We start from the raw sequence: 72,089 nt of genomic DNA on the forward strand, positions 1-72,089 counted from the left end.
CTTTTATGTGACATAAAGAGAACCAAAATCAACTCATCGGCTAGAAACCATATGCCAGTGGGTCAATTTCAGTTCACAGGGGTTCCTTAGGGGAGGTACTAACTGTAGAGTATGGATATCAAAATTACAATTCCATAAGAATCAATAATAAGAAAACAAACCATAATCCCATACTAATCATTTAGAAGCACATCCATACACACATCAAACTAAAACATAATCCACAAGTGGGCCTTGCAAAACATATGCTTTGCAAACCTTAAGGTCCTAAAACAACTTTATACACTAAAAACCCATAATGATGAAACCTTAACCATTGAGCTTGAACTCTTGATTGACCAATGGAGTGCTTTATATGGCCTAAATCCAAGGATCCAAGTTAATGGTCTACTTGAGCAGGTCCTAGGATCGACTTTGACATCCTTTAAAAAATGATCTTGGGCCCCAAAATTCATTTTGGGCCTTTAAAAAATCTATTTCCATGCTATAAATATAATATGGGCCTTTAATTTCTATGTTTGGGCTTAAACAGTGATTTTGGGCCGGATTACCTTGATTCCGGGCTTGGTCCCAAGTTTTTGGATCTAAAACAAGGTACTGAGCTTTCGGACCGGCCCGTGGGCCCAAATCTTAAAATTCACGCCCAAACAGTCACAATTGCCCACTTACTAAAGAAAAGTTATCACAATGGCAGAATTGTTTTATGTTAGTAGACAAGCCTTTTATATTGTTTTTGAAAACAAGATGTAGTACGAATAAAAGCAACCACCTATACTATTATTATATAACTAGTTGCAGTCCCGTGCGATGCACAGGGCGGCCAAAAAAAATTAAATTAATAATAAAATTTATTAAAAGCATATAGGAGTGCAAGAAGAAAATGAACAAATTACTTAATGAATACCATAATGAAATATGGAAACTTTGGAAAGCTAAGAGATGTTTCAGAAGAAAACTATTGGATTATCCCTACGTGGAGGGTTGCTTTATTGTATTGCTAAAAATAAGGCAGTTAATGGTGACCTTTCCTATTCTATTGAAATACTTACTATTAATTATGGGGCTTATGTGATTAACGCAAAGGAAAACGGGGAGGAGAAAGGAGAAACAAAAAAAAGTAACACATAGATGCGTGCAGATTTTTAGGAAGTCGCTTTTGGAATCTATCTATTACATAGACGGCCCTGATTGTGCGTTAATTGAGATTTTATAATATACGGGATGGAGAGAGGCTGATAGGTGGCACCACCGCGGCGTAGATTAATTTCCTTATTGATGTTATTTTTTATTATAGAGGAAAAATAGGCGTTAAAGGGTTAGAGAAAATAGGCGTAGAATAGAGATTAATTAGGCGAGGAAATGAAAAATTCGGTTTAGTTCTTTTTAGTCGGTATGTTTGGACCATATGAAATAACAAAAGGGAAATGAAAAAAATAAATAAATTACCTGGCAATAATTTGTTGTGGGGAGAGAGATTTAGGGCAACGAAGTAGAAACGCTAATGAGTGAAAGAGAGATTTTAGGAATATTTGTGATACGTTTTGGATTTCTTTCTATCTATATAAAGACTCCTCATTTACATTCTAACCGTTGGAATAAAACGTTTGTGACGTTTTGGAACGTTTGTGACGTGTTAGAATAAAACGTTTTGGATTTGTGATATGTTTGACGTTTGAAATCGGTAACCGAATAAAATGGTTATTAGAAACTTGGTTGAATGAGTAAAAAAAGAAGGGCTGAATGCGGTTTGCAGAGGGGGTGCCATGTGGCACATCCTCAGTGTACCCCATCCAGCTTTATATAGATAGTATAGATAACTACCATTAAATGCAAGAAGGGCAAATGACAAATAAACCATAGCAATATTAAAAATTACTCATATACCCCCTTCTTCTCCAAGCAGTAACGAATAGAGAAAAAAAGGTTTGATGTTGGCGAGAGTTTTGCAGAGAGGGCCCATAGCCACCACTCCGGCCGTGACCGACGATGTCACGGTGCAATACGCCATAATAGGTATCTGGTCAGCACTTGATCGGCCTGAAACATATGAGACTTGAAGGTAAAAGGGGTCATTGAAGTTAGGTTTTTTTTATAAACACGACGGCTCCCAAAACCCGCCGACTACCATGGCATGAAAACCTGCCATCTGTGTGTGTGGCCAGACGGCATGGGTAAGACCTATACTGGTCACCCTATGGCCACAATACGGCAACCTCATGGGGCCTTTCAAAACTGAAGATCTAATCCCCTTTTACCCTCTTTCTGTACTCATAGGGCTACCATAACGGCCCGCTACAAAACGCCCAAACAACACTTCGATCGGAGGGATCTATTGTACTCTCCCTTTTAACATAAATATATGATCGGTGATCAATAATAAAACAAGAGGGTACAATACATCCGAAAACCGAAAATACATAATTTTCTCGATCAAGCATCGAGCTTCGATCGATCATCACGGATCAGAGGTCAGCTCTGATACCAACAGTTAGATATTTAATTAACCTTATGCGGAAAGGTCGTTACCTCCGGCTATGATGATCAGATAGAAGCGATTGATGATGCACGAGATCTAATGGTTGAAGACGCTCCACGACGAACACGGTTTTGACTTAGTCTTCAGATCTATCCAAGCCTTATGCTCAGATTAATGGAATTATGGGGACCACATAGGAAATCCTAAACCCAAGTTTCTGAAGGAATAGAATGGTTGGTCCTATTAAGCAACACACGTATAAATATGCTTGAGGGAATGATTTGGCTTCCCAATTACACTAACACTCTTTCTAATTTAGGATTCTTAATGAGAGTTATCTTTAGTAGCCAAAAACCCACTTTACAAAACTCTATGATTTCCCAAATCTTAGGTATATCAATTATGGGCCACCTAAATGGAAACAAATTTCCAAAATAGGCTAGTTTTGTTTGGTGGTGTCTCCCTAATAAGCATATTTCCGGGCCAAAATAAAGAGAAGATATAGATATTAAATAAGGAGATTTTATATGATGAGTGAGCCCGGGCTGCTGTTGGATCAAATATCATGGGTGGATGCCCCGCCAACGTACCTGCATGACCACCCTATTCTGTGGTTATCCAATGAGGTCTTGGGGTGACACCATAATACGCTTGGCATTCCCCTGTGAAGTTTTTCAGATCGAAAGGTTGTGCTTGGAACATAGTATCATTACTGCCACGGCCAATGGGCATTACCATCTCACTACACATCTGAAGCACCAGCCTTATAATTTCACTGTTAGTAACTTAATTTTCAATATTTTACATGGAAATAGTATTGGCACTCCCTTGTGTTAGTAACAACTCCATTTTCCCTTTGTTTAATTAACTATTAGAGGCTGTAACAACTCCCAAAAAGCTATCAACAATCAATCAGAAACATGTTTACTAAAGGCCGGGCATACGGGTGAAAAAGAATATAGTGAGGCCCACATTATTGGGTATTCTGAACCGTTCACTTGTTCGGCCCCTGACATGGATAGGTCATGCCCCGTAAATATTCTCCTTAGGATGTTCCAAACCCTCCAATCTATAAAAACTAATGGGTTTCGTTAACGAGTGCCCCCGGATACTCGTCAAGCAGCATTGAAAATGTAAATTTACAATAAATTTACATTGCTTTTCAATCTTTTTTCTCAAACAATGTGTAGATTTACACTTTCAATGCACCTTTAACGAGTGCTCTGTCGTTAACCAAACCCAAAACTAATTATTGCCATCGAATCAGGACTAACAGTGTGTTAAGAAGTGATCCCCACTAGATCCGGTGATAGTGGAAGACTTTCTATAAGCCTAACTAGATGGATTGAAAGCATAGTTAGCAAAACTGGCTACGTGTTGAAAGCATAGTTAGCAAAACTTTCAAAGACTCGCAGAGTAGCTCACCCGGTCTAAAGAATTTCACGAGTCAGTCCACAATATCTGAAAATTTTAAACCACAGATGAGCTAACGCCCAGAAAGTAATAAAGCATTACTCTGGATGGGTCTAAGCATGCCAGGAAAACGGAAGGCTAAAACGGAAAGCCAAACAACAACCATTCAATTTCGAATAGGATGTATCAACGGAGTGAGCTAACGCTCAATACGTTTATATGGGGATCCTAGTGGATCCAGGCATGCCAAGAAAATCATAAGGCCGTCACATATCATATATGCACTGAGACAGGCCGGTAATACGGAAATCAACACGAAACAGGCCCCACCCATGTTTTTCAAAATGAACCGTACGGCCCGTACCATAGGATGATACAAACTGTCCATTTGATGGGCCACATCGGAATTAAATAGGTTGTGTCCAAAAAAAATATTTCCACGAGATGATCCTAGCCCTCCGATCTAAAGAGAAACTACATATTATGGAAACCACTACAGATCGGAGGGTTGCGATCATCTTGTGGAAATGATTTTTGGGGCACAATCTATTTACATTGCGGCCCATCAAATGGACTGCTTGGATCATCCTATGGTGTGGACCGTACACTTGATTTTGAAAATTATGTGTGGGGCCTACAATTGTGCCTTAATGTTATTGTACGGCTCACACCACAGGATGAATTAAACCATCCATTTCATGGGCCACAATGTCATAGGTTGTGCCCCAAAAATCATTTCCATGGGATGATCGCAACCCTCCAATCTATAGATGTTCCCATGATGTGCAGTTTCTCTCTAGATCGGAGGGTTAGGATCATCCTATCGAAATGAGATTTTGAGGTGCAACCTATTTGCATTGTGGCCCATCAAATGGACAGTTTGATCATCTGTGGGGTGGGCAGTATAGTTCATTTTGAAAATATGAGTGAGGCCTACCTTGTTCGAAGATTTCAACGAATTAGTCGTTGTACGGGCTGTAGAGTAGAAGAGTGGGGAGGGAGGTGAATAACACTGCGCAAGAGAAATAGGAAACAAATTGTATGCCACGTAAGATATAATGTCAGGTTGGCATAAAGGAAGGCTGTCCAGCTCGGCTGTCCACCTCAGCATCCAACTGTTACGTAGCCATCATCCTTATATAATAAGACAAGATACAAGCATTTTTGGTACAAAAGTGTGGGCTCCACCCTATTAAAACATAAGGTACAAAATGGTTGGCCCTACCTTATGCATAGGCTTTGTTGCTAGAGCTGATGGGACCCACCCATCAAAACATGAGCTGTAAAATGGTGGGCCCTACCTCATAAAGGTTAAATGTAAAAATAGTGGGCCCTACCCTTTGTAAACTTTAGGTAAAAAGGGTTGCCCACCACCATAAAACATGATCGAGGTGCACCTGAATTTCCATAAAATACAGAAACAAAAGAGAGAGAGAGGGGGGTATTTGATTTTTATTTTAAGAAAAAAAAAGTCAGAAAGTATGTGACATATCAACATTAAATGAGATTAAGGCCCGTTTGGATACCTGATATTTTGTATTTGGATTTGGAATGGAGTTTTGAATACAGAATGAATAGATCCGGCAGATCTTGTTGAGGGAGAGAGAGAGAGAGAGGGAAGGGGTACTTCCTACTGGAGGGGAGAGGTTGAGGACCAAAGACGGTGAAGGAAACTACCAGATCTGTGGATTTCCAATTACTTATTTCCACAATATATCTGGAAATCTAATTTTTTACACCGTTAGTCACTAATTTGAAAATCAAAGGATTTGATCCGGATCCAAATCACAACACAAAAAGGGCTGCAAAATGTTAGAAATCCAAATCACAATCTTCTTGGCATCCAAACGGGCCCTAATGATTGAGAAAAATGGGAGATCTGGGCTTGTTTTTCCCACTAGCAAATATTTGTAATGGCGTAAGGTTACGTGAGGTTATGGTAAAACTACCCACCCGCTGGTATATATTCAAGATGGATGAAGGCTGTCTTGAATTAGTCGGGGTACATCAATTTTAGCATAAAACTGAGGGGGGGAGAATAGATTTAATCATGACACAACAGATTTTATCGCCCGAGAGGGCGGGGGGAGAGAGATTTTTTCCATTAAAATTTTTTCTCGGAAAAAAATGAATGTATGTATTACTAGCATTCTTGGCCCATGCTAGGTTGTAAAATGATGGATCCTACGATATCAAAAGATGAAGTGTAAATTTAATTGTGGACCCACGTACACTATGATGGGCTTGGGTGGAGATAGTGGGACCCACCCTGTTAAAACGATAATTGGTCCTCACGCGATGCATGGGTTTAATTTGGGTTGATGGGGCCCACCATATCAAAACATGGTGTCAAATAGTAAGCCCCACCGTAGGCATAAGTTTAAGTAGAGATGGTGGGCCCACGTGCTTTGTTACCTTTTTCCATTGGACTTTGATATAAAGATAGTGCTTGATTTGACATTGTTCCAATGGATGCCTACCATATCTTACTTCGGCCACCATGGATTGGCAGCATGACTAGAGCATCATGCATGACGATAGGAAAAACAAGTGTACTTAGTTTCTACAATGACTGAGAGAATCTGGTATTGGTTCCTTCTCTGATGTGAAGTATTCAACGATGTGTTCTAGGCAAATCTCCCTCATTGATTACCTCCTATGAGACACACCCAACACCAAATTGAATTGATGCCTCCATGTCCTTATTGAAACTACTTATACATGTTTCTGTTTTTCGGCAAACAAATTATATAGATCCCACTACTTGATATTGTATCAAAATTTCATTGAAGGCAACTATTTAGGAGTCAAACAATGGTTCCATTATCTGCATGATATGTTCATAGTTTTCCTTCCAATATTCCCTTACAAGAAAAAAAAAACAGAAGAAAAAATCCATAATTTTGACTTGATTCCGCTTCTAGTTGATGCTAATAAAAATTCATCAAGTTTGATTACCACTGCTTGTAGTAAGATTGCTGTTATATTGCGCAATCCATCCTGCGATAATTTCGACTTCCGAGTTCCGTTGCGAGACTAACCAAGTAGGGTCATTCGGTGATGCAGACAGTATATCCAAGCAATGAGCTCCTGAAAATGATGATCATATAGGAAATTATGCAAATATTTCTTAAGACGATGTTTCTTTTGACGTAAAGTTGGTGTAAAACAAATTTCACACCCATTTTTTAAGTGGAAAATTGAGCGTAAATTTTGTTTTACGAAAGAAATGGAGCCTTAGAATTCAATAAAATGGGAGGTAACAAACATACCTTGAGCTGTATATATAGCGACAATACTATCTGATATATTTTGTAACACTCTGAAGGGAGGAAACAATATGTCAAAATTTCCCAAGTAAATCAAACATAATTAAAGTAATTCTTTTACGCCAAACAGTTAAGTCATGTTGGTTACCCTCCGCTACTGTAAGGGTCTCTGAGTCCATTGGAGAATATGATGTTGCTACCAAACCTTTGGAGTACTGACTTTATATTCTGTAGTTTCCATTAACAATGAGGCATTAGTTTATGGTGCAAATGCAGGAAGAAGAACAATCGCTTGCTCATAGTATAACAAATCAACTTGGGAAAAAAATAGGAACTTGATAACCACACTTTCTTTTATGATAATGGAACTCCTCACTTTATTAAACACTTTTCAAGTCCATTGTTGATAGTTCATTCCGAAATTATCATACCCTTCATTGGAATGTGCCCTTCAACCGCTACTTGGAAAAGTAAAACATAAAGATAATATTTTTTGACAGATGTCCAAAATTGATTATTGGTGTAAGATCCCACATCTAAAGGGAGAAAAGATTTCTAGGCTATATATGTGGATTCCCCCTCTCCCTGTGTAGATGTGTTTTCAGCATCTCCAAGGGGCAGGCCCTTGGGAGTGAGTCGGGCACGGTAATGTTGCTGGAAAATTAAAATGAGGAGAGTGGGAAAACCTAGAACTAGAAAATATTTACACAATGGGGTCATATCGTGACATAATGGTATCAGATTCGGACCTCTCGCAGTACAGTGTACCAGCGAAGATGCTAGACCCCAAGGGGGGTGGACTCTGAGGGGGACTGCCAGCGAGGACACTAGGCCCCAAGGAGTGGGGGGGTGGATTGTAAGATCACACATATGAAAGGGAGAAAAGATTACTCGGTTATATATGTAGATTTCCCCTCTCCCTGTGTAGATGTATTTTCAGCATCTCCAAGGGACGGGCCACGCGGAGTAGGTCGGGCACAGTAGTGTTGCTGGAAAACAAAACTGAGGAGGGTGGGAAAACCAGAACCAGACAACATTTACACAGTGGGGTCGGGGCATGACAATTGAACTCAAAAGATTGTTGGAGAATCTATGGTGGAGATGGTGAGAAAAAGAGAAGAGAAGAGAAGAGATGCTTCAAGATGCGACGTTGCATTCTTTAAGACAATATTTGACCCCACTAGTAAGTATGCAAGGGGTACCACAAATTTGCCTCCAAGATACAATGAAGCCTGGTGTTGTATACACAAAATGGCTGTTGACGCTTTGCACTAAAGTGGAAACAAACCCAAGAATCACCTTTGAACGGAACAAGTATGTGAGATCCATAGTTACTGTTTCTGCAGAAAACAATATATTAGAATTGGGTTTTCAAAAACGAAAGAAACAGAAAGTTGGAAAGGCTTTAAAGTGATTTTTTTGCTTTTCGAAATTGTCAAACAGGAGTCCCACAAGTGGATAGAAACAAATTACTTTTTCTTGGTAGGTGTGATCCGTTGGACATAGATCCAATTTTTTAATTTTTTTGGGTCGTTAGAATTTTTTTTTTGCTTTTCGAAATTGTCAAACAGGAGTCCCACAAGTGGATTTTCGATTGTAATTGAACTGGCAAGTTTCTGCTCTTTTTATAGAGCTACCGGTGCCTCTTTGTTTGATTTGCACCCTTCCAGAGCACCTATTTAGAGCGGGTTTGATTCTAGCCGTTAGATAGCGTCCATCAGCAACTCTACGGTCCAGATCGATCTTGGAATGACTGTTGGTTTGAGTAAAACCTCCCTCTGGTTGGATTTTCGTATTGTAATTGAAATGTTCGAATCGCACCCTCCGGGTTCTTGACCGTTGGGAGGATGGGACACAATCCAATGGTCCTCATCTCACTCGATCACCACTAGCCGTTACCACACAATCTGATGAACCAGAGCCACACTAGCCGTTGGAGTGCATTGGGCCCGTTAGGCCGGCCGTTCGGCCCGAACCCAAAGCCCAACCTCCACTTGACCGATCCAACTGGGTGTAGATCCAATGGTCCAGATCTAATCTGAAAAAATTTAAGTGCTCCAATTGCTCTTTTCGACAATGTGTCTAAAAAATCGCCAATAAAGCCTTGCAGCCCATGCTGCGCGTGTACAAACGGTGCGTTATACCGTCCCGCGGGTCCACCCAATGGCTAAAGCCCATTGTGCCCTAAAGTAATAGAAGGAAGTGGGAAAAGCTATATAAAGTTATAAACCCACTTCCATCTTTTTGTGAAACTGGTGTGGGACAATCTTTCCAAAGTACCTTTTCCCTCTTTTCCAAAAGCACCCATTTTTACAAAACAAAAACACTTTTCTTTGTAAAATCTTTTCAAACCTCACTTTATTTTGAAAATACACTAACAAAGTAAACTTAATTTTAGTCCAATAATCAGTTTTAGACTCACAATGGGTTCTCGAAATCCAAAACAACTAGATCCTAAACTAAATTTTGAGTTTCATAATCAGTTTTGGACACTCAATCTGTACTCAAAATCCAAAACAAACAGGGCCCAAGTAATGTGAGTGTCTAATCAATTTTTTATGACACTTATAATGTTTTAATCTCCACATACAATTACGCAGGTTACAAGCTCCAGACTCCAGTCCCCTTCTGGTTTTGGAATTTCCAACAAAACACCCAAGAAAGGGTGAGGCTAGTTTCTCCCCTAAGCATTTTCCAGGCCAAAATAAAGAGAAGATATGGATATTAAATAAGAAACGAATATGGGGAGTGGAAGAAGCTTACATGACCACCGTATTCTGTGGTTATCCAATGAGGTCTTGGGATGACACCATAATACGCTTGGCATGCCTCTGTTAAGCTTTTCAGATCAAAAGGTTGTGCTTGGAACATAGTATCATTACTGCCACGGCCAATGGGGATTACCATCTCACTACACACCTAAAACATAAGCCAATCACAGTTCGTTAGTAAATTAATTTTCAATATTTGGTTAGGAAATAATATTGGGAACTCCTTGTATTAATAACAACACCATTTTCTTTATTTGTGTTTGTTTAATTACCTATTAAAGGTTGTTATAACTCCGAAAAAGCTATCAACAAGCAATCAGAAACATATTTACTAGTTGTGCTGATAACATTTCCCAAGTAAAATATACCTGCCAATGCCACCCGTCTAATTCCTCTGGTGTATAGAAAGACTCTTGAGATTGGTATTGGGACTTTTCCCCAAAATAGCAATCTAGTTCCCCGTAAAACGCAACAATCCCTGCAAAAATCCTGCTGAGAATACTCTTACCAGGAGGAGCTCCATCAATACCATTACAAATTGTATCCACTGGATATTGTGGGGGAAAATCGTATTGGGCTGCCCCAGAGTATAAACTTTCTAAGTAGCCCTTTAGCTCTTGAGAACTTTCAAGGGGGCTAAGAAAGAAACAAACCAACAAAAAAGAGACATAAAAACTCATTAGAGAGACCTATTATCCCAAAATTTCCAAGAAAAATATAGAGGTGCCTTCTGCTACCTGCAGGTCTTGAATATTTGACTAAGCACGGTTAGACCATTGCTTAGGATTGCCATTTTGTCTATTTCAAACCATGATTGCCTTATGGTATTATAGCAGCTCTCGTTAGATTCCTACACCCAAATGAAAGATAGAAGTCTTTAGATTTTTTGACCGAATTGTTGTATTATGGAGAAAAATGGATTACATTTATACTGTATATCTGTACATAGTCAATAAAAAACTCGTTTTACATACCCTAATTAATAAAAAAATTAGAGTTAAAACTCGGGTTTGGCAGATCATGTTTTCGTGAACCTGGCCTACCCTATCAAAGAAATTGTTAGAGTCAAGCAAGGATTGATTGAAGCACTACACCCTAGGTATCTAGTTTGGAATACCTAGTTTGCTGTCTCCAACCCCTATATATAGAGATACATTAGGGTTATTGACTGGTTAATGGACTCTAGCCCATGTAGGCTCATTACACCTGTCCATTATCTTATTGGGCTTATATTAGAACATAGTTAGGGTTATACTATATACCCAACATAAATTATCTCTAGATCGGGTTGATTTTATTTTATTTGATTGGGGCGGATATATCACTTCAATTTTTTTATGATGAAAAACCCAATATTCATAAACCAGACCCTACCAGAGATAGCTCCTGAGGTTGGGTCTAGTCAAGTTTTAATGGTTAGTTGAGGATACTAATTTCAAAGATTGTAGAAAACATAAATCTCCAAACCAAAAATCCCTAAATTTATGTCACCAAGTGCATAAATTAAACATGGAAATATACTTTTTTCACATTACAAACCTAACCACCTCAATAAAAGAAATTATATCAATATATTGAAAAATAATTTCTCATGTTATTCAATCGATAATTAAGAAAATTAAAGTGCACCTATAAGAGTCAGTTCGGGTTTCTAGATTAGTTTTATTTTCTTTGAAGTTTAAACCCTACCAAGATTAGGTCGGGTCTTTCAACCTGAAAACCGACACAACCCGAGCCATGGTATTTTCAGATCGGATTAAGTTGCAACCTTTAAAAAAAAAAAAAAAAAAAAATTTGCCATGCCAGTTATTGCCTCACCTGAGTGAACTCTTTTAAATTTGGTTGAGTTCCTGTCCAAAACTCAGTTTTTAAATGTTGATTTAGAATGTACTTATGAATCTTAAGGTATGACATACTCTAAAGTCTCTGGTCACCACACTATAATATGCATCTTCTGGGATGATATCCTCAAAGTAAAGAATTGGAGCCGATGATGCCAGTGCCCCATAGGCAATATGTGGGTATTTCAGACGGAACCATGATGCAAGCACTGAAAAAAAGAGAAGGAAGTGACACCAATGTTAGTGATTTTGCATTTTCAAAATCATGTATATTACATGTTTTAGTGTTTTGGAAAATGTTTTATCAAAAGCGTTTGGGAAAAAGAAAATGTTTTCTTGGAAATATTTGCTTTTACAAAAGGATGTAGAAGTGTAGTTGAAAAAGATAGTTCCACATCGGATGAGAGAAAAGAAAGAGAAGGGCTTATAAAGCACTACATTTTCTAACTCTTGTTGATTGCACATTGGGTTGAACCCATGGTTGGACCCGCGGGACGGTGCAACGCACCGTTCGCAGACGCGCACGCGCGCGCGCGGCGTGGGCAATGGGCTATAGGGCGCATAGGGCGCATAGTGGCGCTTTTTAGGCGCACTTCGCACGTACGCAACGTCGCGAGGAGCGATTGGAGCCTTTAATTTTTCCAGATTTGATCTGCACCGTTGGATCAAGATGAAGGTGGACCGGTCGGATGGGTGGGTCAAATGGTTCGCAGGCCCATCAAGCCGAATGGTTCAGTTGGGTTGGGCTTCGGTTCGGGCCTAACGGTGGGCCCGTTTCGGTTTGGGCCTAACGGTCGGCCCAACGGGCCCATGACTCCAACGGTCAAAGGGTGTGATCAAATGGGTTGTGTCCCTTTCCCCAACGGTCATGTGCCAAGGGGGTGCGATCCACACCATAGATGGTTGATCTAACGATGACTGGGTTGGAGAGAGGTTTTACTCAAGCCAACAGTCACATCTAGGATCGATCAGGACCGTTCAATATCAATGGGTGCGATCTAACGGTCAGATTTCAAACATTCTGGAAAGGTGCCCTGTAGAGGTGTTTTTCACACTGAAAAGACACCAGATGGTCTATAAAAATGTGCAAACTTCAGTCATTTCATATAGAAATCAAATTGGCAATTCTGACTGACTTTACACTCTCTTCTACACTCCTACAAAAATCCCCAAGTATTTCTACATACTGTTTTTTCTTTTGTTTACTGTTCTAGATACTGTTTTTCTGCAGAAACAGAATCTAGAGATTTCTCTAAGGCTTGAAATTTCGGAAGGGCATTTCGGGTTTGATTCCGCTAGTGCTACGCGTCATCAAACATTAGTAGGGCTTCCCTACTAGGCTTCATTGTATCTTGGAGGCAATTCGCGGATCCCCTTTACACACTACTAGTGGGGGTGAATCTTGTCTTAAGGCAAGTGATATCACGCCTTGAAGCAACAAGTTTCTGTTTTCTATCATCAACAGTACCCTCAACAAATTTTCCAACAATTGGTAAGCGTAACAAATGAAATTTAGTTACAAATTTAAATAGAATTGTTATTACTCACTTCCACCATATGATCCTCCCGCAACAATGACAGGGCAATTCTCTGCAGATAAGTTCTTCTTTAGATATGTGATTATCTCTGCATAGTCAGCTAGTGCTTGAGCGGAGCTGAAATACCCAAGGGTGCTTGAGTTTTGAAATGCTTCTTCCGTTGATCCGAAGGGAACTGATGTACCGTAGTATCGGTGCTGTAACAATGCACACTCAGTTGAGAGAGAGAGAGAGAGAGAGAGATGTAATTAGGGTTAGTCTTAATTAAGGTGTAGTATTAGAAAGAGTTGTAGTACGTGGGGAGACCTAATCCTAATGTCTAATTGACTGTGTTGTATGGATTCAGATTCGTGTGTCGGGATCCGACACAAATTTCAATAGAATTTATATATTCAGTAATATTTATTAAATAAAATACTATATATATATATATATATATATATATATATATATATATATATATATATATATATATAGAGAGAGAGAGAGAGAGAGAGAGAGAGAGAGAGAGAGAGAGAGAGAGAGAGAGAATGTGGTTTCTAGATTATGCCCAACCCTCCAATCTATATTTCTAGAATATGTGGTTTCTCTATAGATCCGAGGGCTATGGTCATCTTATGGAAATCATTTTTGGACACAACCTATTTATGTTTTGGTCCATCAAATGGACAGTTTGATCATCCTATGGTGTGGAGTACAGTACTTTCTGTAAAATAGTGTACTATATGGGCTTACACCATATTAAGAGTGGTTGCTTGACGGGAGCCATACAGTAAGAGAGAAGAGTAATTATTTTTTTCTCCTAGATTCCATTGATCTAAGTATTCAGACTTAGGTAGATTGGAAGATCCATCCAGTGGTTAACAATCATCGGGAGTGTTTACAATGGTAGGATTGTACGCATCACCCCATCTGATCATAATGGTCGGAGGTAGGATTTGATTTTTCGGATTAAGTTTGAATTAGCTTACACCAATTCGTTGAACTAACCTCTATATATATCAAGAGAGCTTTGAAGCGAGGGGCATTGTCTGTGAAGAAGCCAGCGGCTTCTACATCAATATCCAGTCCGGCCTCATCTCCGGTATAGACGAAAATTGGAGAGCTACTATTGGCCCCACCCCAGTATCTAGAGTTCACCACATACCTCTGTTGAAAGGTTGTGTAGCTTTCTGGTCTATAATTGAAATGGTCGAGGGTTTGTGTGTAGTTAAATATTTGAAAATCTGTCCAATCAAATTGGGTTTTTGCCTCCAAACTCTTTCCTGCATTCTTTCTAACCATACCAAGCCGAGGAAAATTTAGATTTGTTGCAGAAAAACATCCTGTGAGGAATAAAAGATGCCATGTAATGAAAAGCAATGACAATGCTTCCTTCCTATTAACCATCTTTCGAGGAAAATGATGTTAGTAAGCCTCAGTCTTCTGAAAAGCTTCATATATAAAAGATGAAATGCTGGCCTTTAGATAGGAACTAAAAAAAACTCTCTATATCCTCGGTTTTAGCTTCATAATGTCGCATCTTTTTGTTTCAGCTTCTAAATTTTGGTTTGCATGCGATAATCCCAACCGAGAAGGAAAACAAAAACAAACAAACAAACAAGGTTTTCACAAGGATTCGTGCAGGAATAAAAGTAGACGTGTAAGCAATAGCAATTACAGTCTTCGAGTTCTATTGAATGTCAGATCCAAGTAGTGAGGAGCAGGACATGTAAAGACGGAAAGCCGGCTGTTAGATGAAAACAAATTTTTTAAAAAAATGGCTCTATATGCTTTGTTTTAGCTTCATGATTGTAACTCCAGGGCCCACCAGAAGAATAAGTCACTTGCCTATCAGTTCATTTGTCCTTGATCTTTTGTTTAGTCGCTTATATTAGTTTGCCTATGTCACGCCCTAACCAAGCCCATGGCAAAGCTTGTGCAGAAAGGCCCACAGATGTACAAGTGTCACGCCTCGAACCCGTGATCTAGGCCTGGCACGCGACAACGTCGTACACCTGCAAGGCGAACCCCACAAGCATTCTATATCATGTATACAATTTAGTCCACATATACAAAATAAACTCAGGCAACTACCAGAGTGCTATAGTTAATAAAAAAAAGTAATGCAACAAAGACTAACTCAAATCCCCTTATCAAAACTTAACCATTAGCATTCATCTCAATAACCCAATAACAATTAGTCACTAGAAACATGCAAAAAGAGTGCTATAGTGAAACGAATGCAGATCAACACGGTGTAATAGATCAAGAGCTGAGAAAGGGTGTGGAAAGCTTGAATACAGAGGATGATCCAAACAGGGGAAAATGGATGAAGCGAAGGCCCACATGGATGGATGATTACATTAGCACTTCTAAATAAATCCAGATTAGTTAGTTAAGTTCACTAGTTTACTCTTTTAACTTCAGTTTGTTGTAATAAACCCAAGGGAATATATGGTCATGTGCAGGATCTGTCAGTATAACCAACTGACAGTGACATTCCGTTGTAAGGGAATTCTCATTGGACAGAAAAGAAATGAAGAAATGAATTAATTCCTTCTCTATCTTCTTCTCTTCCTCTCTTTTCTCCCTTATTCCTCTGTTTTTTCTTCCTTAATCATCATCTCTGCACAACTGAGAAGCTTCTATCTTCCAACTCGAGGTTGAAGAAGCTATCATTGGTGCTTCCATTGAGTTTATTCCCTTCCTTGCCATGGCAGAGAACACCAGAGCACAATCTAAGATTGATGAGTAGCTGAAACAACACCAACAACAGTTGAATGAGTTGCGCCTTACACAATCCCAACAACATGAGGAGCTTGTTAATATGATTAAGCAATCCTGCCCTCAACAAGTTTTCAACCCATTCCGGGCGAAGATCACTCAGTTGGCAGTGCTACTGAAGGAATAGCTCTCCATCAACAACATCACAACAAATTCATTCGGATGGATGTTCCGAAATTTGATGGCTCTGATCCAATAGGGTGGATCTTCAAGGTCGAGCAATTTTTCAACTATTATAGCACTTCGGATGAACAACGTTTGTTAATCAGTTCGTTTCATTTGGAAGGACCTGCTCTTTCTTGGTATCAATGGGCCAAATCTAACAACTTAATCAATTCCTGGAAAGGGTTCTTGGATGCAATTCAACTGCGATTTGGCCGATCCTTATATTCTGATCCAAAAGGTGAATTATCAAAATTACTTCAATCTTCCTCTGTTGATGATTATCAATCACGATTTGAAGAACTTTCAAATCAGGTAAGCGGGCTTTCTGAATCGTTTCTGATTAGTTGTTTTATTTACGGCCTTAAACCGGATCTCAAGCGGGAGCTCCTAGTTCAGCAACCTTCTTCCCTTCTCCAAGCCATTTCCTTAGCCAGAATTTACGAAGAAAAATATGAGGAAACGAGGAAATCTTGGCGATCTAACTGGCAAAAAACCAGTAGGAGGACCTGGTTTATTGCCTACTCCTTCGGTTTTTCCTGTTAAATCTACTACGCCACAGCCATTAAACCAAATACCAGTCCGAACATGCCAACTATCAAAGGAGGAAATGAAATCTAAACGAGAAAAGGGGATTTGTTATTATTGTGATGAAAAATACTTTCCAGGGCACGATTGTCGCAAACGATTGTATCACTTGACTGCTGTCGATGACGATCTTGAAGTGGATGATGATTCTCCAGCTCATCTTACCATGGATCATCACGAAGGCTTCTCTGAGGAACCTGCTACTGATATGAGTTTTTACGCAATTGTTGGCCAACAAAACCCCAATACCATTCGAGTTACAGGTATGTGCGCCCAGGGGCGATGCCAGAAATTTTGCACAAGGGGGGCAAAAATTATAGTAATTTTTTATCTATCTTAAAATTAAGATGGAAAAAATTTCTATCTAAAATTTTGCACAAGGGGGCAAAAATTATAGGAAATTTTGCACAAAGAAGGGAGATAAAAATGGTAACATTAAAATTTTAAACTTATTTTCTATCTTAGGGATGATTGGAAAGGGGGGCATTATTTTTTAAAAAGGGGTAAGTATAAAAAAATATTAAAAAATAAAGGTATATATTTTTTTTTTCCAAAAAATAAGGGGGGCAATTGTCCCCCTTTCCTTACAAGTGGCATCGCCCCTGTGTGCGCCAACCATTCGATCCATGTCCTGATCGACAGTGGCTCCACTCACAATTTTATCAAAGAGAAAGTTGCAAAATCTCTCAATTGGCCTAGTTTACCTACTTCTCCCTTCAAAGTACTCATTGGCAATGGTGAATCCTTACTGTGTAACAAGAAATGTGTTCAAGTCCCACTTTCATTACAGCATCATGATTTGACCATCAATTTTTTCATCTTACCCATCAAAGGCGCTGATGCAGTCTTAGGAGTCCACTGGTTGGCCCAACTTGGCCCCATTCTTACCAATTATAAAACTTCCACCATGGAATTCAGTTGGGATGACAAACAGATTACTTTGGTAGGCGAAAACGAATTAAATCCATGCCCCCTCAAGGCTACTCACTTCAAAAGCTTATCCAAAGCTGATTCCATAGCATCCTGTTTTCAACTCATCTGTGTGGAACAAACACCAAGCACTCCGAGTGCCTCTGCCATACCATCAACCCTGGCTACTGAGATAGCTACTCTCTTACACCAATTTCATCCTGTTTTTCAATCACCTACTGCACTCCCTCCCAAACGAGAATTCGATCATCAACTTCATCTCTTACCAGGTTCCTCTCCCGTGAACGTGAAGCCTTATAGGTACCCGCACTTCCAAAAAAATGAAATTGAGAAATTAGTGCAGGAAATGCTCCACAATGGTATCATTACCCCCAGCCATACCCCGTACTCTTCCCCTGTTCTGCTGGTTAAAAAGAAGGACAATACCTGGCGTTTTTTGTGTAGATTATCGCGCTTTAGATGCAATCACAGTCCCAGACAGGTTTCCCATCCCAACCATCGGTGAGTTGATTGATGAGTTACATGGTGCAAAATTCTTTTCTAAATTAGACCTCAGATCGGGTTATCATCAAATCAGAATGAAGGCGGAGGATTGTCATAAGACGACATTCCGAACACATGAAGGTCATATGAGTTCATTGTTATGCCTTTTGGCTTAACTAATGCACCAGCTACTTTCCAAAGTACTATGAACAAGGTTTTCAAACCTTTTCTGCGTAAATTTGTCATTGTCTTTTTTGATGACATCTTGGTTTATAGTGAATCTATGACAGATCATCTCTCCCACTTGCACTCTGTTTTGCATTGTTTACAATCAAATAGCTTTTTTGCTAAACTCACCAAATGCCAGTTTTGCCAAACCAAAATTGACTATTTGGGTCATATTGTTTCGGAGAATGGAGTTCAACCAGATCCTGAGAAAATTAACGCAATGCAAGCTTGGCCACCCCCATCCAATTTGAAGCAATTACGGGGTTTCTTGGGGCTCATCGGATATTATCGTCGATTTGTAAGGAGTTATGCAGCAGTAGCATCACCACTCACTAATCTCCTAAAAATGGAGGCATTCCACTGGAACAGCGAAGCACAGGCAGCATTTGACCACTTAAAATTGTTGATGACTCAGGTTCCCGTTCTCGCATTGCCTGATTTTTCAAAAGATTTCATTTTAGAAACGGATGCATCAAGCATTCCAATTGGGGCAGTCTTAATGCAGGACAAACACCCAATCGCCTATTTCAGTAAAAAAATGACACCAACAATGTCATTACAATCAGCATATGTCAAGGAATTGTTTGCAATCACTGAAGCAATCAAAAAATGGCGACAATACCTTTTGGGTCGAAAATTCATTATTTACACAGATCTTCGTAGCTTACGAAACCTCATGGCTCAGGTGATCCAGACACCAGCTCAACAACAGTACTTATGTAAACTGATGGGATACAACTACTCTATTGTCTACAAAGCCGGGAAAGAGAACCAAGCTGCAGATGCCCTCTCTCGTTTTGAGGAAGATCGTCTACAACAGGGGGGACCTCTTCATGGGGAGTTACAAATGGCAGAATCAAAACCAATTTTTGATATTTCAAATCAACTTTAGTTGGAAAACAAGACTGATACAGAGTTGTTGGCTATTCATGAGAGTATTCGAAAAGGGTTGGCATCACCTGCATTCACTATTCAGAATGGCTTACTCTTTCATAAACACAGGTTATTTGTTGGATCTACTTCCCCTCTCCGGCATCAAATTATGCATGAATTCCACAATAAACCACAAGGAGGTCATGCTGGGGTCTTAAGAACACTACTAAGGATCTCTGCAAATTTTTTCTGGGTCATACTACGAACAGATGTGAGACATTTTGTCCAACAATGTCTGGTTTGCCAGCAAACCAAGTATTCTACCTCTCCTCCACTTGGCCTGTTACAACCTCTGCCTATACCAGAGTTGATTTGGAACGATGTTGCTATGGATTTCATTACGGGAATACCCCCTTCGTCCGGGTTTACCACCATACTAGTGGTTATTGATCGCCTAACCAAGTATGCCCACTTTGGTGCTCTTCCTAGTTCATATAACACAGTCAAAGTTACCAAATTGTTCACTGATATGATCATTAAGTTACATGGGCTTCCCAAATCAATTATATCTAATCGCGATCCAATTTTCCTCAGCAAGTTCTGGTCTGAACTCTTTAAAAGGAGTGGAACATCTTTGAAGATGTCGTCTGCATACCACCCTCAAACAGATGGTCAATCTGAGGTTTTAAATCGATGTGTCGAACAATACCTACAAGCTTACACTCATGATAAACCCAATCGATGGCATGACTACTTATCATTGGCAGAATACTCGTACAACACATCCTTTCATTCCGCCATCAAGATGACCCCTTTTGAAGCAGTCTATGGCAGACCACCTCCTTCAATGCTCCAATATATTCCAGGTTCATCTCAGATTGAAGCTGTTGATGACGAACTCTCTCATCGTGATATGCTCCTTGCTAAACTCAAAACCAATTTGCATCAGGCACAAGCTCGAATGAAGTCATTGCTGGATTAGAAAAGGAAGGATAAGGAATTCGAAGTGGGAAGCAGGGTCCTATTGAAATTACAACCTTATAGGCAACAATCAGTAGTTCCTCGACCTTCCCACAAACTCAACAAAAGATTTTATGGGCCATATCAGATTGAATCTCGCGTTGGTATAGTCGCTTACAAATTAAACCTACCAACAGGTAGCAAAATTCACCATGTTTTCTACATTTCCCTCTCCGCAAATTGTCTGTACTAATCCTGATAAAAGCGTAGATAATCAGCCAGTCATTTCACCCCTAGCCATCGTCAGTGAGCGAATTATTATGCAGAATGACAAACCAAGCAAACAAGTGCTAGTTCAATGGACGGGTCTTTTACCTGAAGACACTTCCTGGGAAGACTTTTCAGACTTACAGCGCCGCTATCCGACTTTCAACCTTGAGGACAAGGTTATTTTCCAAGAGGTGGGCATTGATACGAATGCAGATCAACAGGGTGTAATAGATCAAGAGCTGAGAAAGGGTGTGGAAAGCTTGAATACAGAGGATGATCCAAACAGGGGAAAACGGATGAAGCGAAGGCCCACATGGATGGATGATTACATTAGCACTTCTAAATAAATCCAGATTAGTTAGTTAAGTTCACTAGTTTACTCTTTTAACTTCAGTTTGTTGTAATAAACCCAAGGGAATATATGGTCATGTGCAGGGTCTGTCAGTATAACCAACTGACAGTGACATTCCGTTATAAGGGAATTCTCATTGGACAGAAATGAATTAATTCCTTCTCTATCTTCTTCTCTTCCTCTCTTCCTCTCTTTTCTCCCTTATTCCTCTGTTTTTTCTTCCTTAATCACCATCTCTGCACAACTGAGAAGCTTCTATCTTCCAACTCGAGGTTGAAGAAGCTATCATATAGCTCGCCCGGTCTCCAAAATTTCACGAGTCAGTTCACATTATCTGAAAATTTTAAACCAAAGTAACGCTCAGAAAGTAATAAAGCATTACTCTGGATGGGTTTAAGCATGCCTGGAAAACGGAAGGCTAAAACAGAAAGCCAAAGTGAAGCCGGAACGTATAGCGAGGATTCATATTACCTGTGACGCCCCGAACCTGGCCTATACACAGGCATCTGACAGCGCTGTACACCTGCAAACAAGACCCAAAAATGTGCAAGGCTACAGTATTGAGCAATATCCATATTTAATTAACTTTTATTCCCAATTGAGAAGTCAAATAACAATAGTATAACCATTCAATTTCTAATAGTAATCAACTAGACAATAAAATCATCTCACAACTAAGACAAGATTGTGTCCACTCGATGCTCCATCCAATCTCGTCCAAAATCAGCTCTCAGGATCTGTAAAATGTTGTCAATGGGGTGAGCTATCGCTCAATACGTTTATATGGGGATCCTTAGTGGATCCAGGCATGCCAAGAAAATCATTAGTAATACGGAAATCATTATGATACAACAACAACACATGTATCCAATGCTCATGAGACCCTAGCTTCCTTGAGCCGAGCGAAGCAAGCAACACAATAATGAATGGTCATGCACAACACCACATGGGTACCCAAGTTACGCTCGTAGTCCTTAGTATTCAATACGTAGATTATACCGCCCATGCCTCTTGTATTTTCCTCCCCTTCTAGGATAAAATCCAACCACCCCCCCCCCCCCCCCCCCCCCCCCTCTTTCTACTCTACAGCCGGTACAACACTTCCAAACCTCTCTCTCTCTCTCTCTCTCTCTCTCTCTCTCTCTCTCTCTCTCTCGCATGAACTGTTGGTGGGCCCAACAATCTTTGAGCAAGGTAGGCCCCACCCATGTTTTTCAAAATGAACAGTACGGCCCACACCATAGGATGATACAAACTGTCCATTTGATGGGCCACATTGAAAATAGGTTGTGTCCCAAAAAATCATTTCCACGAGATGATCCTAGCCCTCCGATCTGAAGAGAAACAGCATATTATGGAAACCTCTATACTTTGGGTAGAAATGGTGGGCCCTACCTCATAAAGGTGAAGTGTAAAAATGGTTGGCCCTACCCTATGTATACTTTGGGTAGAAATTGTGGCCCACCCATAAAACATGAGGTGTAAAATTGTGGGCCCCACCCATGTATGCATGAGATGTAATATGGTGGGTCCACCCATGCTGTACACAAGGGATTTTGCATATGGAGGAAGGTGGCCACATATGTGGCTCCAACCCTGCCCCCACAATCAAAACATTAGGTGTAAAATGGTGGGCCCCACCCATACTATGCATGGGGTGCACCTGAAAATGGGGGATTTGTGCTTGCTTTTCCCACTAGCAAATATTTGTAATGGCTTAAGGAGGGTATGGTAAAACCACCCACCTGCTGGTATATATTCAACATGGGTAAAGGCTATCGCGAATTAGTCGGGGTACATCAATTTTAGCATACAACTGTACCAGCAGCGGGAAAAACAGATTTAATCATGACGCAACCGATTTCATAGGGCGTAATTTTTCCTAAGGCTCCGTTCCTTTCGACGTAAAATTTGTTTTATGAACTTCGACTTAAAACAACTTTACGTCCAATTTTACTTTGAAAGGAACGGAGCCTAGAAAAAAATTTCTCGGAAAAAACTGAATTTATATATTTCTAGCAGTATTGGTCCATGCTAGGTGTTAAATGATAGATCCTACAATATCAAAAGATGAAGTGTAAAATTAATTGAGGACCCACAATATGCATGGGCTTGGGTGGAGATAGTGAGACCCACGCTGTCAAAACATGATGTAAGATGTTAGTCCTCACCCGATGCATGGGTTTAAGTTGGGTTGGTGGGGCCCACCCTAATAAAACAGTCAAATAGTAAGCCCCACCGTAGGCATGAGTTTAGGTAGAGATGGTGGGCCCACGTGCTTGGTTCCTTTTTCCATTGGACAATGATGTAAAGATATTGCTTGCTTTGACATTGTTCCAATGGATGCCTACAATATCTTACTTGGGTCACCATGGCGTGGCAGCATGAATAGAGCATCATGCATGACAATAGGAAAAACAAGTGTAAATGATATGAAGACCGAGAGTCCCACCGAGCAGGGGACCTAACAAATGGTTTATTGCCACAACCTCACAAATGACATAATCCAACCCTTAAGTTTAGGAGAATCAATCAAAAGTAAAAATTTGTTGGGCACATGGCACATTTTCACTGTAGGTCTCCTGCTCGGTGGTACTCTCGGTCTTCATATCATTTTCCTTCTAATACAATGACTAAAAGAATCTGGTCTTGGTTCCTTCTCTGATGTGAAGTATTCAACAATGTGTTGTTGGCAAATCTCCCTCATTGATTGCCTCCTATGAGATACACCCAACACCAAATTGAATTGATGCCTCCATGTCCTTATTGAAACTACTTATACATGTTTCTGTTTTTCGGCAAACAAATTATATAAATCCCACTACTTGATATTGTATCAAAATTGCATTCAAAAAATCTTTCCATTAACTGCATGATTTTGTTCATAGTTTTCCTTCAAATATTCCCTTACAAGAAAAAAGAAAAACAGAAGAAAAATCCATAATTTTGACTTGATTCCACTTCTAGTTGATGCTAATAAAAATTCATCAAGTTTGATTACCACTGCTTGTAGTAAGATTGCTGTTATATTGCGCAATCCATCCTGCGATAATTTTGACTTCCGAGTTTCGTTGCGAAACTAACCAAGTAGGGTCATCCGGTGATGCAGACAGTATATCCAAGCAATGAGCTCCTGAAAATGGTGATTATATAAAGGAAATTATGCAAATATTTCTTAAGAGGATGTTTCTTTCGACGTAAAGTTGGTGTAAAACAAATTTTACACCCATTTTTTAAGTGGAAAATTGAGCGTAAATTTTGTTTTACGTCCCCATATCGAAAGAAATGGAGCCTTAGAATTCAATAAAATGGGAGGTAAGAAACATACCTTGAGCTGTATATATAGCGACAATACTATCTGATATGTTTTGTAACACTCTGAAGGGAGAAAACAATATGTCAAATTTCCCAAGTAAATCAAACATAACTAAAGTAATTCTTTTACTCCAAACAGTTGGTAAGTCATGTTGGTTACCCTCCGCTACTGTAAGGGTCTCTGAGTCCATTGGAGAATATGATGTTGCTACCAAACCTTTGGAGTACTGACTTTATATTCTGTAGTCCATTAACAATGAGGCATTAGTTTATGGTGGAAATGCAGAAAGAAGAATATTCGCTTGCTCATAGTATAACAAATCAACTTGGCAAAAAATATAGGAACTTAATAACGACACTCTCTTTTATGATAATGGACCTCCTCACTTTATTAAACACTTTTCAAGTGCACTGTTGATAGTTCATTCCGAAATTATCATACCCTTCGTTGGAATGTGCCCTTCAACAGCTACTTGGAAAAGTAAAACATAAAGATAGTTGTTTTGACAGATGTCCAAGACTGATTATTGGTGTAAGATCCCACAGTTAAAGGGAGAAAAGATTTCTGAGCTATATATGTGGATTACCCTCTCTCTGTGTAGATGTGTTTTCAGCATCTCCAAGGGGCAGGCCCAGTGGAGTGGGTCGGGCACAATAGTGCTCCTGGAAAACAAAACCGGAGAGGGTTGAAAAATCCAGAATTAGACAATATTTACACAGTGGGGTTGGAGTGTGACATAATGGTATCAGAACTGGACGTCCCCCAGTACAGTGTGCTGATGAAGATGGGTGGATTGTAAGATCCCACATATGAAAGCGAGAAAAGATTATTGAGCTACATATGTGGATTCCTCCTCTCCTCGCGTAGATGTGTTTTCAGCATCTCCAAGGGTCGGACCTTGCAAAGTGGGTCGGGCACGGTAGTGTTGCTAGAAAACAAAACCGAGGAACGTGGAAAATCCAGAACCGGACAATATTTACACAGTGGGGTCTGGGCATAACAATTGAACTCAAAAGTAAACTTAAATTTAGTCCAATAATCAGTTTTAGACTCACAATGGGTTCTAGAAATCCAAAACAACCAGATCCAAAACAAAATTTTGAGTCCAATAATCTATTTTGGGGACACAGTCTGTAATCAAAATCCAAAACAAACAGAGCCCAAGTAATGTGAGTGTCTAAACATTTTTTTTAAATGAAACTTATAATGTTTTAATCTCCTCATACAATTACGTAGGTTAAAAGCCTCATCCAGTCCCCTTCTGGTTTTGGAATTTCCAACAAAACCCTAGAGAGGCTGAGGCTAGTTTTGTTGAGTGGCGTCTCCCCTAAGCATTTTCCAGGCCAAAATAAAGAGAAGATATGGACATTAAATAAGAAACGAATATGGGGAGTGAAAGAAGCTTACATGACCCCCGTATTCTGTGGTTATCCAATGAGGTCTTGGGGGGACACCATAATATGCTTGACATTCCTCTGTGAAGTTTTTCAGATCGAAAAGTGCTGCTTGGAACATAGTATCATTACTGCCACGCCCAATGGGCATTACCATCTCACTACACGTCTGAAACAACAGCCATATAATTTCACTGTTAGTAACTTAATTTTCAATATTTTATAGGGAAATAATATTGGCACTCCCTTGTATTAGTAACAACACCATTTTCTTAATTTGCATTTGCTTAATTATTAATGAAACATAGAGCATTGCTACCAAAACGGAATCCCGTTTTGTAAAAAAAGACGGGGACACATCATTGGTACAATTCCACAAAAAGACAATAAATAAGGCTTGAATCCCCATAAAGAAGACAACAAGGAGGGCTCGAATTGCGAAGGATTAGTATAGACAGGTTGTTAATTTATAGAGGGAGGTACTGCTTATAGGCCCTTTCAATTAAATGTGGACACTGTCTTTCAATTAAAGGTTGCACTACGTACCATATAGTTATTTTGTTGAGGGAACACTTTAACAGTGGCAAAAGATTGGTTCTTTAAGTAGTAAACCACAAGTCATTGTTAATAAATTATTTTGGGAAGTGATACATTCACGCCCTTTTCTTCTCCGGGACTCCCCACCCCTAGACCTGGCAAACGTGCGGGTTGGGTTGGGTTACCCGCAGGTCATGCGGGTGCGGGTCGAACGGGTTGGGTAAAAAATGACCCGCATCACTACGGGTCAGCACTTAGGAGACCCGCACCCGCTGCGGGTGAGACGAGTCAACCCGAGGGTCCGCAATTTTCGACGGTGATACATTCATCCCCTTCTATGTATGAATTAACCCCTTGATTTTCAAAATGGATGGTACGGCCCACACCATAGGATGATCCAAACCGTCCATTTGATGGGCCACAACGTAAATAGGTTGTGCCCCAAAAATCATTTCCATAGGATGATCCCAACCGTCCGATCTATAGAAATTTCCATTTTGAAAAATAGGGTGTATTCAATTTAATTCCACCACTCAACCACCCCCCCCCCCGCGGCCCGGACCCAACCCCTGTTTTGGCGGGTTGGGTGACTTGGGGTCAATTTTGACGGGTCACTCAAATGTCATCCTGTACCCGCAAATTTGCGGGGGTTGGGTCGACCCTGGGCATGGGTCCCACTCCTCTAGGGTAAAAAGAGTATCCATAACATAAATGTACCAATTTTCATTTTTTTTATTTATACATAAAAGCAAGAGGACCAGGCAAGTATTTGGTAAATATTATTATAAGTAATAACTTCCAGCTGTTATTAATAACCTAGGCTCAAGTCCGAAGAATGGACCAGTGATTTTCTATTAAAATAGAGACGTCATTAACTAATCTATGTAGGCATGTTCTACTGCACCATATTTTCATATGGTGAAAGGCTGGGCATACGAGTGAAAAAGAGTATAGTGAGGTCCACATTATTGGGAGAGAGAGAAGTAAAATATACCTGCCAAGACCACCCCTCTATCACTTCAGATATATAGTCAGGCACTTGAGATTGGTATTGGGATTCTTCCCCCAAATAGCAGTCTTGCTCTCCGTAATATGCAACAATCCCTGCAAAAATCCTGCTGAGAATAGTCGTACCAGGAGGAGCTCCATCAATACCATTACAAATCATATCCACTGGATATTGTGGGGGAAAATCGTATTGGGCTGCCCCAGAGTATAAACCATCTAAGAAGTCCTTTAGCTCTTGAGAACTTTCAAGGGGGCTTAGAAAGAGACAAACCAACAAAAAGAGACATTATTAGAGAGTCCAATAAATCCCAAAATTTCCAAGAAAAATACAGAGGTGCCTTTTCCTACCTGCAGGTCTTGAATATTTGACTGAGCACTGTTAGACCATTGCTTAGGATTGCCATTTTATCTATTTCAAACCATGATTGCCTTATGGTATTATAGCAGCTCTCGCTTGATTCCTACACACAAATAAAAGATAAAAGTCTTTAGATTTTGTGATGGAATTGTTGTATTTTGGAGAAAAATGGATTGTGATTTATATGGTATACTACTATTTAAAACTCTTTGTCAATAATTGACTCGACCGAGTTGACTCCGTTTATCTGTACAAAGTCAATAAAAACTCATTTTACATACCCAAATTAATAATAAAAAATTAGAGTTAAAACTCAGGTTTGGCAGATCATGTTTTCCGGAACCCTAACCTATCGAAGAAATTATCTCCAGAAGGGGGTTGATTTTATTTTATTTTTACATCAGGCCCTCTGCCGTCATGGATACACTGGAGCTGGCTGTCCCAAGCAAACAAAAGGGGTGGACCGCGGATATATCACTTCCCTCTTTTTTTTAATGAAAAAACCCAGTATTCATAAACCAGAGCCGACCCGAGATAGCTTCTAAGGTTGGGTCTAGTCAAGTTTTAATGGTTAGTTTAGGATACTAATTTCAAATATTGTAGAAAACATAAAATCTCCAAACAAAAAATCCCTAAATTTAAGTCACCAAGTGCATAAATTAAAGAAGAAAATATACTTTTTTCACATCTCAAACCTAACCACCTCAATAAAAGAAATTATATCAATATATTGAAAAATAACTTCTCAAGTTATTCAATCAATAATTAAGAAATTCAAAGTGCTTATAAGAGTCGTTCGGGTTTCAAGTTTAATTTTTTTTTCTTTAAACCCTACCCGGCTCAAGATTAGGTCGGGTTTTTCAACCTGAAAAACCGATACAACCCGAGCCATGGTATTTTCAGATCGGATCAAGTTGCAACCTCAGAAAAAAAAATTTAGCCATTTCAGTTATTGCATCACCTGAGAGAAATCTTTTAAATTTGGTTGAGTTCATGTCCAAAACTCAGTTTATAAACATTGATTTAGAATGTACTTATGAATCTTAAGGTATGACATACTCTAAAGTCTCTGGTCACCACACTATAATATCCATCTTCTGGGGTGATATCCTCAAAGTAGAGAATTGGAGCCGATGATGCCAGTGCCCCATAGGCAATATGTGGGTATTTCAGACGAAACCATGACGCAAGCACTGAATGCAAGAGAAGGAAGTGACTTCAATTGGTAAGCATAATAAATGAAGAGAAATTATATGATGCCCGACCGTCAAAATGTAAAGGGCGGAAGGAGACAAAACCTGCTGCCTTGGTTTTTAACCAAGGAAAAGTGAAAAACGGTGCTTTCTCTTGGATTAAAAATCAAGGGAGAGAGGGTTTGTCTCTCTCCGCCCTTTACATTTTGACGGTCGGGCATCATATAATTTCTCATAAATGAAATTTTAGTTAGAAATTTCAATAGAATAGTTCATATATACTCACTTCCACCGTATGATCCTCCGGCAACAATGACAGGGCAACTCTCTGCAGATAAGTTCTTCTTAAGATATGTGATTATCTCTGCATAGTCTGCTAGTGCTTGAGCGGAACTGAAATACCCTAGGGTGCTTGAGTTCCGAAATGCTTCTTCTCTTGATCCAAAGGGGACTGATGGACCATAGTATCGGTGCTGTAACAATTAATTCACACTCGGTTGAGAGAGAGAGAGAGAGAGAGAGAGAGAGAGAGAGAGAGAGGTTTCTAGATTATGCTCAACCCTCCAATCTATAGTTCTAGAAAAGTGGTTTCTCTATAGATCGGAGGGCTATGGTCAACTTATGGAAATGATTTTTTGGACACATTACGAAGCTACCTGTGGCATAAGGGGGGCAGTTGCCCAGGCCAAATCCTTAATAGGCACAATTCAATTGGGCCCAGCCCCCATTAAAAGTTGAAGGCCTGCCCCCCTTATGTATACGCCTGTATAAGCTTGCCCCCCTTATACATAAATCCCGGCTCCACCACACAACCTATTTATGTTGTGGCCCATCAAATGGACAGTTTTGATCATCCTATGGTGTGGAGTACAGTACTTTCTGTAAAATAGTGTACTATATGGGCTTACACCATATTAAGAGTGGTTGCTTAACGGGAGCCACACATTAAGAGAGAAGAGTAATTATTTTTTTCCCCTAGATTCCATTGATCTAAGTATCCAGACTTAGGTACATTGGAAGATCCATCAAGTGGTTGACGACCGGTGTTCATCGGGAGTGTTTACAATAGTAGGATTGTACGCATCACCCAGTACGTAACTCCATCTGATCATCATGGCCGGAGGTAGGATTTGATTTTCGGATTAAGTTTGAATTAACCTTAACACCAATTCCTTCAACTTACCTCTATATATATCAAGAGAGCTTTGAAGGGAGGGGCATTGTCCGTGAAGAAGCCGGCGGCTTCTACGTCAATATCCAGTCCGGCCTCATCTCCGGTATACACGAAAATTGGAGAGCTACTATTGGCGCCACCCCAGTATCTAGAGTTCACTACATACCTCTGTTGAAAGGTTGTGTAGCTTTCTGGTCTGTAATTGAAATGATCGAGGGTCTGTGTGTAGTTATATATTTGAAAATCTGTCCAATCAAATTGGGTTTTTACCTCCAAACTCTTTCCTGCATTCTTTCTAACCATACCAAGTCTAGGAAAATTTAGATTTGTTGCAGAAAGACATTCTGTGAGGAATAGAAAGAGATGCAATGTAATGAAAAGCAATGGCAATTCTGGCTTCCTATTAACCATCTTTCAAGGAAAAGGATGTATTCCAATCTTCTGAAAAGCTTGATATATAAAGATGGAAAGCTGGCTTTTAGAAATGAACGAAAAACACTCTCTATGTCCTCGGTTTCAGCTTCATGATGCCGTCTTCCTTTCGTTTCAGTTTCTACATTTTGGTTTGCATGCGATAATCCCAACCGGGAAGAAAAACAAAAACAAACCAACAAGGTTCTCACAAGGAGGTGATTGTTATTATAATTATTCACTGAAGTGACATTTCTAGTGTAATCAAACAAGGAGTCATGGAAGGAATAAAAGATGACATGTATATGTAAGCAATAGCAATTACTATGTTGGAGTTTTATGTCTTGACAGTCAGCTCCTAGTAGTGAGAAGCAGGATGTGTAAGGATGGAAAGCAGGCTGTTAGATGAAAAAAAATGGTTCTATATGCTTGGTTTTAGCTCTATGACAGAAGAATACGTCCATTGCCTATTAATTTTTTTTCTTTGATCTTTGGTTTAGTCGTTTAGAGTAGTTTGTTTCCTATCTCTTTTTGGGAAGTTGGATGAAAGGAGAGGATAGGGGACGGCTATTTTATCGGAAGCTTCGCCATTTGAGAGAGAGAGAGAGAGAGAGAGAGAGAGAGAGAGAGAGAGAGAGAGAGAGAGAGTGAGTGAGTGGGGCTAAGATTTTATGGGCCAGGAGGGATCTCCCACTTCAAATAGAAATCGTCTTTTTTTTTGGTGAAGTGCCTAGATTGCAGGAGTGTGTTCCCTTCGAAAGCCACTGGAGTGATCGGTCAGCGGAACTAGTGTGTGGTTAATGATGGATGTGCTCAGTCTTAGAAGACAATTCGAAATTCAATACGAGGGGTTGAAAACCGGAATTTTTCACCCCGTAGGATTGGATTTCAGGCAATTGATGAGAGGAGGGAAACATCACTTCTTTTGGCCTCTAATGCACGTACACGGATGGAAAGGACTTTTCCAGAACGAAGCAGCTTCATATTTGGGATGTCAACACACCAAGAATGTGAACGAAACATCGACACACGTAAACTGTGAATGACTCATGGTAAATGTCGATTCAGGTAGAATGCAAATGACGTTGTCGATGAACACAAAATGCAAATGACTCTTAGAATCGATAGCTATCTGATTAACTATTTAATAGAACAACACAAGTAAACGCCAATGTGAGGGATAGGGAATTAAAGAGAAATGCTCATATGAGAAAATGAATCCATGTTTCCTTCATTCGATTGGACAATCTACGGCTATGAAAACTAAATGACATTGCAGAAAAAGTAATGATAAAAAGATAAATGCTATGACATGTTTGTGTTCGGTTCTAGGACATCTTCTCTTGAGGTTCTTGTTCCTTTTTATTGCTCTCGTTTGCAACTCCTCACCATTGTCCCAAGTTCTTTGAGAGGGAACTTGCAATAACCAACCACTCTACCTTCTAACTTTCACATGCTCCTTTGTTGGAGAGTATATGTTGCCTCCATCTTCTAGAAAAGTGGTAGCCGACATGTCGTCCACTTCAGCTTCCAACTTTCATGTGTTTCCTTGTGGGAGAGTATATGTTGCTTTTATCTTCTAGAAAAGCGGCAGCTGATTTTTTGGGCACACCCTATCTATGTAAGGGCCTATCGAATGAATAGTTTGGATCACCCAAACAATGTGGGCGCATTGTATTTTAAGCTGACGGAATAGCTAAGTTAGCTACTCGATCGAGTAGCTACACTTTCCTCATATATATTATGTATATAATTTAAAATTTATAACCCCCCTAAATCCCTTACCGGATATGTAATTAGTTAATTTGAATCATTTGATTGTACAAGACAGGACCAAAAAAGCCTAAAATATATAGGAATTTGGCGCCCAATTGGCCCAATAACGAGCTCGGTAAGGCTCGCGAGCCTGACCGAGCCGAGTCCGAACCCGAGCCCAGGTGTTGAGCTTAACGAGCCGATCCAAGCTGGGCCAAGCTCGGCTCGGCTCGTTTACACCCCTACACAAAATGTAAACGACTCTTAGAATCGATAGCTATCTGATTAACTAGTTAATGGAACAACACAAATAAATGCTAGAGAAATGCTCACCTGAGAAAATGAATCCATGTTTCCTTCATTCGATTGGACAATCTACCGCTATAAAAAGTAAATAACAATGCAGAAAAAGTAATGATAATAAGACATGTTTGTGTTTGGTTCTAGGACCTCCTTTTTATAGCTCTCATTTGCAGCTGGTCACCATTGTCCTAAGTTTGTAAGAGGGAACTTGCAATAACCAACCACTCTAGCTTCTAACTTTCACATGTTCCTTTGTTGGGGAGTATTTGTTGCCTTCATCTTCTAGAAAAGTGGTAGCTGACATGTAATTGTCGTCTACTTCAGCTTCCAACTTTCATGTGTTTCCTTTTTGAAGATTATATCTTCTAGAAAAGCGGCAGCTGACATGTAACTGCTTTGACTGCAAAGAGAAATTAAAAAATGGGTGCAGACATTGCCCCAAATTTTCTTCAATCTACCGGTGGAAATTGATGAAATGTATCAATGAAAATACACTAGAGACCAAATAAAATTTCACTGGTATTATAATTTTATCGGTCTTATATTTTCTACAAGTAGAATTTTCTCCAACATCCAAAGGTTTCTTTGCAAATTCACTTCTTTTAGAATTTTCTCGCCAGGATTACCACATTCTCCTTTTCAGTCATATATTCTATGCAGGGAGAATTTTTTTGCATCCAAAGGCTCATACACCAACTTTTATCTTTTATGCTCTGTTTGGTTGCCGGGTTTTTTTCGTTCCTGGGAGTTTTGTGGGAGAGTAAGTTAAATTTTGGTCCCATCCCATGTTTGGTTGCCTTTTAGCACTAGGTTTATTTTAATCCCACTCTTGTAATGATTACTTGTGGGGTGAATTTTTTAATCCCACTTTTGTAATGATTGCCTTTTCATCCCATCCCAAGATAACCCCAGGAACAAAAATAAACTCAGGAACAAAAAATAAGCTTGAGAAGAATTTTTTTCTATCCAACCTATCAAGCAACCAAACAAAGGTTTTTTTTTTTCCCACCATATCTCCTAGGATATTTTTTTCTCCCACATAACCAAACATGGGATTTTTATTTTACCAGGATACTTCCAGGACTTTTTTTTTTCCCACCTATCTCCCAGGGTATTTTTTTCTCCCACATAACTCCCGGGACCAAAAAAACCTGGCAACCATACAGAGCATTAGAGTTTTCTCTTAGGAAACGCATCATTCTCCTTTCTCGATCTTGTATTCTCCTCAAAGAGAATATCTAAAGGTTCCATCTCCAATCTTTCCCTTTTAGAATTTCCTCTCCATTATCTTCGACATTCCTCTAAGCAAGAAGGTTGCTCACGCTAGGCCTAGTACAATGTGGGCATGACTAACATCGTCATGCCCACATTGTACCAAGAAGGTTGCTCACGCTAAGCCTAGTACAATGTGGGCATGCCTAACATCGTCATGCCCACATTGTACTAGGCTGAACTAAAAATCAGATAGGAGAAACTCAGTCATGCTAGATCGAAAATCGATCATATATACACTGGACCGGACTAAAAATTGATCGTTTTAGACTGAACTCGATCATCCAAGATAAAAAATTGATTGTGCTAGGCCGAACTAAAAATCAGTCGTGATAGACTGAATTTGATCATGCTATCAAATCATAAAATCCTACAAAACAAAATATCCCAGCTGCAAAATTCAATTTGTTTGAATTGTATGATTAACGTCATGGATTAAAACATCTGAGACTGAACTCATGAAAATTTGTGGATAATAAAATAAACAAACAAAACAATTTTGCATGAAAAATATGTCCGTGTAACTATTCTCCTTAAAATCAATTATATAATCAAATTCAATTATACAATTTTATAGTAAAAAAAAGGTGATTCATCCAATTATTGAAGCATGGTCATGTAGAAATAAGTCTCCTATCTATAGATAGGAAAAAGACAAAATAATAACATTTTGAGTATGCATTTGCATTTATTCTATTTACTATGGAGTGGCAGCATATAGTCCAAAAGACCATTTGGTCCCTCTAGAGGAAGAGAAAGAAGAAAAATAAAAAGAACAAAAGGGAAGAGAAGAATCAACGGGCAGAAAATGGATAGTGCGAAAAAATAGAAACAAAGAAGTAGAAGAATCAACGCCGGAAAACGAAGATCTGACAAAAAAATGAGGTCATAACGGCAAAAAATTGGGTTGATTCGGCAAAATCCAATCAAATCGGCAGAATCAGATCAAATCAATTAACATGGGGTTAATCAACAAAAATAGGCCAAATCGACAAAATGGGGTTGAGTTCACAAAATATCATGTGGAGTCAGAATAAAATCAACTTGAATGAGCATAAAACGGATCAAATCAATAAAAATGGTGATAAATTGACAAAAATGTTTGACCTATTTTTTTCCGCTCAACTCGATATTTTGGCATCTTGACCCGATTCTTTTACAGTTCGATCCGTTTTTTTCGCAAGTCGACATGAGGTTTTGCCGACTCAACACGATATTTTAACAACTCGACCTAATTTTTCGAACTCTCTCTTTTCTCTCTCTTCTTCTTCCATGTTCAATCTACAGTAGCGGTGAGACAGTGCAACAATAGTACAATTGCAAGTGGAGAAGAACAAAAAAAAAAACAGAGGGAGAAAGAGATGAAGAGGACAAAATGGTCTTTTTGACAGTACGACACCATTCCTAGATTAAAAGAGTTAAAAACTACCAACATCTAGTAAATTCAGACTCAAAATCTAAATATATTTTCTTTTTTCCTATATATATATATATATCTATATATTACATTTGAATAAAACTCAGATATAACATGCCTACATAATTTTAGGATATGATTCTGTAGTGTAAAAGAGCAGTCATATATACAGTAGAGGTGGCTGTCCCAAGCAAAAAATGGGGGCGAATTTATCACTTTCCTACTCTTATCAACTCTTCCACGTATGGCCCACCCAAACATGACGCCCATGTGGTGATTCCCGCACGAGTTTCCAACGGCCACCAACAGTGTTGCTTGCGTACACGTACTTGCTTTTGTGATGTTTCCACAACCACAAATTAGATCCCATGGAATCTTCTCACAACTAGACTTGATAACCAATTTCGCAGAAAGCCATTTCCCATGTCGTATTCATCTGAGGTGGGTTCTCTTTCTCTCCCGAAAAAGTGAGTCGCTAATTAGCTTTATGCGAAATTGCGCGAAATTGCCTAACAAGTACCTTTTTAGTATATTCTTTTTCAAAATTTGCAAAATAAAATAAATCGGAAAACAGAAAAGAAATAAAAACAGGTAACCGATATTGGCACTTCCAATTTCAATAAACACACTAAATCCCATTGTTTTTTATAATTAACCCACTGTCAAAGCTCTCAAAAACTAACTAAAAAACTAAAGACAAGATGAGTTAGTACAATTATAATAATTGGTAGTGCCAATATCACTACCGAAATATCCTTTTTATCATTCACCACCACCTCTGCCCCCTCCACATTCTCCTCTCTCTCTCTCTCTCTCTCTCTCTCTCTTCATCTTCTTCAGAACATGAAAACTCTAAATTCCCGATTTGTCCTTCTCGATCTACAAACCTCATGGCATTCCGCTCACAGAATCCCAATCTCAGCTTTCACATACCTCCATTCCTCCAATCTTCTCTCTTCCTTCTCTTCCTCATTCCGTCGAACACGTCGCACCCGAAAGCAAATCGGAATCGGAATTGCCTCTTCCGGATCCTCCCAATCGGGCCTATCTCGGATCCGACGGCCCGCTGACCGATTCTCACAATCCGGAAATGTAGTCCTGTCTACACCTTCAACATTAATGTCGAGACCTGATGTTGAAATTCATGAATTAGGGCTTTTTCTTGAATTGGTTCCTCCGAGAATGAGGAATAATTTATTTCGGCACCAAGAGATTTCGGAGCTTGTGGAAGTGGTAATGGATTTGGGAAGAAAGCCCATCGCGAGATTTCCAACCGGGGATTGGGTGATTTCGGAACAGACGGTGAAGATCGAAGATCTGCGGCATGCGATTTCTAAGGTGAAAACTTTTCATTTCATTTTTTAGATGGCTAGTGGAAATTTTTAAAATTTCGGCGTAAATCTTAAAATTTCGGTGTCGGTCCGGCCGAATTCCGAAATTTCGGTGGATAATTTGATATTTCGGCCGAAATTTAAAACCATGAGTCACTCAATGTCATAAGGTGGATGAATAACTGGTACAAATTTTGATAATTCGGCCGAAATTTAAAACCATGCTCACTCAATGTCATAAGGTGGATGAATAACTGGTACAAATTTTAATATTTCAGCCGAAATTTAAAACCATGGTCACTCAATGTCATAAGGTGGATGAATAACTGGTACTCCCATCTTTGGAGATTTGATGACCCTAGTGAAGAGATCTAGATTCGTATTGAAATGGCCATAGAGTGCGGTTCCAACATGCTTGGAGTTACAGCAAATAGTGTCGCCTTCTGTCTTGCTCGAACAGGAGTTGACAGACATAGACTGGAGCTTTTCAACTTTCTCCCTACTCTTTCATGGGGAGGTGTTTTTTTATTTTGGTTTTGTTTGTTTATCCTTTGACCGCGTTGATCTTTTCTTTTTAATGAAATTTTCTGCTATTCAGAAAAAAAATGTCTATTCATCCAATAGAGGGGATATGTGTTTGCAGTTCTTAAATAGAGGAATTAGTTTCTATTAGGAACAAATATGAAGAATAAAGATAACCATAAATAAAACCTGGCTTATAAGACTAACTCCCTGGTATGACAAATTGCACTTCACAATCTAGTCATCCACTACACAACCCATCTATACTTGAGATCCTTACTAGCTACCATCCCGACACTGAGCAATTGCATTATCCCAACACGTATAAGAGTGCATCGCAATGCCTGTTCATGAGTCCTTGGTTGAGGGAGTAGCTACCATCTTCCTTGTTGGAGATACAGCCCTTCTTGGTTGAGGGAGAATACTAGGAAGGTGGGTGGAAGAAGCAGAAGAAGATGAAGGGAAGAACATTAGAGGTGACCAATCCCCCCCCCCCCCCCCCCCATCTCTCTCTCTCTCATTCTGCTTGGTCTGCCCCAAACTTCTCCCTATTTTTACCATCTCAGTTCTCATGCTAGAAAGCGAAAGGAACGATGGCATTTTGTTCAGTTTAAACTCTAAATAAAAATCTTACTTTAAAAAAAATTAAAAGGATAATTTTTTAAAAATAAAAATAAAAGGGCGGCCTCATAGAAGAGAGCAAGCTCCAATGTCAGATTTGTATATTATTCTATAAATATTTGTTCATGTAAGTATAAATTATATATGAAGCATTTTTTTATAAATACTTTATAACTATATAACCTTACAAATAAAAGGAAATCAAAATAAGTTGTTCTAACTCCTAATACATATTAATCAGTGCCAGACAAATATCCAACAGTGCAGTTATTTTGGAGAATGGTGGTCCTTGTTACATAGTTTGTAATGTAATTTTAATGAGTCACTTCCATGCCTGACAATGGTCTCTGTTAATTGACCAAGTTCTGGTTACCTATACGTGAAGGGATATGTATCGTATGGATCTAAGATCTATAGAATGATCTGATTATCAGTATGCCTATATTGATCCTTATTTTTTATAACAAGCTACTTGATTTCTACAGGTCGGTGAATTTTCTGATGACAACCGTTCCGGTATTAATCATTCCTTGCACCGTATTAGTGCAATTCGAAACCGCAAGATGCAAATAATAGGTCTCACTTGTCGGGTTGGCCGGGCCATATCTGGAAGTGCAGAGATGATAAGTGACTTGGTTGAGAGTGGAGGTTCCATTTTGGTCATAGGACCTCCGGGAGTTGGCAAAACAACCTTAATCAGGTATTGGCCTTTCTGATCTGTTCAGTATCATAAACTGTTGATAGGGACTATCTTCATTTATTGAGATCTCATATAGGAAACAGTTTTATCACTTTTTCCAAGAATCATTTTAATGTTAGATGTAATCTGATCCTTTGATGGTCTGATGATTTCAACAAAAGATGGCTTGCAATTTAGTTCTTTGGTTTAGTTAAAATATGGATGCAACCAATTAAATCATGATGATTATGCTTACATACAATAATTCAATTCATGAGTTCTTATCCTTGGAAACCAAAACATTGCATACCTCCAATGGTAATACATTGCAAATGGTAATATATGATATGTACATTCTATGCTATTGTGTCTGATTGCAATATGACTTGAATTTTTCCCTGCCCTTTTTGTTCTCTATTTCCCTGCACAAACTTTGTCATCGTGCATTTAGTGTCATTAATCTTGGAAATACCCTTGCTTATAGGACTGGCAAAACGGACAAAGTATTGGAAGTTAAATATTAATGAAAGCGCGAGATGCATATCGTCAAGGAGCAAATTTTTTTTAACAAACTGTTTGCAAAGAATAACTTGATTAGTATAGCACTTTTCAGAATGCTGTGTATACAACTAAAGTAAAGATTGAATCATAGTTGTTAAAATATAAAAGATAAATAACGCCTTTCTCCAACAGCTTAACCTTTCGGAGAAGTCAGTAAGTTGTTAACATGGTATCAGAGCCAAAGGTCTCAAGTTCAAACCTCCCGGATAGCAAAAATCCACATGCGATGGTCGGCCCAAAGTGGGACCACATGTGCCACGTGTGGCCGCCACGTGTTTGCCAAGTGGGCCACACGTGCGGGGGAGTGTTAAAGTATAAAAGATAAATAACGCCTTTCTCCAACAGCTTAAGCTTCTGGAGAAGTCTGTAAGTTGTTAACAATAGTTTTAAAACTCCCCCACGTCCGTGTCGACTCCTTTTTACCTTGGCCGCATTCCGCTTTCCATTGCATCCACGTTCCACTTTTTGCCCTACAGAGTCAATAAAAACTCCTTTGACTCTCCCAAATTATGACCGCTTCAACCGAGTACTCAGCCACGTCAACCGAGTACTCGACCCCTTTGTGCCGAGACGGGTAGGATTTTCTTCAGCCGCGCTTTGCGCCTCATCCATGTTTTTAAACACTAGATTCAATGGATGGTTGCTATACCCCTATTCTAGTGACATGCACTTGTGATTCTTTTTCAAAGAAAAGAGATGTTATGAATAGGGAGGTTCAAAATACTGGTATCGGTGTATATTGACTGAAAGCTGAGATAATATGTAGTTTAGAGTAGCTCAATTGGTCAAATCTTTGCCAGCCGCGTTTTCCGCCACATCTACGTTTTTAAGCATTGGATTCAATGGATGATTGATATACCCCTATCCTAGTGACATGCACTTATGAATTTTTTCAAAGAAAAGAGATGTTATGAATATAGGGAGGTTCAAAATACTGGTATCGGTGTATATTGACTGAAAGCCAAGATAATATGTAGTTTAGAGTAGCTCAATTGGTCAAATCTTTGCCCTTGTCAAGCTTGTTACTACTTGAACTAAAAGTGTAGAAACAACTAATTTAAATAAAAAATTATCAAATAAAAATTAGAAATAGGTATAACACTAACATAGCTGCGTAACTTCATGAAAAAATGCAAAAAAGCTAGTAAAAATAGGCACATAGATCGATTACATATGCAGATCGTGCTCTAAACATTTAGATCTAGTCGTTGAAAAATTTAAAAAAAATATTATTTCTTAAATAAAATTAAAATAGATAAAAATAATAAATGATACATAAAATGAAGAAAAAGCCAAACCATGCATAGCTTGAAGGATCTAGCGTAATAGATGTATAAAACAAATCAAACAATACACACAAACATATCATTACAAGATGGAATTAAGAAAAAATAGAAAATAAAAATAAAATGTATGTGAATACATTTTGAAAAAAGAAGAAGAAGTATGTGACACCCAAATCTCCTTAAATATTGTCATAGACATGTACATGTAGTGTGTACTGAGTAGTGCATGCTTATGATGTACAATTAATCCATTAAAAATGAGAGGAAATAGGGATTTTTTGTATTAGTAGATAGTTCGAACCATGATGAGGAGTGAGTTGCTTTCTAACTTTGTTCTCTCCAAGATGCCATAGAAGTCCTTCTACTATGAATGTTTTTTCTTCTGACAATCATATTCTTGAGGGTCCATCTGGTTGCACAATTCCTAGAGAATGTTGGAAAGTTGCCATAAGAAGTAACTTTACGCTTCTTTAATGCAACTTGTTGAGGGTCCATCTTTAATGCAATTTTTTTTCTGAAAATCATATTCGCAAGGGTCAATCTGTCCCAAGAATTTCCAATGGATTCCACCTCATTCTCTACAACAAGACGGAGCATGAAGAAGCTAGGTAAGGATGCCGCCTGCCACCAGGAAGGATGGAGAGAGTTTCTCCTCGTCACTTTCTCCATTTTTTGTTCCTTTGCCTTCCCTAGAGAGTGGGAAGGATGAAGGGACTCCTCTTCCTTCACTTTCTCCTTTTTCTATTCCTCTGCCTTTTCTGTGTTTTCCTTCGTTAACGACAAACAAAGTAATGTTTTTCTTGGGGTTGTCAATAATTGGGGTTGTGACATGAAATAATTTTTTTAACATGGGACTAGATATGAAATAAAATTTTAAGATTCTGAGCAGATATGCCTTAAAACTTATTTGTTAACTCAAGGGTAAGTATTTCCATTTATAGTGGACAAAAAGGTATTATGTCCATGAAGTGGGCATATTGGTATTCCCATAATATAATCATGTTCATAGTAATAATAGTAATAGTAAATGGTTTATGAGTTCAAGCTCAGATAGAATTTCTGAGGTAGAGTTTTTAAATAGGGTGGCTGCCTATGTTGTTTGGGTTATGTTAGATATTGATTCTATAGGACCTAACATAGATAGGGTGTACCTAAGAAATCATCTTCATCGGATCATGGTAAGCGTTGATTTGTGGAGGTTTAAAATGGACGTCTACAAAAATGGTCCATTTTGTGCCTCTACAGATCGAACGGTTAGGAGGATCCTATGGAGATTGTTTCTTAGGAACAATGTCAGCTTCTATGGAATGAATGGCTTGGATGAGTCAAACAACGTGGGAGATGCCCTGAATAAAAAATCTACCTCAGATAGAATTTATGAGCTTGAGCTCAGATACTGCGCCCCCTAATAGTAAACTAAAGATATTAAATAATAATGAAAGTATTTATAAATAATATTCAAAGAATGCACATGTGTGAGTATGTGTATGAATGGTTACGGTTAGTCCAGCGTTGATGATGTTTCAAATTCATCCAACTTGGTATGCAATCATATTTTTTGTTCATTATATATTTAGGTGATTAGCATTTCTTAATCAAGTTTTTGAACATTGTCCCCAAATTGTTTAAAAAGTTTGGTCCTAGTTCAAATTTCTTCAAGAGTAAATATGAAATACCTTCTTTTTCCCCCTTATGCTTCTTGACATCAAGATGACCTTTTATTTTTCTGTAGCCCACCTTCTCAATATAATAAAATTCAATCGTTCTTGATTCAGAGGAATAGCTAGAATGCTAGCAGATGAACACGTGAAACGTGTTGTCATCGTGGATACATCAAATGAGATTGGAGGTGATGGAGACGTCCCTCATTCAGGAATTGGTCGTGCAAGGAGAATGCAAGTTCCGAATGTCAATATGCAGCATAGTGTGAGCTTTGAACTTGACACTTCTGTGTAGATCATTAAATGTATCAAAATTGGATTATTGTGACCTTGCACAACAGAAAGAAGCTCAGTCTGTTTCTTTTTCTTTTTATATAGATATTGTTTGTCAATTTTGCTAGTTGAGCTATGTTCAATGGTTGTGCAGGTTATGATTGAAGCGGTTGAAAATCACATGCCAGAAACCATTATAATTGATGAAATTGGAACAGAGCTTGAAGCATTGGCAGCCAGCACAATAGCTCAAAGAGGTGTTCAATTAGTTGGAACAGCTCATGGAACGACAATTGAAAATATAATAAAAAATCCTTCTCTACAGATCCTTGCTGGAGGCATAGAGGTGCAAAGCCACATCCTCACTTTTATTTGTTGCGTCTTATTGTTACAAGTTATGGCATTTGATTGGATTCTCTTCGTGTTCAGTTTATGTTGGCTATCATGGTTTTAAATTTCGGCCGAAACATTTCGTTTCGGCCGAAATATTTCGTTTCGGCCGAAATATTTCGGTTTCGGTGGAAAACGAAACGAAATTCACAGTGAGTCGGAAAAGTACCAAACTTCGCCGAAACGTTTCGGAAATTTCGGTCGAAACGTTTCGTTTCAGTAAAATTTCGGTGAAACGTTTTGGAAATTTCGGTGAAACGTTTCGGTGAAGTACAAAATTTCGAAATTTCAGAAATTTCGGTGAAATTTTTACAAGATTTCGTCTGAAATTTCGTACCGAAACCGAAACCGAAACCGAACCGAGATTTAAAACCTTGTTGGCTATGAAGTTACTAGGTTAATGATATTTCCCAAGGAATGAAATATTAAATGAAATATTAACTCTCTGGAAACCAGCCCATAATTTTCGTTCATTAAATCCAATCAAACCATTGAAAACCTTCGGAAACTATTCCATAATGATTATTTGTATTATCCATATTTTGGAACATCTTGGTCATAACTAATATTGAATTACTAGTCATGGAGATTTTATTCGACCTTCGAAACCAATTGCATCACTTGAAATAAAACTACTTCGATGAGTTTTGGAGTCGATGTTGATATCCTATGTTCTTGGAAAAGTCCTGTATAAATACCCATAACACCTTAAAGTAGCTTAAGAAGGATCATAGGTTGGTGAGTCAAAGTACCCAATAGGGATTCCTTGAAATATAGATATCTCAGGTTGGGGACCCAAGTAACTTTGTATATGGTACTAATCATTCCCTAAATAGTGATTTATGACTGTTCATCTCATGATGATCAAACTTGTGCTATACTGATACACACTATCTGCATGTTGTGTATGATTCCCATATTGTGAAACATCACTGGAAATGACAATCATCTCACATATGACAACCATATACGTGAGCTGTCTCGGATCATACTAGTTGTGCTTATTTACAAGTTCATTTAGAACTGGTAAATCAATTTTCAATGTGCCCTGGACAGCCTCACAAAACCTAATTCCCCTACAATGTTCCTTAAGGATGCTGTCTCTCTCTGTCTCTCTGTCTCTGTCTCTCTGTCTCTCTGTCTCTCTCTCTCTCTCTCTCTCTATATATATATATATATATATATATATATATATATATATATATATACTAGCAAAAAACCGCGTGTGATGCATGGGCCGACAAAGAATTGTATAGACCACATCATAGGTTGATCTAAACCGTCCATGTGATGGAACACAGCATAAATAGGTTGTGCCCGTAAAATAATTTCCATAGGCTGATCCTAGCCCTCCAATCTATAGAGGTTTCGATAATTGTTGTTCCTCTTAAGGTGTCCAGAATTCGTCAATATTTTTACAGGTGTCCTGCATTCGTAATATCAAACTTTCCGTAATTTGACCCGCACATAGTGAATAAGGAAAAGTAGTTTCCGATTTCCAACCCGACTGGGTTCAACCCGACCCAATTTGCAATTTCCTCAACCTGACCCAACCTGATTTCCAATTCGGGTTGGGTTGGGTCGGGTCGGGTCGGGTCGACCCAATTTGATATGGTACCAATTGTTGACCACCTCAACTCAAGCCTAGTTGTTTTGGATTTTGAGAACCAATAGTGAGTCACCAATAATTAGTTTTTAACTCACAATCGGTTCTCAAAATCCAAACCAAACAGGGACTAACAATTAACAAAGGGAAATGTTATCCGCACTACTATATTTTGATGATCACACTTCTCACTTTATTAAAGTACGGTATGGCCCGCACCATAGGATTATCCAAACCGTCCATTGTGGACTGTGGGGACTATTTCAATGTTGAAAAAGAAAAACACATATATAGACCTTCTTCAGATGGAACTTAAATTCTGGTTTCGGGTCGGGTTGGGTTGCCCGACAGCCCAACCAGACCCGACCCGATTTCCAATTCGGGTTGATTTTTCCCAACCCAACCCAACCCCATTTGCGAAAAAGCTTAACCCGACCCAACCCAAATTCGGGTTGAACCCGACCCGCGTGGGAACATCCAAGTAACAACGATGGTTTCAAATTATATATAGTGCTAATGTCCTCACTACCATATTTTATAATGGCACTACTCACCGTATTTTGATGATCGCACTCCTTACTTTATTAAAATGTACGGTATGGCCCATACCATAGGATGATCCAAACCGTCCATTAGATGGGCCACTGCCTACATAGATTGTGCCCCAAAAATAATTTTCATAGGTTGATCCGAACCCTCCGATCTATAGCGGGTTATAGGTTGATCTAAACCGTCCATGTGATGGAACAGAACATCAATCGGTTGTGCCCGTAAAACCATTTCCATAGGTTGATCCTAGCCCTCCAATCGATATAGGCTGATCCTAGCCCTCCAATCGATAGAGGTTTCCATAATTGTTGTTCCTCTTCAGGTGCCCGGAATCCGTCAATATTTTGCAAGTGTCCTACATGAGTAATATAAAGTAGTTCTTTCGTCATTGTCATATGCCTTTATCTCTTCTTGGTAGTTTTTTTTCGTAATTGTCATATACAGGTACCCGGGTCGGTACTTTTTGTATGTAGATTACGATTTTACCCTCAAATAATTTCTCATAGAGATAAATGTTAGATATTAGCAAAGGGGTTAATGGTAAAAGAGTAATGCTGATGTGTAAATCTCACAGAAAAAGAAAAGAAATTCCTTTTTTCTCTAGCTATATAGTAGTGTGTGTGTGTGTATATATATATATATATATATATATATATATATATATAGCAGAAGAGAAAAGGGAGAATTATTGTCCATTTAACACGTCAATGGGGAGTATTTTTACCCTTTTTGCCCTCCCCACATATCTGTCATACTATCTATGTGAGGGTAAAATCGTAATCTACATACGAAAAGTACCGACACGGGTACCTGTCTATGACAATTACGGAAAAAAACTACCGAGAAGAGGTAAAGACATATGACAATGACGAAAGAACTTCTTTATATTACTCATGCAGGACACTTGCAAAATATTGACGGATTCCGGGCAACTGAAGAGGAACAACAATTATGGAAACCTCTATCGATTGGAGGGCTAGGATCAGCCTATATCGATTGGAGGGCTAGGATCAACCTATGAAAATGATTTTACGGGCACAACCAATTGATGTTGCGTTCCATCACATGGACGGTTTGGATCAACCTATAAAGCTACATAATTTCAATCTTACCCCCCTCCTTTATGCTTTTTTAATAAAAAATCTATACGGTGATCTTAACCATCCGATTTAAGAGGAACAACATATTATGGAAACCTCTATAGATTGGAGGGCTAGGATCAGCCTATGGAAATGATTTTTGCGGCACAACCTATTTATGTTGTGTTCCATCACATGGACGGTTTGGATCAACCTATAATGCGGTCTGTACAGTTCTTTGTCGGCCCGTGCATCGCACGGGGTTTTTTACTAGTATATATATATATATATATATATATATATATAATGAAAATCAAGTCAATAACAAGTCTAACAGAGCATTGACTCTGTAAGGGAACACAGTACTGACAGTCTCCCTCTGACCCTCAAAGCCAGTTGAGACCGACTCGCAGCCCATAGAATTTGTCTGTAAAACACAGGCTTCCAAAGCCCCATTTCATCGAATTTGTAAGGTTGTCGATGGAGGCATCATTCTGAACAGTGATGGTCGCACACTTGATGATATTATGCACCGGCTGATACTTTTGCTCCATGTTATAAAAACTTTATGGTTCCTAAACTCTTTGCAGAGAGAGAGAGAGAGAGAGAGCTGTCGCTACAGTGTTATCATAGCAGTATAACAACAGGGTAGTGATTTATCAGACATGGTTTAACTCGAGAAGGAACTTTGGAGGTCATACTGCTTAGCTTCTTATTTGGATCCATGGTAGTGTCTGCAGTGCTCTTCTATTTAGTACTACTCCTACTTCTAGGGCACACATGGATCCCAAAGTCGATCTAAAATCATCTCATGGACTAAAATGTAATTCCTCATCCTCAAAGACCTGAGGACATGCCCTGGGTCAATTTGGACCATACCACTCACTATATATTTAATGTTTGGACTTGTAAGCAACATTGCATGCATAAGAATCCCCATTATAGATGCATAAGGGGCGGTACTTATCATTCTCCCTTTGCATCTTGAGGAAATTGTCATTCACTATATCATTTGAATGATCAATGTCATAATGGTGAGGCATTCATAATGGTGAGGCATTTCCCCCCCTTTAAAGTCCTGAATAAATAATCTCCAAACAATTGTATGGATATATTCATATTGAATAATTCTATTGTTGCAGTCTTACTATCACGATGCAATTTAGTGCCTAGATATAGGAAGCCTCACTCAAGTCGTTCATGTTGAGGTTCTTGAGTAACCAGAGCTTAGTGAGCATTCGAATATCACTCCCAATGAGGAGAATATCATCAACATAACACAAGGAATGCAACCATCCTTCCACTGGACTTGATTTTATATATATATATATATATATATATATATATATATATATATATATATATATATATATATATATATATAGAGAGAGAGAGAGAGAGAGAGAGAGAGAGAGAGAGAGAGAGAGAGAGAGAGAGAGGGAGGGAGGGGGATGGTTCTTCAAGGATTTTATGAAATGAAACATTGTAATCGCTTGATTGAAAAACAGATTCCAACTCCGAGAGGCCTATCTGAGACCATAAGTCGACTTGTGCAAATTTAAGTTATTGGCCATGTAGAATAAAATTCTTCTTGGAGGATCCTATTCATAATGGTAGTTTTAAACTTTTAACATTCTCTGTTAAATCTCGTAACTGTAGTGAGTTGCAATATTTCGTAAAATCGAATTGATTTTAACATGGCTTTAATCTAGTTGTCCTCATAATCATACCTTTTTCATGAGTAAAACCTTTTGCAACAAATTGGAATTTTTAGGTTCCACACTTCCATTTGCACCCTTCTTCCTCTTTTACATCCATTTGTCTCCAATGTACATCATCTCAGGTGGATCCACTTTAATCTAGAGTCTAGAGTCTAGACACCACTGAATAAATGCAATCAATCTTTGATTTCATAGTCTCCATCCAAATCCAATGTGGCACATCATGTTTCCTTACAGATTCTGCAAATGTGTATGAATTAGTGTCCGAGTCATCGGTAGCCCTGGAAAAGAATTCTTAAATCTGACGACCTGGAGGCCTAGAAACTCTTTCACTCCTCAAAAAGGATTGTCTATAGTCTTAGGTACAATAGCAGGAAGATTTTCCAAAGATGAAGTCTGTTCCTACATATCAATTACATTTTGAGGCCCTCATCCTCATGAAACACTCGTTTCTACTTAGGAAGACCTTTTTCTCTTGTTGGCAAACGTCATAAGCCCCTTGGTTTCCTAGGACAGGCATAGATCATAATTTTCAACTCAGAAAAAGCGCAGATCATATTGAGAATTCAATTTACTGATCTTAATTTGCAAAAAGGCCTAGCATGACCCAATACCTTTATGTGCCCTAGACCAGGCTTTTGACCTCTTAAAAGCTGATTTGGCGTCTTATGAATAGATTTTGCTTTGTAAGGTTCAGTGGGATATCTAATAACATTACTCTGCTTCAATATCTTTTCTTGTTTTTGCTTTGCCGATTTCCATTTCTTTGTTTGGTATTTTAAGAAATTTTCTTGGCCTAGTAAACCTACCAGGAGAATGCCATGAGAGTACATATTTCATTCGATTTCTGAAATGTACCATTGTGCAAACCCAATCTAAAGCAAATCAGTTTTGTTCATGACTATTTGAGAAGCATGTTTTGAATGAACGATGTAAATGTCAAACCATGAACTTGATTATAATTATAATAGTGTGTATGATTCTTACTAACATATGCTCGGATTCAGAGTGTTACACTTGGCGATGATGAAGCAAGGAAAAGAAAAGTGCAGAAGACAATACTTGAGAGGAAAGGGCCTCCAACATTTACTTGTGCTGTTGAGTTGATATCCAGGACTGAGTGCCGTGTTCATCACAGATTAGAAGCTACTGTAGATGCTATTCTAGCAGGTATTATGCACCGTTTCTTTGGAGCATTTAACTTACGTAATGTAATTTTCTGTGATATTATGTTTTGCATAAGCGAGTTGCTAGGGACCATTGCAGAAAGGCATTTCGTGGCTGGCTGTTGCATGTGTGAGCAGCCACACAGGCCACTTTTCAGCAGATATTGTCTTATTCATTTAATTCATGTGAGGTGGCTGCTCACACATGCAACAGCCAGCCGTGAAATGCCTTTCTGTGATGGTCCCTAGCATATCCCTGAAGGTATATGCCTAAATGTTAATCCTGATCAGAACTATCTTAAAACAGGGAAGTCTCCTCTGGTTGAAGTCCGTCACATGGATGAGAAAGCTATCAGTTCTGCAGACTGTAACAGGGTACCTGAAAAACCCCATATGGAAGTATCTACAATTACTAGTATTGTGGATGCAGAGGGTGAAAAAGACCCTGCCAAAGATGCCGCAGATTATTCTGTTGCATCTAGCAACGAAGGAAGCCATAATAGATCTCCAGGCAACAGCAGTTCACCAATGCTTGTCTACACTTATAAGGTAAGCATTAATGTCTGGTAAATGTTTTGGAAGTCTAAATAAGTTGCTGATATGAATATGGATTGGTATGGTTGCATAATTGCAATTGTGCTTCATTGAGACGCTTATCTTGACATGTATCTTCTTGTAAAGGATGCAGGTGTAAATTCTCAGAAAAAAAAGGATGTAGGTGTATGTGTTTCCTTCTGGAATGTTAAAAGTCTGTTCGTTGAGAGTTGCACGATGTCTATTCACTGCCTGTGTCTATCTATTTAGAAACATGGATGGGTTCCTTTTTTTAATAATGGATTTGAAAATTTCCAATGATCATGTAATGGAAAAGTTCGTTCTTGTCCTAGAGATATGTTTTATACAAGGAAAGTAGACCTAAAAACTAATACGGTGTCTTTATATATGTAGGTGATTTGAGCAATACAAGGATTTAACATGAATGCTTGAGAAAAGAGATTTTTAATTCTGACGTTTCTGTGTCAATGATTTTCATAGATATTGGAAGCTGATCTGTTGCAAGTAGCAAGCGTAATGGGGGTGGAGAATGACATAGATGTAACTGATGACATTGCAGCAGCAAATGTAGTTCTTGCCTCAAATTCTGAATTAAAGCAGAATCCCTGGATTCGTGGTGTTGCTAAATTTTACCACTTACCGTTATTTGTTATCAAGGTACGCCACTATTTTATTTAATTATTTCTGAAATGTAGAGATACTGAATTTGATCTTCCTTCTGCTTTTCAAAGTACAGACAAATACTATGGCACAAATGGTAAAAGCAGTTCGTATGATTCTTGGGATGAACTCGTTTGGTTCTGTGTTGGGTGGGCCACTCAATCATTTCTCAAGAGACATTGAAATTGAAGATGATGCTCCTAAAAGAAAACCCTCACTGGAGGAGATTGATGCCTTGGAGGTAAACACCCTGCCCTTACATCTTCATTATATTATATGTATGTCTATGTGTGTGCTTGCATGTGAATGTAAGCGGTTGTTCACTGCACATGAAAAATTCATTTTTTTCTCAACTATTTTAGGTACAATCATGTAATTCATACAAACTAACACCATCAATTTTTTTTGTTACTTAACATCATTTCAGCGAATCTATTTTTTGTAGACTGAATATGTTTTTATTTTTTTTGGAGAATACAACAAGCTGAATATGTCTTTTGGTAACATGTCTTCTTAACACAAGCAGATAAGATATCAGATGAATTTGAAATATATATTGAGGAAAGTTCGGCCATCCTAGGCCCTTGTCACAGGGTGTTTGTGAGGGTCTTGGTCAAGGCATGATGGTTTTCAACGGTTCCTCGTCTTAAATTGAACATATGGAAATGTTCAGTGGTGGTTGTCAACATCATAGCAAAAGGTTGAAGGTTCTTATGCATTGCTTGGGTTGTACGTTGACCAACTCCCCACAACGTACCTTAGTTTCATCTACATTGTCATTCCTTGGGCTGTGGTGGAAAGAGTGGAAGAGAAATCGGCATCATGAAAGGGGAGTTCTTTCATTTTCTAGTAGGATCACACTTATCAAAGCTTCTCTGCCAACCTTCTGGCCTATTTCATGGCCTTAAACAAAATCTACAATTATATTGTGAGGAGCCTGGAGTGGAGAGACTTCAAAAGAACTTCCTTTGGGAAAGAAAGGATGAAAAATAGAATCTTAAACATCTCACCGATTGGAAGGAGGTTTAAAACCTAAGAATTGAAGGAAGGTAGTCATGGCCTTTGCACTATTAGAATCATACGCCGCTTCTTCTTTTTTTACCAGGGAAGAGAAATAGAAGAAGAATAGGAGAAGAAGAGAAGAGGAAGAATAGAGGGGAAAGAGGGGAACAAGGAGAAAGAAGTCTGCGGAGAAATTCTCAATCAATATTTTTTTTGAATGGCAGTTCTCAATCAATATTATTTCATCAAATGCTATCAAAGTCCACTACATGAGGCCTATATAGGTAATGGAAATAAAATTCCATGGAAATAAATAAAGTCCCTAACTATAAATAACATGAAAAATAAAATCCCTAAAACTAAATACCATGGAAATAAAAATCCTAAAATTCCTAATGGGCAAATATCCCTATTATTGGGCCTACAATCCGCATCACACATAGAGATGGACCATCACTTTATAAGAGAAAGGGTGAAAAGTGGAGAAATATGGCCACTATTTATTAGGAGCAAAGATCAAGCTGCAGATATCTTCGCAAAAAAGGCTCACTGGTGATCATCTTTATCTTGTGGACAAGCTACACTATATGTATTGTTGTGCACATGAGTTACTTGTCTGATAATACCCTTAATTAAGGATATAAAGGTATAATAAATTATATTAATAAAAATACCATTGTAAATCACATTCTAATAGACGAGATTACTCTAGTTTCTCCTTCACCTTTTCACATCTTGACCGTGATAGATTTTTCAACACCATCCAATATTTAGAACTATAGTGCCAGGTATGGGTAGAAGCACAACCCAATTTGATACTGACTCAGAAGACATTTAGGCGGACTTGTCCATGTCCTTAACAAGATCCATGCTAAAAGCATTAAATATCATAGTATATGTTGCTTTAGTTCCGGGATCTACAATGTCGCGCATACGAGAATGGACTGCCACTCATATATCACACATGCATCTTCACATCCATGCTTTCATCTAGAAAGGGATAGTGCATTAAGATACGATGACTGCTTATATTTTCAAATGCCATTCTTTTGTAAAATGACACATGATTCTTCGCAACGAAGGCACTGCCCACTTCGTCTTGTTCTAGAAAATGGCCTAGTGTCAAAATCAAGAATGAGTTGCATGTTCAGTCTTAACCAGACAACAGGGTAGACCGTACCAGGATTTGTGATTGCCATGCTTATCCAGAGAAAATAACTTCCAGCTGCTGTTCAATTCAATTGACAGGTTGTGGTTCGTGAATCCTGGAAGATGCCTTTAATTTCAAAGCTGTGACTGATAGGATGCTTCACTGGTTTAGTTAAGCCTTTAGGTGGATGTTTGATTCACTGAAAATTTTCTTATCTAAGTCATGTGTTTGATCAATTTTTAAACTCCATATTAAGCCATATTTGACTGTTTTTATCTGCAATCAGAACAATGTGACTGTCTTTCCATCCCATTTCAATTTAATTAATCTTCAATATTAGGCATAACTGATAATTTGGTTTGGTGAATCATATTTACGACCTATAAACTAGATTACCTCTATATTTCTTATTTTTTGTAATATATGTGAGTCTCCATCCTCAAAAATCACTGCTGCACATCCCTGAAATACGTTTACTTCCAATTCAAACAGCAGTTTGCATTTCGTAAACTTTTCATAGATTTGTTTTGGGATTTGCTAGCGTCCATCGCAAAAGGTTCACAGATGGTCTGTCGCATGTCAGAGCAGCCACAGAGTGAATGATGACAAAGTCTGCTGAAAAGTGAGCCACTGTGGCTGCTCTGTGCTCTGACATGTGACAACCATCTCCAAAATGCCTTTTACGATGGACGCTAGCAAATCCCATTTGTTTTTTTGTCTGTATGGCATAATTTTTAAACTATTTCTGAATAATTTATGGATACTTTATTATTTGAGGCTATTTTAAATGGCCAAGATGGAGGATTAAACAAACCCCATTGGAGCCCATAGTCAATTTATCTGAAATAATTAGCCTTTTATTGGTGGAAATTGTTTTGTTTATTGTTAAACATGTTCCTTTACATTAGGAGGTTCGACTTGCTATCGAGTATATTGTAATCCCCGGTGGAGAGCCAGTAGAACTCCTCCCAAGGCCCTCCGACATAATTGCTCGTCAACTGGAACTTGTGGAGAGCTATCAGCTAGCTGCAGAGAAGTCAGGTACAGAATTATACCCCAGGTTGCAGATTCTTCCCCAGACATTAAACAAGAAGACCTCAATTAAATACAGTGGCTCTTGCTTAAGTAGACAAGAAGAACAGATCTTGGGCTTTCATTCACTACCCACTGGCGGTGGTACTAGCGTTGCTCGACTTCCCCTTTTGCCTGAGTAAGTCAATTGTATCTCCCATTGTAATGAATGCCAATCTTCAGTTTATTGCTCTATAATTGTGGGTCTTGCTTACCATTCAAAAAAAAATTTGTGGGTCTTGCTTAAGTAGACAAGAACACATCTTGGGCTTTAATTCGCTACCCACCGGTGGTGGAGGTACTAGCATTTCCCAACTTCCCCTTTGGCCTGACTAAGTCGATTTTAGCTCCCCTTTTAATGAATCTCAATCTTGAATTTATTGCTGTATAATTCTATGTACATACATGTAAATTATGGGAACTTGGGTCATATAATGAAATTCTTAATCATTTCTTAAGTCGAATGATTAATACAAATGATATTGTTCTTTTTTTCTTTTGGTAAGAGTTTGGCTGAATATTTTGTATTTTATGAACGACACATTTCAATAATTTTGACGCTCCTCTAAACAAGCACAAGCTTATTGCCAGATTTCTCTTCATTTAGGAAGACTAATAGGTTGTGAAGCTAATGCAAGAGACGTTTTTTATTTTGTATTCAAACTGGATAGTGACTGACATAATTCAACTGATCCATATCCCAGGAAATGATCCTGTTAGCGTTTAGGGCATGTTTCCCATCCATGGAATATTCGTAGGCCCAATTGTGAAAGAGGAGCTGAGAATGAGGAGGGTAGGCCCAATTGTGAAAGAGGAGCTGAGAATGAGGAGGGAGAGCATGAGAAATTCATAAGAACAAGTGAAAAATAGTCTACTTTAAATTGGGTTTTTCTTTTTCATGGTGAGACGTGGGGAGGGCATGGAGAGAGCATGAGAAATTCAGAAAAACCAGTGAAAAGTAGTGGACTTCAAATTGGGTTTTTCTTTTTCATGGTTGCCCTTTCTGTTCTCTTATGGGTGCATTGGACATTGCTATCTGTTTTACAGAAAGACCTTTAACACAACTTTCTACAGTATGTCTTGTTCGGAACATGAAAAGAAGTAACATAGTGGTGTCACCTTGATGAGATTTTAAATTTCAGTTTTGGCGCCGGTTTCCATTCAAAATTTTGGTGACAATATTGTAAAATGGCAGATATGTATGGAAATATATCCAAATGATAGAAATTTAAGATAAAAGTTTAGGACATGGCGGCAACGTGGGAACAATGAAATAAGACACCGGGGTTTCCGAGATCTTACCTAAGGGACATTTCTGCCCTCCGAAGCAAACTGGGGTTTCCACACCCTGAGCTCGAGCTCTGATACCATTTGTTGGAACCCAGGTAGAATTCACCTCTAAAAGCTAGATTTAAGGTTGAGTTCTACGCGGGTCCTAGGTCCTAACAAGAGGTATCAAAGATGTTCAATGGTGGAAGCCAAAATGGAAAGAGGGGTTAGGTTTTGGAAAACCCATAGACCATAAGAATGGCAATTACATGACCTAATTTATCTGGAAAAGAAAAGGAGATTCGGCTCTCTCTTGCGGAAGAACAGTGAGAAGAAAAAAACCACTCGTTCTTGTGCTTCTTGTGAAAAAAGGATAGAAGAGCCGGAAAAACTTAAGGGCGTGTGAGCTTTTTCTCTTGGGTTTCTTCAAGCCAAAGAAAAAGAAAGAGGACGTAGGTTTCTTCTTGGGGTTTTTCTTGGGGTTTCTCTTGAGGGTTTCTCTTGGGGTACTCTTGTATGGTCTTGATTTGAGAAGCATTGAATGGGTTTTGGGTTTTGGGTTAAATCCATTGTAATCCTTATATATTGTTTTTTCTCATAGTGGAAGATCGTATTTCTCTCCCGTGGATGCAGGCTTGGCCGAACCACTTAAAATTTTGGTATTCATCTTGTGGCTTGTGTTTATTTTGTTTTTCCATTTAATTTGTGCACGATTGGATTGTTTTACCCGATGGATTTTCTCAACAAGTGGTATCAAGAGCTAGGGTGTGGTAACCCCGGTTTAGCCTCCGAGGATGGAAATATCCCTCGGGGAACAGCTTGGTAACCCCAGTATGCCTCTGAGGATGGAAAAAATCCCTCGGGGGAGATCTTGTATTTCCCACATTGCACCTGCATGGAGGGGCGAGATTGTCCATGTTGCTTCCACGTGGAGGGGGAGAGTGTTGGGGGTTCCACGAGAAATCAAAGATCCCACATCGTAAAGATTGAAGGATGTGGATGGGCTTATAAGGATTCGGGCACCCTCCCCTTAATGGCTAGCTTTTGAGGGTGAGTTCTACCCGGGTCCCAGGACCCAACAAGAATCATCTACATGAAATTCGTCCATGATTACATCAATTAATGATCGGACATAACATAATTTTCATTCCCTGTTCAAGAAAGATTTAATCTTTGATTACAACATGTCTACTTAATTAGAAAGTATGTTAGATTGATTTTCTTGGTGGATCACATGTTTGTTCATTATAATTTTTGTCCTTTCTCAATAAACCATGTTTATGTTGGGTCATATCCCTGTAAGCATGTTTGATTAAGGTAAAACTCATCTTCTATTCAGAAAACAATTAGCCAATTAGAAAGCATGATTGGAGTAAACAAATTTCAATATCGTTTAGATTGTGTTAGAATACAAATCAAGCATGATTTACACTCATATTATGATTAGTTTTTGCATTGATCATCTTAGGCAATTTTCATAATTAGTCATTTCTTGCACTATTTCATGGGTCAACGTGTTAGGGTTACCCTTCAATCATTTTTTACATCATGTTAAATAAACAAACATGCTTAGATTACCTATGGAATTCATGGATTAAAGTTGAGTGGCCTTGGAGCCCATCACCTTTCAATCCCATCATAACCTGATTCGAATCATGCCCCAAGAATGAAGATCAATGGACGATGATTTTAGTCATATTTAGGCCATGTTTGGCCAACATGAAATGGATGTTTTTTGCGGGGCCATGGTGTGTTGAATTTACGGGAGATGAGAGACTCTAGAGGTTGCCTGGGAGTGAGCGTAATATGCAAAGTAGGGGTGTCAATGAATCCAGACAGTACATATGCAAAGTAGGGGTGTCAATGAATCCAGACAGTACGATGGACTATCCGAATCCGAAGTTTAATGGACAGAAACTAGACACTACTAGAGTCCATGGACATATTTCAGATCCTGATCATACGATCCGAAAAAATTACCAATCAGATCTAGACTACTAATAAAAGCCAGTGGGGCAGTTCGAAATCCAACATTATTATATTATTTTATAAAAATACCCTTCAATTTTTATAACATTAAGTGTTATTTCAAGCCTATTTTAGTAAAAATAAGCCATATTTTTTATTTTTTATTTCTATTTTTAGTATTTTGTCATTCATCTGCTCAACTCTCAAGTCTTCATTCAACCTATTATTTTCCTGATGTAACCATTGACTTTAAGTCTCTAATCCGTTGCATCGTCGCTGTTGCAACTTGCAACTCGCACTAGCCTCGATTGAGAATTTTAACTATATACAAAGCAAGTATGTCCTACTAGGACACTCCGATGGACAGTCTGATGTGAAATGGATCGTGACTAGGACATGGGAAGTAGGATCCGAAGAACACTCCAAATGCGATCCAACCGATAAGGGCTTTGAATGGATCGTGACTGAGACATAGGTGGATCCGATCCGAAGTGGATCCATTGACACCCCTAATGAAAAGCTACTAAAATTCAGAGAAAAAAACACTTCTAAATAGGTATTTTCTTTGGGGAATGATATTCCTTCCCCCGTGACGGATAAAATCCCCCCCTTTAACGTTATTCGTTAAGTTTTAAAGCCAAAGAAAAACATTAAAGGGAGTGAATTTATCCTCAAGCAGTGAACCATTCTCACAAAAACCATTAGAGGGGGGGGCGGGGGGCGGAATATCATTGCGCGATAATTTTAGTCATATTTAGCCAACATGAAATGGACATTTTTTGCGGGGCCAAGGTGTGTGGAATTTACGGGAGATGAGAGACTCTAGAGGTTGCCTGGAAATGAGCGTAATATGCAAAGTAGGGGTGTCAATGAATCCAGATAGTACATATGCAAAGTAGGGGTGTCAATGAATCCAGACAGTACGATGGACTATCCGAATCCGAAGTTTAATGGACAGAAACTAGACACTACTAGAGTCCATGGACATATTTCAGATCCTGATCATACGATCCGAAAAAATTACCAATCAGATCTAGACTACTAATAAAAGCCAGTGGGGCAGTTCGAAATCCGACATTATTATATTATTTTATAAAAATACCCTTCAATTTTTATAACATTAAGTGTTATTTCAAGCCTATTTTAGTAAAAATAAGCCATATTTTTTATTTTTTATTTCTATTTTTAGTATTTTGTCATTCATCTGCTCAACTCTCAAGTCTTCATTCAACCTATTATTTTCCTGATGTAACCATTGACTTTAAGTCTCTAATCCGTTGCATCGTCGCTGTTGCAACTTGCAACTCGCACTAGCCTCGATTGAGAATTTTAACTATATACAAAGCAAGTATGTCTTACTAGGACAATCCGATGGAGAGTCTGATGTGAAATGGATCGTGATTAGGACATGGGAAGTAGGATCCGAAGAACACTCCAAATCCGATCCGACTGATAAGGGCTTTGGATGGATCATGACTGAGACATAGGTGGATCCGATCCGAAGTGGATCCATTGACACTCCTAATGAAAAACTACTAAAATTCAGAGAAAAAAACACTTCTAAATAGGTATTTTCTTTGGGGAATGATATTTCCTTCCCCCGTGACGGATAAAATCCCCCCCCTTTAACGTTATTCGTTAAGTTTTAAAGCCAAAGAAAAACATTAAAGGGAGTGAATTTATCCTCAAGGAGTGAACCATTCTCACAAAAACCATTAGGGGGGGGGGGGGGGGGGGGGGGGGGGGGCGGGAATATCATTTCCCTTTTCTTTTCACTAGATTTTAGGGAATTTTAGATTTTTGGGATTTTTTATGCTCTCTCTCTCTCTTGTTTGTCTTGATTTCTTCCCTGCACCACACATTGGAGCGTAAAAATTGGAGAGGGACATGGAGTTAATCAAGTTGGAAGCACGATGGTCTTGTTGCCATGTTGCCTGCCGGTATGGGCATAGCCAAGTTGTGAGCAGTATAATGACAGTGATACTTTTAAAGGTTCCGAGATTTTATACGGTTAAGCCCTTTCTTTTCTCTTCTTTTTTTTTCCTTTTATTCTTTTCTTTTGAATGGTATGGTTAAGCCCTTATAGTCCCTTTTTAAAAAAAAAATATTGTACGGACCACACCATAGGATGTTCCAAACCGTCCATGTGATGGGCCATAACATAAATAGGTTGTGCCCAAAAAATCATTTCCATAGGATGATCTAAGCCCTCCAATCTATAGAGGTTTCCATAATATGCAGTTCATCTATAGATCGGAGGGTTCGGTTCAGCCTATAGAAATGATTTTTTGCGCACAACCTATTTATGGACGGTTTGGATCATCCTATGGTGTGGTCCGTACAGTAATTTTTGAAAAATAAGGGACTATAAGAGCTTACACAGTATAAAATCTCTGACGGTTCAACGGTCTTCCTTGACATTTATTGGGCCTAGAGCCCAACCATGTTTTCCCATTATATAGAGCTTAGATGGGGAAAATGATACCAGTATCACAAATAGTAATTATAACATTGGCACATGTGTTGAGGGTAATGAAAGATTAGGTATCGATGTATTATGGACACTGTGGCCTAATATTAAGGGCTGTTAGGAACATCCTTGACAGAGCTTCATGATTCTCTCTATTTTCCACTCTCTTTTGAGTGACGTTGATCCAATGTGGATGTCCTTGCCTTTGGGTTTTTGCAAAGGTACCCTTTAGTTTATCTCGATATCTACACTACCCTGTTTTGAAAAGAGTGCAAATCATTTTGTTTTTACATTTCGTTTCATATTGTTTCTGGACCGATTTTGTACGCCCTAGAAAAGTGGTGGGAATTCAATATCATTTTCAAGAAAAGACAAAACAAAGGGGTTGAAGAACCTTTATTGATAAAAACAGGTATGATCCACTTTATGTGCCGCACATGTTTCTTTTCTCCATCTTTTTGTTAATCACTGCGTGAGTGTCTTATTTTTTACTTTCATTTTACCCTTTTGTATATGAATAGAAACATCTTATAAAAATATATTGATTATGCATAGCAACTTGTTAAAAAAGTATTGATTATGAAGAAGGTTTAAAATTTCGGTTTCAGTACTGGTTTCGGACCTTGGAATTTCAAAATTTGGACCGAAATTTCGGTCCAAATCTGGTACAAAAATCTAAATTATATTTTATTCAATATTAAATTTTGGTCAAAATTTCGGTGAAATATTAAATTAATTAAAAAAAACAGAATTTTTGGGTCAAATTTCGGAAAAACCGAAATTTCGACCGAATAAATGACCATTTTAGTTTTGGGTGGTTTCGGTGTCGGTCTCCACTGAAATCCAAAATTTTGGTCCGAAATTTCGGATTTCGGTCGAAATTTAAAACCATGATTATGAATACCAATATCGTTGTTACTTGTAAATGTGTTACTTTGAATATATTAAAATTTCAAGTGATAGCATTATAAATTAGAAGACCCATATTAAGTGATGAGGTGTAAAAACACCAGCCTATTAGCTATCGACACGTGTCTTGAGAGGGACCCACTGCAGACCCTGCGTCAGCAAGGGTAGTTCGATAATTACCAAATAGTAGGTGAGCCCGAACCTATAGCTGGTGGACACCTGCCTTGGAGCATTAACTCCCCACCTACCCCAAATTTCCTCTATAAAAGGGCTTCCAAAGCTCATAATTCAGGGTATTGAATTCTCACTCACCACTCTTAAAACTCCCTCTTCACTCCGGCTCATACTGACTTGAGTGTCGAAGGGCCTGTCCGGAGTACACTCCGGGTCGGTCATTCTGACCTCGTTTGCTTCTGTGCAGAACACAGTTCATCCGGACTCTATTTCCTTCGCTTCAGCTCCTCGGGCCCTCCAGCTCGGCTCTTACGTCACTGTCATATCTGTTAACCGATTTCGGGCCTAACAGATTGGCGCCATCCGTGGGACCTCGAACTAAAAGCTGTTCAGATCCTCTTACAAAAATGGCAGGACGGAGGAACGCTCGAGTACCAACTACACGGACTACTCGAGCCGTGCTACCTCGCAGGACTCGTAGTGAACGAATCGCCTCACAGGTGGTGGCTCCTTCTGCTACGGCCGAACTAAGTCCGGCTCGTTCAGACCACCTCAATCCTACCCCTACTCCGGATCAAGTTCAAGCTCTCTTTCAGCAGATGACCGCCCTCGTCGGTCAGTACCAGCAGCTTATCAAAGCGCCTCCCCAACCTCCTCCAGAAGCTCCACGACCTGTCCAAGAAAGGTCAAATATCCACAGGGGAGAGTCAGCGCGCCATGGTGAGGACCGAACTCACCACTCCACAAGACAAGTCCACCACTCCAGAGCACGGCACGCCCACACAAAACCTCACCACCGCCGGAGATCGCGATCCCGCTCTGCACGAAAGCATCGAGCCCGAGAGGACCGCGCACCGCAGGAAAACTTCGGCCTCATCGTAGGAGTCCGGAAAGCCAGTCCGGATCCGCGGCGAGCCAATCCATGGAGAGAAACAGGTCACTGGACCGACCAGACCGTAGAGCTGATCCGATGCTACGGAGGATGGAAGAAATGGACCACCGCATAGAAGAGCTAGCAAAAGATCACAGCCGGCCTGCTCAGCGAGCGTTCTCCAGCAGGACGCCTTTTACCAGCGATGTCATGAGCACCCCAGCGCCCCGGGGATTTAAAATGCCAACTGTCCCGCAATATGACGGGACCTCTGACCCTGTGGACCACCTGGAGACGTTCAGAACGATGATGCTCCTCCACGGCGCATCAGATGGCTTCCTCTGCAGAGCATTCCCGACCACACTGACTGGTACAGCAAGGGACTGGTACTCAAGGATTAGACCGAACTCCATCAGCAACTTCGATGACTTCGGGGAGGACCTGGTCCGCCATTTCATGAGCAGCCGTAGGCCAAGGAAAACAACAGCATCCTTGATGGCCTTGCGGCAGGGAGACAATGAGCCTCTGAAGGTATTCGTGAGCCGCTTCAACAGGGAGGCACTCCAAGTGCCAAATCTAGATCCCTCAGCCGCTACGAATGCGCTCCTCGTGGGTGCTAGGTCTAACAATTTTCGCCGCTCAGTGGCTCGCCAAAATCCGCACTCACTGGCGGATCTGATGGCCGGGGCTGAGGAGTACATAGTAGTTGAAGAGACACTGGCGGCCTTGGACTCAAATCGGACGAGAACCTCCGAGGATAAAAACCCTACCAGGCAGCGTAGGGATGACAGGGCCCCCAAAAAAGAGAAGTCCCCGCAGAGGAGGGAAGAAAACTTTACCCCTCTCAACACCTCCAGGAGAAGCACACTGGCCGCAATCGAGGGAGAAGAATTCGTAAGATGGCCAACCAGAATGATCTCCAAGGGAAATGAGAGAGACCAATCAAAGTACTGTCGGTTCCACAGGGACCACGGTCACGACACGGACGAATGCTGGCAGCTCAAGGAAGAAATCGAGCAGTTAATCAGCAGGGGCTACTTGAAAAAATATGTCCGAAGTGACACCCGCAGAAGTGACCCCAAGGAGAAAGGTCCCCATGGCCGAAGCCCTCGGCGGTCTCAACCGCCCCCAGCCCGAAGACAATCTCCTCCTCCGCCTAATCCACAACTTGAGGCGCACCTCTCCCAACCAAGAGGAGTCATTGGCACAATCATGGGCGGTCCAACAGCTGGAGGCACCTCATCCGCTGCTCGGAAAGCATACGCACGCTGAGTCAATGCCGTGCACGCATGCAGCAAGAAGGCGAAGATGGAGAATGAGATCTCCTTCTAGGACGCGGACCTCGACGACCTGATATTACCACATGACGACGCCCTAGTCCTAACTATGCTCGTCGCAAACTGGGAGTTGAAGAAAATCCTGGTATACAATGGGAGTCAGCCGACATCTTATACTATCACGCCTTTGAAAGGATAATGATAGGTGACGACCGCTTAAGGCCGGCGAATTCAGATCTTTTCGGTTTCTCTGGAGAGGTCGTCAAGGTGGAGGGACAAATCGAACTTCCTGTCCTCGTCGGGGATCCACCCTGCCAAGCTTTCGCCATGGTCAACTTCCTAGTAGTGAGGGCCACTTCGGTCTATAACGCTATTTTAGGACGACCCGGGCAGAACTTAATCCGCGCAGTCGCTTCAGCGTATCACCAGAAAATGAAGTTCATAACGCCAAACGGCGTGGGTGAGGTCAGAGGAGATCAACCACAGTCCAGGGAGTGCTATGCCATGGCACTCAAAAGGAGAAGATGCATCGGAACCTTGCCGATTGAAATACTTGATCTGAGAGACGAAGCACAGGTGACTGAACCCGCCGAAGACCTCAGAAAATACTATCAGTAGTAGACCACCCGGCGTGGAAGTGACTTTGTAAATATCTGCTGAATGTGAATGACAAGCTCTTTTGCAAATCTCTTCGTACTCATTACTTGGAAACCCAGTTCGCTAAAACTTGGGTACTCATCAAATTGGAAACCCAGTTCACTAAAACTAGGGTACTCGCTGCTTGGTTCGCCACGGCTCGTCTCCGCAAAGACCGGGAGCGCACTCCTGGTCCGGAACCAGTCCGGATGCAAAAACTAAAGCTCCTCAGAAACCCAGTTCGCTAAAACTTGGGTACTCATCAAATTGGAAACCCAGTTCACTAAAACTAGGGTACTCGACGCTTGGTTCGCCACGGCTCGTCTCCGCAAAGACCGGGAACGCACTCCTGGTCCGGAACCAGTCCGGATGCAAAAACCAAAGCTCCTCGGAAACCCAGTTCGCTAAAACTTGGGTACTCATCAAATTGGAAACCCAGTTCACTAAAACTAGGGTACTCGACGCTTGGTTCGCCACGGCTCGTCTCCGCAAAGACCGGGAGGGCACTCCTGGTCCGGAACCAGTCCGGATGCAAAAAACCAAAGCTCCTCGGAAACCCAGTTTGCTAAAACTTGGGAACTCGCCGCTTGGAAACCCAATTCGCTAAAACTCGGGTACTTGCCCCTTGGTTCGCCACGGCTCGTCTCCGCAAAGACCGGGAGCGCACTCCTGGTCCGGAACCAGTCCGGATGCAAAAACCAAAGCTCCTCGGAAACCCAGTTCGCTAAAACTTGAGTACTCATCAAATTGGAAACCCAGTTCACTAAAACTAGGGTACTCGACGCTTGGTTCGCCACGACTCATCTCCGCAAAGACCGGGAGCGCACTCCTGGTCCGGAACCAGTCCGGATGCAAAAACCAAAGCTCCTCGGAAACCCAGTTCGCTAAAAATTGGGTACTCATCAAATTGGAAACCCAGTTCACTAAAACTAGGGTACTCGACGCTTGGTTCGCCACGGCTCGTCTCCGCAAAGACCGGGAGCGCACTCCTGGTCCGGAACCAGTCCGGATGCAAAAAACCAAAGCTCCTCGGAAACCCAGTTCGCTAAAACTTGGGAACTCGCCGCTTGGAAACCCAGTTTGCTAAAACTCAGGTACTTGCCGCTTGGTTCGCCACGGCTCGTCTCCGCAAAGACCGGGAGCGTACTCCTGGTCCGGAACCAGTCTGGATGCAAAAAACCAAAGCTCCTCGGAAACCCAGTTCGCTAAAACTTGGGAACTCGCCGCTTGGAAACCCAGTTCGCTAAAACTCGGGTACTTGCTGCTTGGTTCGCCACGGCTCGTCTCCACTAAGACCGGCAGCGCACTCCTAGTCAGGAACGGGCCCGGGCAGAAAACCAAACCCTTGCAAAAACCCAAGTTCAATAAAACTTGGTCATCCTAAGCCGTTCAGAACATCTCCAGCCGGACTGGATATGACGCGTCTCGCTAGACGACAAAAATCAGTCCGGCCCAAGCCGGACTGACTCCCAGGCCGGACTGACAAAAGCCGGAGTGACTACCAGGCCGGACTGACAAATTCCGGACTGATTCTCAAGCCGGACTGACAAATTCCGGACTGACTCCCAGGCCGGACTGATTCTCAAGTCGGACTGACAAATTCCGGACTGATTCTCAAGCCGGACTGACAAATTTCGGACTGATTCTCAAGCCGGACTGACTCCCAGGCCGGACTGACAAATTCCGGACTGATTCTCAAGCCGGACTGAAAAATTCCGAACTGGATATAGCGCAAATCGCTACAGGACAAAATTCAGTCCATCTCAAGCCGAACTGGATATAGCGCAAAGTGCTACAGGACAAAAATCAGTTCATCTGACCAGGACTCGGTGTGATTAGCTACAAGACAAAATTCAATTTCGTCTTTTAGCAGATTGCGTTATATTCAGTTCATCTCAAGCCGAACTGGATATAGCGCAAAGCGCTACAGGACAAAATTCAGTCCATCTCAAGCCGAACTGGATATAGCGCAAAGCGCTACAGGACAAAATTCAGTCAATCTCAAGCCGAACTGGATATAGCGCAAAGCGCTACAGGACAAAAATCAGTTCATCTCAAGCCGACCAGGACTCGGTGTGATTAGCTACAAGACAAAATCCAATTTCGTCTTTTAGCAGATTGCGTTATATTCAGTCCTTCTCAAGCCGAACTGGATATAGCGCAAAGCGCTATAGGACAAAATTCAGTCCATCTCAAGCCGAACTGGATATAGCGCAAAGCGCTACAGGACAAAATTCAGTCCATCTCAAGCCGAACTGGATGTAGCGCTAGGACAAAATTCAGTTCATCTCAAGCCGAACTGGATATAGCGCAAAGCGCTACAGGACAAAATTCAGGTCATCTCGAGCCGCACTGACTTTTCAGGCCGGATTGACGGCTTGGCCGCACTGATTTTTCAGGCCGAACTAACGGCTTGGCCGCACTGCTTTTTCAAGCTGAACTGACGGCTTGACCGCACTGCTTTCGCAGGCCGGATTGACGGCTTGGCCGAACTGCTTTTCCAGGTCGGACTGACGGCTTGGCCGCACTGCTTTTCCAGGCCGGACTGACGGCTTGGCCGCACTGCTTTCCCAGGCCGGACTGACGGCTTGGCCGGACTGGATATGACGCGTCTCGCTACACGACAAAAATCAGTCCGGCCCAAGCCGGACTGGATATGACGCGTCTCGCTACACGACAAAAATCAGTTCGGCCCAAGCCGGACTGGATATAACGCGTCTGGCTAAACGACAAAAAATCAGTCTGGCCCAAGCCGGACTGACAAACTCCGGACTGGTAATTTCCGGACTGCTCCAAATTCCAGACTGGTAATTTCCGGATTGTTCCAAACTTCGGACTGACAAACTCCGGACTGGTAATTTCCGGGCTGCTCCAAATTCCGGACTGCTCCAAACTCCGGACTAGTAATTTCCGGACTGCTCCAAATTCCGGACTGGTAATTTCCGGACTGCTCCAAACTCCGGACTGACAAACTCCGGACTGGTAATTTCCAGACTGCTCCAAATTCCGGACTGCTCCAAACTCCGGACTGACAAACTCCGGACTGGTAATTTCCGGACTGCTCCAAATCCCGAACTGCTCCAAACTCCGGACTGACAAATTCCGGACTGGTAATTTCCGGACTGCTCCAAACTCCGGACTAACAAACTCCGGACTAGTAATTTTCCGACTGCTCCAAATTCCGGACTATTCCAAATTCCGGACTGCTCCAAACTCCGGACTGACAAACTCCGGACTGACAAACTCCGGACTGATAATTTCCGGACTGCTCCAATCTCCGGACTGCTCCAAACTCTGGATTGACAAACTCCGGACTGACAAACTCCGGATTGATAATTTCCGGACTGCTCCAATCTCCGGACTGGTAATTTCCGGACTGTTCCAAATTCCGGACTGCCTCACAGGCCGGACCTCGACCACCACCAATCAGAGATGTACTCACCACATTTCCCCAAGTCACCATAATAACTTGGAGAACTGGGGGGCAACTGATGGGGTGTAAAAACACCAGCCTATTAGCTATCGACACGTGTCTTGAGAGGGACCCACTGCAGACCCTGCGTCAGCAAGGGTAGTTCGGTAATTACCACAGAGTAGGTGAGCCCGAACCTATAGCTGGTGGACACCTGCCTTGGATCATTAACTCCCCACCTACCCCAAATTTCCTCTATAAAATGGCTTCCAAAGCTCATAATTCAGGGTATTGAATTCTCACCCACCACTCTTAAAACTCCCTCTTCACTCCGGCTCATACTGACTTAAGTGTCGAAGGGCCTGTCCGGAGTACACTCCGGGTCGGTCATTCTGACCTCATTTGCTTTTGTGCAGAACACAGTTCATCCGGACTCTATTTCCTTCACTTCAGCTCCTCGGGCCCTCCAGCTCGGCTCTTACGTCACTGTCATATCTGTTAACCGATTTCGGGCCTAACATTAAGAAAGTGGACTTCAAACACAAATGTATTTTGATTATTCAATGCCTACGACAAGTATGATTCTAGGCTAGTTTTAAGGCACAAGCACGATCCACTAGACTTGGCTACAAATCAAGTGGGTCTTTTTCTATCTTTTTTCAATTCTGTTTTTTTTTGCCCCTTTGCCAAGCATTTTCCACTTACAAAAGAAACAAGACAAAAGTAGAATCTTTGAAGCCCATTCAATAGACCAGATATTTTATTATTCCTTTCTATATACTAAAGACAAGGGATGTAGAAATATGAACGTTTTGAAAAGTAAAACTTGTTGTTTTATAAATCATCAATATGTGATACAAGTGAGATGGTCACTAATGGCGGCAAAAGGTTGGGGATAATAACCTTGAATCATCATTTTTATATATTGATGTGAAATTATAAGAGGTACCTCTTATAAAGTCAGATTTTTTTGGTAAGTAAGCTGGCATTGAACCTCCTAACTTCCGGTTTAACAACAACGCCTTGACCATTGAGCTAGATTAATCAATCCCCTGTGAAGTTGGATGTTGTTGGATGAAATATCAAGGACGGAACTACGCACGGCTATGCGTATGGACACCTTATAAAAGAGCGATAAATGACAAGTATGACACCTTCTATCATTTGAAAAAGACATTTTATTAGTAGGTAAGATGGGGATTGAACCGCCAACCTCTAGGTTGAAGAACAAAGCCTTGACCATTGAGCTAGAGGCTGATCATTTCTATTCATAATCAATGCATATTTAATGATGGGGTGCAACAGCGCAGCAGCCTGTTAGCTTCCAACACGTGGCTAGAGGAGGGCCCACCGCAGGACCCTCACCAGCGGGGGTAGTTTGGTAATTACACAGAGTAGGCGAGCTTGAGCCTATAGCTGGTCGACACCTGTCTGGGAGCATTAACTCCCCAACTACCCCAATTTCTCCCTATAAAAGGGCCTTCAAAGCTCATAAATCAGGGTATTGAAAATCTCACCCACCACTCTTAAAAACACCCTCTTCACTCCGGCTCATACTGACTTGAGTGTCGAAGGGCCTGTCCGGAGTACACTCCGGGTCGGTCATTCTGACCTCGTTTGCTTCTGTGCAGCACACAGCTCATCTGGACTCTACATCCCTCCAGCTCGGCTCTTACGTCACTGCCATATCTGTTAACCGATTTTGGGCCTAACAGATTGGCGCCATCCGTGGGACCCCAGAACTAAAGGCTGTTCCAACCACTTCACAAAAATGGCAGGACGCAAGAGTGCGCGGGTGCCAACCGCACGTACCACCCGAGCCGTGCTACTCGGCAGGACTCGGAGTGAGCGACTCGCCTCGCTGGTAGTGGCAGCCTCCGCCACGGCTGAACAAAACCAGCCTCGCTCCGTAAATCTTAACTCCATGCCGACTCCAGAGCAAGTCCAAGCTCTCTTCCACCAGATGACCGCTCTCGTTGGCCAGTATCAGCAGCTGCTCCAGGCACCTCCCCAACCTCCTCCGGAAGCTCCACAACCTGTCCTCGAAAGGTCAGAAATTCACAGGGGAGGGTCGTCGCGTCGTAGTGAAGACCGGACTCGCCATTCCCCCGGACAAGTCCGTCACCCCATAGCCAGGCATGCTCAGACAGAGCCGCACCGCCGTAGGAGGTCTAGGTCTCGCTCTGCGCAAAGGCGCCGAGCTCATGAGGAGCGCGCGCCACGGGCGAAATCAGGGTCCCGTCGTCGGAGCCCGGAGAGCCACTCCGGCTCTGCCGCAGGCCAATCCGTGGGGAGAAACAGGTCGCCAGAACATAAAGACGACCCGGTGATGCGAAGGATAGAAGAGATGGGTCACAGAATCGAAGAGCTGGCTAAGGATCAAGGCCGGCCTGTGTCCAGGGCGTTCTCGAGCAGAACGCCGTTCACCGACGATGTGATGAGTGCTCCAGCACCAATGGGGTTTAAAATGCCAGCTATCCCGCAGTATGATGGGACCACTGACCCCGTCGACCATTTGGAGACGTTCCGGACGTTGATGCTCCTCCACGGTGCGTCAGACGGTTTCCTCTGTAGAGCATTCCCGACAACCCTCACAGGTGCAGCTAGGGATTGGTACTCAAGGATCCGACCGAACTCCATCAATAACTTTGAGGACTTCGGAGAAGACCTAGTTCGTCACTTCATGAGCAGCCGCAGGCCAAGGAAAACAGCAGCATCCCTGATGACCTTGCGGCAGGAGGATAATGAACCTCTCAAAGCCTTCGTCAGCCGCTTCAACAGGGAGGCGCTCCAAGTGCCAGATTTGGACCCCTCGGCCGCTACGAACGCACTTCTCACGGGCGCTAAATCGAATGATTTCCGCCGAGCAGTGGCCCGCCGGAATCCTCATTCCCTGGCAGACCTAATGTCCGGGGCAGAGGAGTACATATCAGTAGAAGAGACACTGGCAGCTCTGGACTCGAGTCGGAGGAGAACCTCTGACGACAGGAACCAAGACAAGCCCCATGCTAAGCAGCGCAGGGACGACAAGGTCGTCAGAAGGGACAAATCCCCTCACAGGAGGGAAGAAAACTTCACCCCTCTCAACACCTCCCGGAGGCATATACTGGCGGCCATCAGCGGAGAAGAGTTCATAAAATGGCCAACTCCAATGATCTCCAAGGGAAACAGGAGAGACAAATCGAAGTACTGCCGGTTCCACAGGGACCACGGACACGATACAGACGATTGCCGACAGCTGAAGGAGGAGATCGAGCAGCTAATCAGCAGAGGCTACTTGAAAAAATATGTCCGGAGTGACACCCGCGGGAGTGACCCCAAGGAGAAGGGTCCCCAGGGCCGAAGCCCTCGGCGGTCTCAACCGCCCCCAGTCCGAAGACAGTCTCCATCGCCGCCCAGTCAACCACCAGAAGCACACGGCTCCCAACCAAGAGGAGTCATTGGCACAATCATGGGAGGCCCGGCGGCTGGAGGCACCTCCTCTGCTGCTCGGAAAGCATATGCGCGCCGGGTCAACGCCGTGCATACATGCAGCAAGAAAGCGAAGACGGAGAATGAGATCTCCTTCTCGGACGCGGACCTGGACGGCCTGATATTACCACATGACGACGCCCTAGTCCTGACTATGCTCGTCGCGAACTGGGAGCTGAGGAAAATCCTGGTAGACAACGGGAGCTCAGCCGACATTCTGTACTATCACGCCTTCGAAAGAATGATGATAGGTGACGACCGCTTAAAGCCTGCAAACTCAGATCTTTTCGGCTTTTCAGGAGAAGTGGTCAAGGTTGAGGGACAAATCGAGCTCCCTGTCCTCGTCGGAGAACCGCCCTGCCAGGCCTTCGCCATGGTCAACTTCCTAGTAGTGAGGGCCACCTCGGTCTATAACGCTATTTTAGGACGGCCTGGCCAGAACCTGATCCGCGCCGTCGCGTCCGCCTATCACCAGAAGATGAAGTTCATAACGCCCAGTGGCGTGGGAGAAGTTCAAGGAGACCAGCCGCAATCTCGGGAATGTTATGCAATGGCGCTTAAAGGCAGAAATGCGACGGAGTCGTTGCCAATCGAACTACTGGACTTGAGGGACGAAGCTCAGGGAACTCAGCCCGCCGAAGACCTTGTCCCCGTTCCCCTGTGCGAGAAAGATGACGAAAAGGTAGTCCAGATCGGCTCCTCTCTTGACGACGACGTCCGGCACAACCTCACCCACTTCCTCCAGGACAATGCGGATGTCTTCGCATGGGCCCCCACGGACATGCCCGGCATCAACCCGGAGGTCAGTTCGCACAGACTAGGTGTCGACCCGACCTGCAGGCCGGTGAAGCAGAAGAAGAGACACTTCGCCCTCGAAAGGCAGATGGCGATCAGAGAAGAGGTGGAGAGACTCCTAAGAGCTGACTTCATCCGAGAAATCCAGTACCCGGACTGGCTGGCAAACGTAGTCCTGGTGAAAAAGGCCAATGGGAAATGGAGGACCTGCGTCGACTTCACGGATTTGAATAAAGCCTGTCCAAAGGACAGCTACCCGCTCCCAAAAATCGATCAGCTCATCGATGCCACAGCGGGTCACGAAGTGCTCAGTTTCATGGACGCTTTCTCCGGATATAACCAGATCAGAATGTATGAGTCAGATATCCCGAAGACCTCCTTCGTAACGGATCAGGGGACTTACTGCTACCGTGTCATGCCCTTTGGCCTGAAGAATGCTGGGGCCACGTATCAGAGGCTTGTAAACAAACTCTTCCGGAATCAGATTGGCCGCAACATGGAAGTGTACGTCGACGACATGCTGGTGAAGAGCCTAAGCTCGCAAGACCATGTCGCCGATCTAGAAGAAACGTTTCAAGTCCTGAGGGACAATAAGATGAAACTCAATCCCACCAAGTGCACTTTTGGGGTCAGCTCGGGGAAGTTTCTGGGGTTTGTGGTCAGCCAGAGAGGGATAGAGGCCAATCCGGAAAAAATCAAGGCCGTGGTGGAGCTCGCTCCCCCGAAAACCATCCGAGAAGTGCAACGACTGACAGGGATGATAGCCGCGCTGGGGCGCTTCGTCTCAAAATCTGCAGAGAGGTGTCTCCCTTTTTTCAACGCAGTCAAAGGCCTCAAAACCTCGCCCTGGACAGAGGAATGCCAAACCTCCTTCGAGGAGCTGAAGCAGTATTTGTCCTCTCCACCGCTGTTGACAAAGCCGGAGCCCGGGGAGGAGCTAATCTTGTATCTATCTATAAGTACCCTGGCTCTGGCTGCGGTCCTAGTTCGTGAAGAGCGCAGCCAACAGAAACCGGTCTATTACGTTAGCAAAGCCTTGCACGACGCCGAAATAAGGTACCAGCGGGTCGAGAAATTGGCTTACGCGCTGGTAATGGCAGCCAGGAAGTTGAGACCGTATTTCCAAGCTCACACGATAAAGGTCCTAACTGACCAGCCGCTTAGACAAGTCCTCCACAAGCCAGATACTTCGGGACGATTGGTTAAATGGGCCGTGGAATTGAGTGAATTTGACATCCGGTACATGCCCAGGCCCGCGATCAAGGCTCAAGTATTGGCAGATTTCGTAGCTGAGTGCTCCATCCCCCAGCAGATCGCCGAACCTGAAATCGCCCAGGCCCCAGCAGCGAAAGGTACTACCACAGCCGGAGAACCGGCAGAAGATGAAGCCAGAGCAGGAACCATCCCCATGCTGCCAGTTGAGCATGATTTTTCAATCGCCGAAGCACTGTGGGAAGTGCACGTGGACGGATCTTCAAACAAGGCTGGTTGCGGAGCCGGTCTGGTTTTAACCGGGCCCGACGGTTTCACACTAGACTACGCCTTGAGGTTCGGCTTTCGCGCTTCCAACAATGAGGCTGAGTATGAAGCACTCCTCGCTGGAATGAATCTTGCAGTCCAGACCGGAGCCCAGAGATTGAAAGCTTATTGTGACTCCCAGTTGGTCGCCAACCAAATCCAAGGTATATACGAAGCCCGCGATGAGCGAATGATTAAATACCTCTCCCAGGTCCGGCAACTATCCTCCAAGTTCAGAAGTTTCGAGGTTGTCAGAATCCCCAGAACGGACAACACAAAGGCCGATGTACTGTCCAAGCTGGCCGCATCCGGATACACGACTCTCGGGAATATATGCATGGAGTTCCTACAGGCCTCCAGTATCGAAAGAAAGGCTGC

At 41.1% G+C, this 72,089-nt stretch overlaps 4 protein-coding genes across 4 annotated transcripts in view; 2 read left to right on the forward strand and 2 right to left on the reverse strand.

Moving 5' to 3' along the window:
• Window positions 1-6,833: 6,833 nt before the first annotated feature.
• Window positions 6,834-14,697, reverse strand: LOC143875921 (uncharacterized). Its single transcript, XM_077377501.1, has 9 exons — window positions 14,299-14,697; window positions 13,319-13,505; window positions 11,846-11,979; window positions 10,667-10,779; window positions 10,298-10,565; window positions 9,922-10,077; window positions 7,307-7,386; window positions 7,162-7,211; window positions 6,834-6,979 (listed from the first exon to the last, which is right to left on the reverse strand). Exons 1-9 carry the CDS (start codon window positions 14,695-14,697, stop codon window positions 6,834-6,836), a joined length of 1,533 nt encoding a protein of 510 aa, XP_077233616.1.
• Window positions 14,698-21,250: 6,553 nt separating this feature from the next.
• On the reverse strand, window positions 21,251-32,522 carry LOC143875922 (uncharacterized). Its single transcript, XM_077377502.1, has 11 exons — window positions 32,400-32,522; window positions 29,013-29,199; window positions 28,593-28,726; window positions 27,524-27,636; window positions 27,162-27,429; window positions 25,644-25,799; window positions 24,396-24,475; window positions 24,249-24,298; window positions 23,922-24,053; window positions 21,392-21,443; window positions 21,251-21,254 (listed from the first exon to the last, which is right to left on the reverse strand). Exons 1-11 carry the CDS (start codon window positions 32,415-32,417, stop codon window positions 21,251-21,253), a joined length of 1,194 nt encoding a protein of 397 aa, XP_077233617.1. The 5' UTR covers window positions 32,418-32,522.
• Window positions 32,523-35,860: 3,338 nt separating this feature from the next.
• On the forward strand, window positions 35,861-53,418 carry SPD1 (P-loop containing nucleoside triphosphate hydrolases superfamily protein). Its single transcript, XM_077377621.1, has 9 exons — window positions 35,861-36,396; window positions 38,018-38,232; window positions 41,834-41,984; window positions 42,147-42,338; window positions 48,345-48,507; window positions 48,811-49,052; window positions 49,539-49,715; window positions 49,795-49,959; window positions 52,779-53,418. The coding sequence occupies exons 1-9, from the start codon at window positions 35,902-35,904 to the stop codon at window positions 53,082-53,084; spliced, it is 2,106 nt and encodes a 701-aa protein (XP_077233736.1). The 5' UTR covers window positions 35,861-35,901; the 3' UTR covers window positions 53,085-53,418.
• A 17,868-nt stretch (window positions 53,419-71,286) lies between these two features.
• Window positions 71,287-72,089, forward strand: part of LOC143875923 (uncharacterized) — a 2,067-nt gene continuing 1,264 nt past the window's right edge. The window contains exon 1 of the mRNA XM_077377503.1: window positions 71,287-72,089. This exon is cut by the window's right edge and continues 325 nt beyond it. Coding sequence (XP_077233618.1) covers window positions 71,287-72,089 — 803 coding nt within the window.

Source organism: Tasmannia lanceolata, unplaced genomic scaffold, assembly GCF_043159265.1.
Source record: "Tasmannia lanceolata isolate RefF3 unplaced genomic scaffold, GAP_Taslan_0.1 ptg000004l, whole genome shotgun sequence".
NCBI classification, from domain to species: domain Eukaryota; kingdom Viridiplantae; phylum Streptophyta; class Magnoliopsida; order Canellales; family Winteraceae; genus Tasmannia; species Tasmannia lanceolata.

Coding starts and splice junctions, on each gene's coding strand:
- LOC143875921 (XM_077377501.1), bottom strand. CDS start 14,697: ATGGTTAATAGGAAGGAAGCATTGTCATTGCTTTTCATTACATGGCAT. Junction 7,387..9,921: donor CCACAGAATACGGTGGTCAT/GTAAGCTTCTTC, acceptor TGGAAACTACAG/AATATAAAGTCAGTACTCCA. Junction 6,980..7,161: donor CGCTATATATACAGCTCAAG/GTATGTTTGTTA, acceptor CATCATTTTCAG/GAGCTCATTGCTTGGATATA.
- LOC143875922 (XM_077377502.1), bottom strand. Junction 28,727..29,012: donor CGGAGGATCATACGGTGGAA/GTGAGTATATAT, acceptor TCTTGCATTCAG/TGCTTGCGTCATGGTTTCGT. Junction 27,430..27,523: donor CAAATATTCAAGACCTGCAG/GTAGGAAAAGGC, acceptor TCTCTTTCTAAG/CCCCCTTGAAAGTTCTCAAG.
- SPD1 (XM_077377621.1), top strand. CDS start 35,902: ATGAAAACTCTAAATTCCCGATTTGTCCTTCTCGATCTACAAACCTCA. Junction 49,716..49,794: donor TACCGTTATTTGTTATCAAG/GTACGCCACTAT, acceptor TTCAAAGTACAG/ACAAATACTATGGCACAAAT. Junction 49,960..52,778: donor AGGAGATTGATGCCTTGGAG/GTAAACACCCTG, acceptor CCTTTACATTAG/GAGGTTCGACTTGCTATCGA.